The sequence below is a fragment of the Miscanthus floridulus genome, chromosome 14, assembly GCF_019320115.1.
Source record: "Miscanthus floridulus cultivar M001 chromosome 14, ASM1932011v1, whole genome shotgun sequence".
Lineage (NCBI taxonomy): Eukaryota > Viridiplantae > Streptophyta > Magnoliopsida > Poales > Poaceae > Miscanthus > Miscanthus floridulus.
The window spans coordinates 18,711,793-18,783,881 of NC_089593.1; the positions used below are offsets into that span (position 1 = coordinate 18,711,793).

The 72,089-nt window shown below is 45.4% G+C and overlaps 3 protein-coding genes and 1 non-coding gene across 4 annotated transcripts; all 4 read right to left on the minus strand.

Annotated features, from left to right (window-relative positions):
* Window positions 1-16,757: 16,757 nt before the first annotated feature.
* Window positions 16,758-16,839, minus strand: LOC136506284 (small nucleolar RNA Z196/R39/R59 family). Its single transcript, XR_010771499.1, has one exon. It is a non-coding gene; the product is annotated as a small nucleolar RNA Z196/R39/R59 family (small nucleolar RNA).
* A 12,350-nt stretch (window positions 16,840-29,189) lies between these two features.
* Window positions 29,190-30,218, minus strand: LOC136504208 (uncharacterized). The gene is made up of 2 exons (XM_066499057.1): window positions 29,894-30,218; window positions 29,190-29,810 (listed from the first exon to the last, which is right to left on the minus strand). Exons 1-2 carry the CDS (start codon window positions 30,216-30,218, stop codon window positions 29,344-29,346), a joined length of 792 nt encoding a protein of 263 aa, XP_066355154.1. The 3' UTR covers window positions 29,190-29,343.
* Window positions 30,219-30,911: 693 nt separating this feature from the next.
* On the minus strand, window positions 30,912-44,043 carry LOC136503132 (L10-interacting MYB domain-containing protein-like). The gene is made up of 4 exons (XM_066498307.1): window positions 43,711-44,043; window positions 43,514-43,576; window positions 43,271-43,414; window positions 30,912-31,493 (listed from the first exon to the last, which is right to left on the minus strand). Exons 1-4 carry the CDS (start codon window positions 44,041-44,043, stop codon window positions 30,912-30,914), a joined length of 1,122 nt encoding a protein of 373 aa, XP_066354404.1.
* Window positions 44,044-50,873: 6,830 nt separating this feature from the next.
* Window positions 50,874-53,541, minus strand: LOC136505864 (probable serine/threonine-protein kinase WNK9). Its single transcript, XM_066500999.1, has 7 exons — window positions 53,415-53,541; window positions 53,190-53,227; window positions 52,729-52,959; window positions 52,057-52,277; window positions 51,708-51,865; window positions 51,308-51,599; window positions 50,874-51,223 (listed from the first exon to the last, which is right to left on the minus strand). The coding sequence occupies exons 1-7, from the start codon at window positions 53,511-53,513 to the stop codon at window positions 51,042-51,044; spliced, it is 1,221 nt and encodes a 406-aa protein (XP_066357096.1). The 5' UTR covers window positions 53,514-53,541; the 3' UTR covers window positions 50,874-51,041.
* Window positions 53,542-72,089: the final 18,548 nt, after the last annotated feature.

The following is a 72,089-nucleotide window of genomic DNA, read 5'->3' on the forward strand; positions in this document are numbered from 1 at the left end:
AGTAGCTCCCTTGCGTGGCTAATTTGGTTTTAGTAACCTTGTTAGTCACATTGCTTAGTTTGTGTAGCTAAGTCTTTGCGCTCTCTAATTAGGCATTGGTTGCCTTGTTATTGAGCATTGCTAGTGAGCTTAGTTAGCTTTGTGCTTTTGCTTACTAGCATATGTAGGAGCTCCCTTGTAGCTTAAAGTACTAGTGGCATAGGTTTGTGTGACCTTGCTTCTAGAACTGGTTAGGAGAGCTCTAACTAGCCCGGCACCTTTGTTGCATAATTGTTATCTTTGCAAGGTGCTAGTGAACATATATAGTGGGGTATAGTCTTGGCTAGACCGATAGTTTTAATTCTACATTTGTATCGGTTAGCCGACGCGATTAAGTTTTAGAAAAGACTATTCACCCCCCCTCTAGTCGCCATCTCGACCCTTCAACAAGGTTTCTATCTAGGAAGCTGGCGACAATCATCTATTACACTAGTATAGAAGAGCCATGAGCATGAGCATCCTTCACTCTAGAATGATAGCCTACAACATTTAGCTCACATTCTGAATTGAGCTCTTCGTACTGGCCAAAAGGAGATCTGTATATCAAGTTCACCTTGGCGTCATTGTAGCCACCCAGCTCAATCGATGGGCAAGTAATGCTGCCATCCTCATGGATATACTCTTGTTGGAGCAACCCATTCTTGAATTTATCTTCAAGGGTGTTGTACGACATCTTTCGTTAACGTATCTTCTGACACCAGCAACTTAGGCACCACCTAAACGGGTATGATGGGCAGCATCTCAGCAACTTAGGCAAGATGTTTATGCTATTATTGAGGGCTAAATTTTTGCTACAATTTATAATAAATGTTCATTGAAACATCTTGCATCCTAAGCTAGTGAAAGCATTACACTTGGAGGGTTCATTTCTAAATGTTAGTCCTATCCTTGTGTGTGTTGCACTATGACAAATTAACCATGATGCAAATTAATCTCGTGTGCTAGGTTGCCAATTTTTGGACCAAAGCAAAGACTAGTATTGACACTAATATAGATATATAAGACTAGTATTGACACTAATATAGATATATAAAACATGTCTAATAGAAGAACATTGTGCATGTGAATGTGCACTTATCTTTACATCATTATAGGTAAAAAAACTATTATGTTGCATTATCATGGTATTTTTGTTATATTTTAGAATGTCACTGTAAGACTAGTATTGACACTAATATAGATATGTAAAACATGTCTAATAGAAGAACATTGTGCATGTGAATGTGGACTTATCTTTACATCATTATAGCCTTATAGGTAAACAAAACTACTATGTTGCATTATCATGTTATTTTTGTTATATTTCGGAATGTCACAGTAGGACAAAATTTGGTGATGTGATGTGAACCGATCACTATGAATTCATCAATACCATTCCCAACAAAAATACTTGTAGAAGTATTCTAGAATAGAAAAAATATTAATGAACCAATATACAGAAAATCAAGTAAGGAAAGGTTCAAAAGCGGAAAAAGTAGCATAACTGCTATATTTTTACTTGAGTTTAGGTTTCTACCTCTTTCTTCGTCGACAACTATGAAGTTATATTTCTAATATGTCACCAATATCAATTTCTTGAAGGACGGCAATGGTCCCCAATACTTGTAGTGCTAGAGTCACCTGATTCGAGGAAGTGGAGGAGGCGGGGCTGATGAGATCTACTAGCATTTGGTGGTGCTGTTGATGGTGGCGGCTGCAACACAATACTTGTTCCACTAGGGCATATCAAACCAACAAAGGGAGGATGGAGAGCACCAAAGTATGTAGTTGTTGTCATTGGGGAAGAAGAGGCATGGGATTGAACAAAACCAATGGGGGAATGGTTTATGGTGGTGCTACTGATTTGAAAAGGGAGTGGATGGCGGCGAGGGGAGGAAAATTGATATTAGGGTTTGGTGTTAGGGATAATGCACATATAGTCACAACGGATGTTGCCAAAGGAAATTGGCCCTAACCCATGTCCTCGGCACATGGAAAAGCCCAATATGCAAGTGTTGGCTCACTATGTACCACCTAGGCCGCCACCAACCTCACTAGTGACCTCCCTGCCCGGCGCCTACCTCGTCGGACCATCCCGCCCTTCCCTAACCCCAATCAGAGAGTTCATCGGTGACTCCTTGCCCCTACTACCGGCATCACGTGCCCATCCAATTGTCTCCCACTATTATAGATTGACTTATTACTATCGTGACTTTCACTGCCTCAGCAATAGAAGCGACTGTGTTTTACTTCCACCGCCAGTTGGACCGATAGCGAGGCCTCCTGAGGAAGGAAACTGGTAGTTGAAACTTTTACCATCGACGGGTTAACAATAGATGCGACAGTGGTATTTTCTCAGTCGTATGAAAAGTGAGCCGACTGGGATACGTGTCATGGCCACTGGTCCTCCAGTTCTGTTTGGACTTCCGACGGTAAAGTCAACATGAGTTATTTCCCAACTACCCACAACACAGTTGCATCACCATTACTTGCACTTCTCCATCTTCAAGGTTGGCCTATTTAACTAGGGTTTGGATGCACCTCTTGGGCTCAATCCACATACTCTTGAATCTACACACTCATGAGCTACTGCATCTTTTCCTCATCGCAAAGAAGTGCTTTGAGAGGTGCAAGATGGAGATAAAGCACCTCATAGGGATGCTAATGTTTGGAGAAGGCCTTCAAGATTAGGTGCTTTAGATTTCATAATCTTGCTGCCTTTCAGGATCGAGATGCAGAATTGCATCCCTCGATCCTCAAAGGTAGCAAGATTATGGAATATAAAGCACCTCACTATGATGCTGGTGCAAGTTTTGTGAGGTGCTCCTTCTCCATCCTTTGTGTGGCGCTATCGTTGAAGAGGAGCTTGACCTTGATGATTGCAGATCTTATAGATCTTGTTAACAGAAGATCTACAATCATCTGGTTCTCTTCTATTTAGGGGCTCCATACTCGATTGGGGGTGCTTCAAGTTTGTGAGGTGCTCGTTCTTCAAGATTGGGTGCTTTATATTCCATATTGTAGCTCTCACGGTCAAGAAGTAGATGACATCCCTTGACTGTGAGGGTTGCAAGATGGAAGGTAGAGAACCTCACTGAGGGTGAAGTTTTGCGATGTGCTGCATCGTTCTTTAGGTTCCATAATCTTTATACCTCGAAGGATCTGTTGCTTTGTATGTGCAAACCGCCGTATGATACGGATCTATTATCGTGTAGACCTCAATGGAAAATACATTAAGAAGTACTATCGAAGTATTTAATTTGGGTCGATGCTTGATAGCCGAGTCTCATCAGCTCAAAATAGTTGACACCTAGAGTATCACCTTTAGAACAAAAAATAACAAGAAAAGACATAGGATCAAAAGTGATATTCAAATAGTAGATTGTTTACTTATAACTTATAAGACCCTAGATATAATCTATGGTCATAAGAAAACATTGTTTACAACATCTTGTGCAAGGATGGTCATTGCGATAGCCTCGACAACATCAGTGAAGTCTCCAATTAGGTCCTCTTGATCTTCTAGCCGATCAGTGTCTGGAAAACCAGGTTCTAGGTGACGAAGCTCGCGCCTTGAATGCAGTTGCGCTACAACAAGAGCGGCACCAGCACCATAGTAGACATCATGAGTTGCCACTTCTCTAGCATGAACCGGGATATCCTGTAGGCGATCTTCAAGAGAAACACCCCTAGCGTTGACTGCTGCAACTGCGCCAAGTGTTGTATGTTGGAGGGTCTCACGGCGATTCTCTAGGTCGATCTCCCGACGATGAGCCTCCTCGATCTCGCGACGAGAAGTAGCCAATTGTTCCTCAAGATCTAATGAAAATGAAGGGTTAGCGGATAAACTCGTGAATATAAAAGCAAAGACTCTTCAAAGAAATTTTACCTGCTGCCCTAGCATGAGCTTCATCATCCCTCATCTAAACAACATTGGTCTCTTCTTCAGATGTAGAGAGGGTTGTTTTAACAGCATCGAGACATTGCTCGAGCCAACCTACCTCAAGTGTGGCTTAGAATATAGGTTTTCTAGCCTCCCTCCTTTCACTGATAAGATTCTGGATATCCTGACCTGACTTAGAGGATGAAGATACCATGGACCTAGCAAGATGTACAATCCATTATTGTCCAACCTCCGCCAGAGTTGGCCAATGTACCACAGCAAGAGAGGTAGCCCTGCATATTTAAAGGATTAATGCAAGGCAATCATAGTGATAAGAAATCTTTCCCTCTCACCCTTGGCGATGAAGAGGGACACATAGGCGCGGAGGCGGATCCATGGCTTCTAGAGTTTCCTCCCTTGGACGCTTGCCATGAGCTAGTGTTTAGAAGAAGACTGGAAGGAGAAAACGAAGAAGAAAAGATATGAGTCATAGCACAACAAATGAACATAAGTAGTATTCCTTCTACTCCGCCTTGCCTCCAAATTTTTATAGCCCTAGGGGATAGTGGGTTCATCAAAATCTAGGAAGATGCATAGGACGCCCAAAACTCAGGGAAGCGTGAGTGAGTGTTGGATGTTGTCCCAACTTCTAACACCATCCCCACCACTTATTACATCGGGAACCATCGTATACCTCGTCTTCCCTGATGCGTGCTCCCTAGATCATGCATCTTAACTGCACTGAGTCTGGGTGCATCTTCAAGGCTAGCATATTTAAGTGCATGAGTGTTGAATGTCCGAACTTTGATTCCAATACCATCCCCACCACTTATTACATTGGGAACCATCATATACCTCGTCATCCCTGATGCGTGCTCCTTAGGTCATGCATCTTAACTACACTGAGTCTGGGTGCATCTTCAAGGCTGGCCTATTTAAGCTGGGTATGGGTGGACTGTGTCTCTCGCCTCTCCCCTCCCTCCAAATCCCTTAGCATTAGACTAAGAGAGCGGCAACTCCTTTCGTCCATCATGGTTCATGGCATACTTCGGTGGCTCCACCGTTGCTGGGAGAAGGCTTTCAAGATTGGGTTCTGTAGCGGTCTGCTAGTAGTCATTCATCTTGGGTGTTAGAGGAAGTTTCACGAAGAGATGGGGAAGAACAATACCATCTTCAATGACCTGGGTCACCGATGACACGGTGGCTAGGCTCGTTAATGGTCGGCGTGCGGGAGACTTCGAGGTCAAAATATCTGTAGGAAATCCTAGAGGGCGGAGGAAGGTGCCTTACTGTTGCTGGGAAACCTTTTGAGCCCATAGATCTCGACCTAGGATCTCTCAACGCCGTGGCATGCATTCCTCCCCGACGTTGATGAAGATGGCGCGGGCAAGGCTCCTCATGGGGCTCCTCATTCTCTTGGATGTTAGAGGGAGTTCTGTGAGGTGGTTCTTCTCCAGGCTTCTTCTAGGCATCATCCCTGCTCATGGTGAAGATTTGGAGGCGCAGTGAAGGTTAGTTACGCCTTTGTCTAGCTTCTACGCTTCATGAGATGTCCATCGCTCAGTGTGGGGATAAACCTATGATCATTGCTAAAATTTGGCTTATGCCGATGCTTATGTTGATTTGTTGTGAGAGAAAAACACTGTTCGTTCGCTGAAAAGTACTATTGAAGTAGTGCTGAAGAATAGGGCCAAGGTTTTTGTCATCATAACTGGAGTTGCTGATAGATCCTTGTTATTTTGTACACCTAGTGAATGAAAAGTGTAACAGAGTTAATCGAAAAAGAATGTCTTTTGTTGATTTTGAACACTGTTACCTAACTATGATGTTGGTGGGGTGTTGCTTTGTATGTGCAAACCGCCGTATGGTATGGCTTTGTAATCGCGTCCATTGTTATTGTAGAGATTAGTACCTTTATTATGCAACATCAGTTGACAAACTTTGTCATGTTAGCGTCCATTGTTATTGTAAAAAAGTACGCTATGTGTTTAGTAAGCTACTAAGGTCTAGCTGAATTAGTATCAACATTGTACAATTATGTCACAATCAGATATAAGCATCGTTGAAAAAATTGTATCACTGCCGCTATTCGCCGTTAGGTGCTTACACCTCTGTTCCAACGTTCAGTTTTCATATGACACACCTGTCATTAGGTGCTACGTACCATCTTCTTTAAGGACCCAATCACCACCGCCGGTAGCCTTCACCGCTGATATCGTTAAAATTTGCAAGCCAGCGCTAGACTCCCGCACGTTTTTAGAATTTTTGGTGCGTTTGTAGTTAGCTTACAAAGACTGCTACCCACCCATCCGCCACCCTATCTATCTCCTCCTCAAGTGATGCTATTCCTCACCTACTCATCGGCATGCAAGCCACCACTCACCGCTGACAAGCTAGTGCTCTGCGCTGGTACACCTCACCGGCAAGCCCACACAGATCCACCGGTGACCGGCTGGTACTCATCACTACCGTGGCTGCTTGAGCTCACTACCGAAAGATCCAAAGGCTAGGGTAATGCTTTCTTGCACTTCACTTATCCATGTTTCTTGGCTTTTTATTCCCATCTTATCTCATCTAAGTATGAATCAAGCTTCCATTTGATCATTAAGGAGCTCATGAGCACATCCCCACAGGTGCTCCTACTTTGATTCAGGCGACAGCGCTGCCGCTTCCATTGCCAACCCCACTCCACCACATCCTAGTAAAGATAGAGGAGGAGGCCTCCAACAAGAGGAACAAAGTAGACATCCTCATAGATGATGTCTTGTTCCTTATCCTCCACCACCTCACCGCCCGCACCTTGTGCAGCTACAAGTGTGTTTGTTGCTCCTGGTACCGCCACATCTCCGAATCCAAGCACCGTAAGGAGCTACCCCAGTTTGTCACCGGATTCATGTATGGCAACTCGAAAGGCAAACGCCGATTCGCTAGCTTCACCGGTGAATACCCCTCCTTGTCCTTCTTGTCCTTGCCCATTCAGGATTTAGTCATCTTAGATTGTTGCAGAGGCCTCTTCCTCTATTGGTGTGGTGGGCTTCACTATGTTGTCTGCAATCTAGTGACTAGCAAATCAGTGGTACTGCCGCATAGCAACCTTTGTTATGGTTCAGCTCGCTTGGGGTTCGATCCCACAATCTCCTAGCACTTCCATGTGGTAGAACTGTGGGTAAGGTCGCCTGGGGTGTTAGATGTCAGCATCTACTCATCCAAAACTGGAGCATTGATGTGTAAAGAATCTGAATGGGGAGAAGATATTTTAGTATGTAAATTTTCAGGAACTGTGTTTCTTAATGGTTTTATGCATATGCTGGAGGTGTCCCACATAGTTGCTGTTGATATGGAGGGAAAGACATGGAGAAAAGTTCTTAGGCCACCAGGTCCTGCAATGTCCATCCATGGAGATCAGGGTCAGTTGTGTCTATGTATTGCTAATATTTTCAATATGTCTGACCTTTTAATCTGGATCCTTGAAGACTATGGTACTAGTAAATGGACATTGAAGTATATGGTGAACACGCTGCAGCTATTTGGACGGTACAATATTGGACTCGGTTCCAAGACTGCCAATGCGGACTATAGAGTGATTGCAGTTCACCTAGAATGGAATTTGATTTTCCTTGTTAGGGAGGATAGAACATTGATGGCATATGACATGAGCCATAGAAAAGTTCATGTCCTCCCTGCCTGGGTCGTCCGCTATTCTAAAAGTACTTGGAGTATTTATTTGAATGGACCTCACTATCTGCCTTATGTTCTCTTGTTCATGGAGTTATTAGCAGAGCAGTAAAGGTGCATATGCCGTATTTTGTTGTTAGGACATGTCTTTGTTCAGGTAGGGAGTTGTTTTGAGTCTATATATAGTCCAATTTTAGCTTGATAACTAAACCAATGGTATGTTGAATATTATTAATTCTGCTGCTTTGCATTGTGCTGGTTTTAGAGTCTCAGTGCTTTTGAGCGATTTTCCTACAATGGCTATGGGAGGAAGAAGAGGGGTTCCATGCTACATTGGCTGCCAAGCTAATCAAGGAGTGCCAATCTGAAGGAACGGAGCACATCTACCTTACGTAAGTCTGTAGGGAGCAGAACCTTTATTATGCTATCTATGTACCGCTTATATTAATTTATCAGTTGACATAGTTGTTAAGTTAGTGTCGAGCATTGCTATTATAACAAGTACTCTTCGTTGTGGACATGATGAATGATGTGTAATGATTATATTTGTATGGTGTGTGTTCAGTAAGTTATTAAGGCCCAGCTGAATTAGTAAATACACTGTGAAAACCGGATGCAATTCTGTCACCGTCGGATGTAAGGGTTGTTGGTTGATTTGTCATCACCGCCGTACCACTCGCCTTTGGTGAAGCAGATGGCTACCACCACCGCTATTTGTCTGATGTGCCAGGGCTCAATAGTGCATCACCGCCGAATCATTTAGTAACCCGACATCGACTAAAGGATCATCATGGGCGGATCGTACTCCAACGTGACAATGACCATGCCCTGTGACCAGACGGTTCATACGCTGAAGCGACGATAATGTTTGCCTCGACATAGGCGGGTCACACTCTAATGCGATGAAATAAGGATTTGATCACAGACGGATCGTAAGCCATGCGGCGGTGTTAGTGCATACCCACACATGCGGGTCGTGTTTCGATGCGACGGAAGTAAGGACCTTATCATGGACGGATGATAAGCCAATACGGCAGTGTAGTGTACACCCCAGTCGGTCTCAGATACCGACGGTGATGGCTATGAGTATCACTGCCGAGGCCAAAATTGGACTACGATGTGGGTTTCGACGCTGCTGTGAAAGGTGCGAGTGTAGTAGTATCCCACCGCCCACTTGGCGCCGCCTCTGCCATCTCGCTCGCTACCCCTCAACCTGCCACCACAGCCGGCCCGACCACCGCCGCCAGGCCCTTCCCTTTGTAAGCTCGCCAGCCGTGGAGGGCTCTCCTGAAAATCCAAAACCCCTACCACCGCCACAGCCTCCTCCACTGCCCTAACCCACAGCGACCAGCCGTCGGCTGTCCCACCCACTGCACGCCCTCACCCTGTTGTATTTCACCAGCGACCTCGCATGTGCAACACTTGGGGCAGCGACGCACGCGTGCCAAATAAGGATTTGGTCCTCCGGATATCGTAATCAATTCCTCTAGAAAATCCAAACAGACTCCAAGTGATTTTTATCTTTCAAAATGAATTAGGAACAATTACTCGCACTATAAACTTTTACATGTATTCAAAAAATTTTTGTTCATGAATTATGTAGATTGTGTGGCTGTGGCATTGGGCCGTTGTGAAAAGAAAAAATATTACACAAATACGTATGAGAAATTATTATGACAAGGAAATTATAACAAACAAAAAAATTTATTGAATAAAAGATAAAGGTTGTGAAAAGAAAAAAGTTACACAAATACAAAAACCGGTCATTACAAGAAAAATAGTATTTTTCATTCTACGTATGTTTTGTTCTTAGCAACGCACAAGCACTCAATTAGTATGCTTATTAATTAGAATGTCAACAGTGTGAAATAGTGATGTGACTAGAATTCAGTTGAAAATATGGTTTCTATATGTAGTGTCCACATGACTTGATAATTATTCTGTGTGTATTGTCCACACGACTTGATTAGTACAGAAACTATCTTATAGTTTTAGGTTAGGACTGCATTAAGGGCATGTACAACCATAGACGACGAGTTATTGTGTCTACGATGATATCACGCGACATATAGACTATTAGACGACTAAACAAACACCGGGTACAGTGGGTAACTCTTTGGTTGTCCATTACTTGTTTAATGTATACATGTAGTTATGGTCAAGCGTGAATATTATTTAACCATTATGATGTTTGTTGATACAAAACAGATCAAGAAAAGACTATAAGTGGACAAGATTTCTGTCTAGGCAGCAGTATCTTCTATTACACTGGTACAGAAGAGCCATGAGCATGAGCATCGTTCACTCCAGAATGATAGCCTACAACATTTAGCTCACATTCTGAACTGAGCTCTTCGGACTGGCTAAAAGGAGATGTGTATATCAAGTTCACCATGGCGTCACTGTAGCTACCCAGCTCAATCGATGGGCAAGTAATGCTGCCATCCTCATGGATAGACTCTTGTTGGAGCAACCCATTCTTGAATTTATCTTCAAGGGTGTTGTACGACATCTTTCGTTAATGTATCTTCTGACACCAGCAACTTAGGCACCACCTAAACGGGTATGATGGGCAGCATCTCAGCAACTTAGGCAAGATGTTTATGCTATTATTGAGGGCTAAAATTTGCTACAATTTATAATAAATGTTTGTTGAAACATCTTGCATCCTAAGCTGGTGAAAGCACTACACTTGGAGGGTTCATTTCTAAATGTTAGTCCTATCCTTGTGTGTGTTGCAATATGACAAATTAACCATGATGCAAATTAATCTCGTGTGCTAGGTTGCCAATTTTTGGACCAAAGGAAAGACTAGTATTGACACTAATATAGATAAATAAAACATGTCTAATAGAAGAACATTGTGCATGTGAATGTGGACTTATCTTTACATCATTATAGGTAAACAAAACTATTATGTTGCATTATCATGGTATTTTTGTTATATTTCAGAATGTCACTGTAGGACAAAATTTGGTGATGTGATGTGAACCGATCACTATGAATTCATCAATACCATTCCCAACAAAAATAATTGTAGAAGTATTCTAGAATAGAAAAAATATTAATGAACCAATATATAGAAAACCAAGTAAGGAAAGGTTCAAAAGGGGAAAAAGTAGTATAACTGCTATATTTTTACTTGAGTTTAGGTTTCTACCTCTTTCTTCCTCGACAACTATGAAGTTATATTTCCAATATGTCACCAATATTAATTTATTGAAGGATGGCAATGGTCCCCAATACTTGCAGTGCTAGAGTCACCTGATTCGAGGAAGTGGAGGAGGCAGGGCTGATGAGATCTACTAGCATTTGGTGGTGCCATTCATGGTGGCGGTTGCAACACAATACTTGTTCCACTAGGGCATATCAAAGCAACAAATGGAGGATGGAGAGCACCAAAGTATGTAGTTGTTGTTGGGGAAGAAGAGGCATGGGATAGAACAGAACCGATGTGGGAATGGTTTATGGTAGTGGTACTGGTTTCGAAAGGGAGTGGATGGCGGTGAGGGGAAGAAAATTGATATTAGGGTTTGGTGTTAGGGATAATGCGTATATAGTCAAAACGGATGTTGCCAAAGGAAATTGGGCCTAACCTATGGCCTAGGCACAAGGAAAATCCCAATATGGAAGTGTTGGCCCACTATGTACCGCTCAGGCTGTCGCCGACCTCACTGACGACCTCCCTGCTTGCCGCCTACCCCGCCAGACCATCCCGCCCTTCCCTTATCCCAATCGAAGAGTTCGTCGGTGACTCCTCGCCCCTACCACTAGCACCGTGCGCCCATTCGATTGTCTCCCACAACTCGCTCGGCGCCGCTGCTACCATCTCGCTCGCTGCCCCTCAACCCGCCACCGCCGCCGACCCGACCACCGCCCTCAGTTCCCTTCCCTTTCTAAGCCCGCCATGGAGGTCTCTCCTAAAAATCCAAAACCCTAACCGCCGCCGTAGCCGCCTCTACTGCCCTGGCCCGTGGCAACCTCATCTTGCGGTGAATGTGCGTGTTTCTCTCCAGACTACGCCCGGGGACTGGTCGCTTGCTCGGCTGGTCGGAAGTTTTCTCCAGTTTTTGACCCCAGCACCACGTGTCATCGCCACCTACTACCAAGCTCGGGGACTAAGTGGGCACACTTCACCTTACGGTGAATGTGTCTGCGGTTGACATCTTCGTCGTCTCAGCATTGTCAACAAACAAAATCTAAGTGGGCACACTTAGTTCAAGTTGAAGAATTTTAAAATTTTAAACTTGAGCTCCTTACATCCCTCCGATAAACCTTACTTGGATAAGCCCGAGCTCGGCTGGTCGCTTCTTAGCTCGCAGTGCTTGTCCATCTCGACTTCCAACTTCTCGGCTGCCGGATGAGCTACTCGGACTGGTTCAAGACGGTGTTACCCGATGGATATAAGGCGCTCGGGGACTAGCTGTGGGGGTACAACCCCGGATACCCACGACAGAGGACATGGGCTACGTCTTCAGGGACGGCCCAGCCCACAAGATGGCGCCTTGCGGGGAACGACGCTGCTCGGCAAGATTCACGGGACTCAGGAAGCATATCTCGAGATACGACGTGATCTATTAGATATGTTAGGATTCCGTGATCTTTGTAATCTGTTATTGCTTGCCGGTTATTTTTCCAGATCTAACCAACCTATAATCCTACTCCCAACTATATAAGGCGGGTAGGGGACCCCCTCAAAAGACGCATCTTCATATGATAGCCAATATCAAATAACAGGCTACAGGAGTAGGGTATTACGTCGCCCCGGCGGCTTAAACCTGTCTAACTCTTGTATCTCTGTTGCCATCTTATTCTTGGTCACGCGCACCTCTGCCGAATAATCTACCATCGTGGGTACTCCTCAGTGGATTGCCGAGCATTTTTTGTCGACACAAGCACGTCTTAATAAGGGTTTCAATAGAGTTTCATTCTTATTTAATAGGGTGACATCAACAAATTAGCTGAGTTGACAGTGTATTAAAGGTCCGGATAAAACCCGAGCGGCACAAATACGAGATGAAACGCGGATGAAACCGCATGGAGTTTCATTTCATCAGATCCGCAGGATCTCTTGCGCAACGCGCCCTTCCCGCGTTGCCTCCCGCCCTTCCCCTTCCTTTTCTCGTGCCAAATCAAATCTCCCGTCCCGGCGTTGGCAAGTCTGGAGGACGACGGCGTGCATCGGGGAGACGGAGGTAGGCGACGCAGGCGAAGCCGGGCGGGCAAGACCGGCGCGGAGCTGCGCATCCTTCGGCTCCAGATCACGGGTGTTGCGCAACGGCGCGACTGCAGGGAGGAAGCGGTGTGATGGCTGATGGCGCGGGGAGGAGGCAGGGCGACGGCACAGCGGCGTGGGGAGGCAGCGTGGAGCCGCGGCGGCACAGCTAGCGTGGAGGCACGGCCGCTCGTCGGGGAGGAGCACGGAAGGAGAAGAAATGCGTGCAGATATGTGAATTGCGTACGAGGGCCTTTGGATAAGCAAGGATTAAGGAAGGAAAAACTAAAAGAAATTCGAAAAAAAAGGATAACATAGGAAAAAAATAAATGCCAAATGAAAAAAATATATCTTAAATTAATTAATATATTTATTTTACATGATTATTTTTGGGCATAAATATTTATAAATGGTTATATAGTTTACAAGGTATATAGGATCGCAACGTCATGTATATATTAAATGCTGCAACTTATATTGGAAACAGTGAAATAAAACACCCACTGAGGGATAGTTTCATTTCTCAATCAAGTCTGTAAAGCGGACATGTCATGCACGTACTATATTCATTTTCTATTGAATGTGAAGGCTGCTTTACTAAAAACTCGGAGAACACGAGCACGTGATTCTTGGAACATGGAAAAAAAAATCAGAACTCAATGTTTTCGTAGTTTTAGGTTAGGACTGTCTAACGGCCATGTACAACCCACCGAGCTATCTGTATGACACATAGACAATTAATGCGTGTACAATAGACCGACTCTTTAGCTATCTATTATTTGTTAAAATGATTGCATATAGCTATAATCAAGTGTGAATGTTATTCACGTAAAGTATTGTGATGTTTGTTGATACAGAACAGATCAAGCAAAAAAAAGTGGCCATAGTGACAATATCTTTTTGGAACCATCAACACATAATATATTTGGCACCATTGCCGGGGAAGCAATTGGCAAAAGAATTTTGATGCAAACTTGATATCTGCTAATCTATGTTACCACTAGCTATTTTGGGATTATTCGTGTCTTATTGAGTGTGGAATAAACAGGATATCAACCGTCTCGACCTTCTGGTGTTTTTCCACAAGAAAAAGAAAAGAAAAAAGCCATCATCAAAGAGCCCAGGGTACCTGATTATTCATAAACAATCAATAGTTCCAACCCTGACATCTCACAAGTGCGTAAATATATACATTCTAACCCAGTGCAGAAATGAAGAGAAGGTCATCGTCAAAAGGAAAATAAAATCATCATGTGGCGGAGTGAAAGCACTCACAATTCCGTTTCAAATTGTGGGTAAGGATAAATCATTCGAGGTAAGTGAGACCCTACTGGAAGGCAACCCAGCACTATCCTTGCATTCTTTTCCATTATTTCACACCACTGCATGTTTGCTTGAATCATCATGTCTCTAGTGCTTCCTTTGGGCAAGCCTAGAGATTCATGCATATCTAAAACTATAATACCTCGTTTGGATGTCAATATTGGAGCCCATACATTGGAATTGGAACCAGGTTTCCTCAATATGCCTGTGTTGGATGCATATGGAATTGACACTACTGGAAACTCGCATTCTTCTGTGTGTGCGAAAACACACAGAAAAATACGAATACCATCAGAAAAATATTTTTCTGGCGGTGTACCCTCATAAAAATACACACGGAAATATAATGACAGAAAAATTCAATTGTTTTGTGTGTTCGCCTTCAGAAACAATTTTTCTGTGGGTGTTATACGCACAGAAAAAATGTGTTTGGCCAGATTAAAAATAAAATTTCTGTGCATTATTCCTCACAGAAAAAAGAAAAACCCGACAGAAAAATTATTTTTCTATTAGTATTGTCACGTCAGAGTTACAGAGGTGCACTCACAGAAAAAAAATTATATTTTTCTGTCGGGTTGGTGAACACACAGAAAAATTGTATTTTTCTGTCAGGTGTTAACAGACCACCGACAGAATAATATACACTTACCCATGCAACAAATTGGATACAATAATTATTTGAAAATAGTAGCAACAATATATTAAAATATGGACTGTCCATACAGTAATTTCATCACAACATATAAAGATGGAGTCCAAATGTTCAGCACATTCATTCATAGCATCCATGCTACATGTAGATGATGTCCAAATGTTCCGGCATCAATACATTCAAAAGCATTACCATCTCATTCATAGGATCCAAGAAGTATGGTAGGTAATACAAGATTACAGAATGCAAGAGATGATCATCAATAGACATTGCAATCAAATATATGATGACAAATAGGTATTTCTGACAACTGATTATTGATTAGCCACTGAACTTGAGGACCCAAGCCTATCTTTTTCAGAGTCTATATGATGCTAAGGTCAGATTCAGTAGTCCATTGGTTTCCATGTTGCAGCTTTCCTAAATCCCATGTAAGCAGAGAAACAAAACATACTGCAGTGATAAATGGAAAAAAAAGGTTAATAATATTTCTGCACCACAATTAAGTATAATTTATTCTTGATAATTATAAAGAAGATGACACTATGACAGAATCAAGGTTCTGCTACTAAAAAAGGAATTAAACATACCCTAAAATCAAGCTCTTCTGATTTCCGGAAAGTATCTGTGATTCACATCACTCCTTGCAACAATTGCACCGCATGAACTTATAGCAGGCACAGTACATTGAACCAGGACTAGTACTCTGGTGGACCATAATTGAGCTAAGCAGGGTCAGGCATTATGGTTTACAGCTTCAAGTATATCTTTGTACATTGCATCACAACCTGCCCTCCAATGAAAAACTGTAATGCAAAGGACTTCTGCAGTGCATATTTTGCTTTGCTTATCATATCCTGCCCTCATCTGCAATAAAGAAAATGATGGTTTCTCAAATGATAAATTGAAGCTTACAAAATATAAACATGGAAAATAGTACTATGCCGCCAAACTTGACATTTCAGCAGCTATTTACAACTAATCCATTCACATCAGTTTTCAGTCAAGATGCCACTAGCAGCCCAAGGGTGGATGCAGCTGGGAAAAGGGATGAAGCCACATGATGAGGGCTGCTGTTGCTGATGCTACCATTCTTAGCAGTTGCAGTAGTAATAGTATCAATGGAGGCCTTGGTGGGGGATACAAAGGGACTGTCAGGCAGAATGTGCTCCACCACGCCACTACAATTCAAACGAGCAAGAAACGTATCAGTCCCGAATGGAAAAGATCAAGACCAAACCCTAAAGAAAGGGTACTGCTTAACAATAGCCATTAGTTTGTGGTCATAAGTATCTTTTCTCCTTTCCCCTACACCCTTTGACAGTGCATTTCTTTTCCCCTTTTGTTACTTTCAATCATGACCACCTATGATCAGCGCAGCCTACACACCCCCACGGCCCCACCTCCTTGTACAATTGCTTTTAGAGGCATATTAGCTCCATGCCAGAGAATAAACATAGCACATAGACAAAAGGCATGCTTGATTCCTATCACAGATTGGCACCCCCTCTTTGTCAAACCATATAACCATGCATAACAGCAAGGTAAAGCAGCGATTTGTTCTATACTCCTACCATGCAATTCTTTTTAGTCCAGGTGTGCAAAAGTGTAGCAGAAGCATTCATCCAAGCAAGAAACTGTGACGTGCCCTTGCTAAGAAAACTATGGCTTGCCTATAGTTATATATTTATCAGCCACAAACATGCCCAAAGAAAACAAAAGCCAAGGCACTCTGCTTTGTTTCTCCATGCTGCCTTTTTTCCCATCCCTTTCCACAAAAAGAAAGAAATTACAATCAGTTTTTTCAGTCATGATCATTAGAACAATCAGAACATGTAAACGGGCATATAGTAACTGGAAACTCATAAATAAGCCATGTTTTGAGACACACAATCACAAAGAATGACTGCAAGTCAGATACCAAATGGCATTGACTACAACAAATTACACTAGAAAACATACTATGAATGCAATAAAAACTAAATTTGAGGTGCAATCTCAGCCGAAAGATGGTGATTTTTGTTGCAATAATCACAGGGATTCAGGAAATGAGAATTTGCATCACAGAGTGCACATAAAAAATACAACAACCAACAACCACCACCACGCCCCGCCGCCGGCCATCACCACCACCACCACCACCGCAGCCACCGGCCGGATCCGGGAGAGGGAGGGCCGGATCCGGCCGGGTGAAGAAGGGGGAGGGGAGGGGCACCCGCAGGGGAAGAAGAAGGGGGAGGGGAGGGGCGCCCGCCGGGGAAGAAGAAGGGGGAGGGGAGGGGCGCCGGCGGGGGAGAAGAAGGGGGAGGGGAGGGCTGCCGCCACCACCACGCCCCGCCGCCGGCCACCACCACCACCACTGTAGCCACCGGCCGGATCCGGGAGAGGGAGGGCCGGATCCGACCAGGTGAAGAAGGGGGAGGGGAGGGGCACCCGTCGGGGAAGAAGGGGGAGGGGAGGGGCGCCGGCGGGGGAGAAGAAGAGGGAGGGGAGGGCCGCCGCCACCACCACGCCCTGCCGCCGGCCACCAGCCACCGGCCGGATCCGGGAGAGGGAGGGCCGGATCCGGCCGGGTGAAGAAGGGGGAGGGGAGGGGCGGCCGCCCATCGGGGAAGAAGAAGGGGGAGGGGCGGGGCGCCGACGGGGGAGGACGGGCGCTGGGCCGGGTGAAGAAGGGGGAGGGGAGGGGCGGCCGCCCGCCGGGGAAAAGAAGGCGGCGGGGCGTGCGTAGCTGCGGCGGCGGCGCAGCGTGTGCGTGCGTGCGTGAGGTGACGAGTCCGCGAGCAGGCCGAGCAGGCGAGTCCGCGAGTGAGGGTGTTTGGAGGCGGCGGCTAGCGGGTTAGGGTTAGGACTTCTTTGTTTTTTTATTTATCCTATGCGTGCATATATTTTTTCTGTGCGTGCATATATTTTTTCTGTGCGTTTTTAAAGAACCGACAGAATAAATTACATTTTTCTGTGAGTGTTGACTTTTTCGTGTGTTATTGTCATGTACAGAAAAATCATACAATTATTCTGTGGGTTTTCGTATTTTTCTGTCGGGATATTTTGAAACCGACAGAATAATTATAATTTTTCTATGCGTACAGAAAAAACACACAGAAAAATTCATCGGCAACAGAACAATTCGAGTTTCCAACGACGTGAGATTTGGCATTGGTGATCCATTTCCTTGGTATTGAGCAATAACGGGAAGGAGTCTATCCCAATACAGAGCCGGGCCCCTCCATATTGGGTGGAACTGGAGGACCTCGACACTCGTCGTCTCCATGGCTGCTCACCTCCACCTAGCTGCCTACCTCCGTCGCCCACTGCCACCTCCATCGTCGACCACCTGCACCCATTGCCGGCCACACCTGCACTAGAGGACCCTGCTACCGTCGTTCTCGAGAAGAACGAAGAGGCTTGCTCGAGCTCGATGGACGACGGCCACATCCTCACCCGCTTCATCCACAAGTCTGGCCACCAGATCCGCTTCGTCCTCAAGTCCGGCCACAGCTAGATCCTCTTCTTGCTCAAGTCCGGCCACAACTAGATCCTTTTCTTGCTCAAGTCCGGCGGGCGGCCGTGACCCCGGCGGCGTGAGGAGAGCGAGCAGCGACCTGAGCTCATGCGTGAGGCGAGTGGCGACGCGAGGGCGGGCGAGGCAGGCGGCGGTGCGAGCGCGGACGAGGCGAGCGGCCACGAGCCTGGCGGCGTAGGTGAGCCCGGCGGCTCAAGGTGAGCAGCTTTGGCACGCGCGAGGTCGCGTGAAGCGGATGGCGGTGCGAGCTCTTGTTATTTGCATCCGACGCATCCCCTATCTTTCTTCCTCTGGCCGATTCCAAATAGCAATTTCCTCTGCATCCAAATATGATTTGGTATTTGCCAAGTGACTGGATTCCAACTATCAATTTCATCCACATCCAAACATGTGATTTGGTATTCTAGCCTATTTTCAAAGCCACACTGATTTGGCATTGGTACCCAATTCAACTCCAGCCATCCGATATCTACATTCAAACAGACCCTAAGATAGTTCCTGTACTAATCAAGCCATATGGACACTACATATAAAATTATCAAGTCATGTGGGCACTGCATATAGAAACCATATCTTCGTTGGAATTCTAGCCATATCACTATTTCAGAGTGTTGACGTGTGCTCCTGCGTTGCTAGAACGAAACATAGTTAGAATGAAATTACATTATATTTCTTGTCATCACCGGTTTTTATATTTGTGTATTTTTTTCCTTTTCGCAGCCTTTACCTTTTATTCAATAACATTTTTGTATTTGTTTATTATAATTTCCTTGTCATAATCATTTCTCATATACGTATTTGTGTAATATTTTTCCTTTTGACAATGACCCAACGCCACAGCCACAGTGTACATCGGTTAAAAATTGATAGTGCTGCGAGGCGGGAGGGTTCACATTTCACAAACAAACGTTTCTTCCTCGCTCTGATAACCGCGCCACCTGAAGTCCTGAACATTGATACCGCACCGGAGTTGGAGGGTTTCTTGGATTGGAGCCGGTGCTTGACCTCATCGTAGTAGGATGGTACATTTCCAATCCCTTCGCTCGTGGTCTTTATTTATTAGCGGGCGGATTTAGCTGCCGACGTCGTCCCCGGAGGCGGAAGACGGGTTCTTACGGACTGCTTGTACGTGGATATGGGGACATTTGCCAACGTCGTCCTTCCCCGTCTTTTATTACCCGGCGGATTTGGCTTTTTTTTTTTTGAGGGCAGATTGCATTTGGCTGCTGATGTTGTTGTCCCCGGAGACGGAGAGACGAGTGAGTTGTTGCGGACTGAATGTGCGTGGATATGGGGACATTTGAGCATGGTCCCGGCCTTCATCTGGATGGTCCCCGCTGCGCAACCCCGGATGGGGTCTGTCACTGTTGGGGTGGAGATTTGTGTTGTGGCCACTTAAAAGTTCAATCCTTCTTCTCCACTGCCCGTGCAGAACATGCACTTGTTTCTGCTGCCGGGGTTGGTTGAGGAGGACCAGTGGACCACCCCTTAAGCTGGTTTAACCATTGTTTTTGAGGCGCTGCGGCGACGCGCGGCGCCGTACCCCCTTCACAACGCCTAGGCGTTTATGGCGGACACCTAGGCGACGCCATACGATCATCTTAATATATAATGATACTAAAATTCAGAAGTAAATCATACCTTAATATTGCCAAGTCTTAGCATGTAATACCATAATAAATAATGCTACCAGAGTGCTAGTGCACAACGTAAAGTAGCAAAATAGCAAATCTGAAATCTCTCATCACTCAATAGCCACAAATTAGTCTCTAATAACATAACATAACTTAATGACTAGTGCTGCAGGGAAAGAAACAGAGGAAAGAAATAGAGGAAGAGGGAAAGAAACAGAGGAAAGAAACCGAGGAAGAGGGAAAGAAACAGAGGAAGAGAAAGAAACAGAGGAAGAGGAGGGAAGCAGAGGAAGAGAGGAGGGAAGCAGGGCTGCAGAGGAGACCAGAGAGGAGGCAGGGAACATACGAGGCGGACGGGTAGACGGTCGACGGAGGCGGGCGAGCAGGTGCGGACGGGCAGGAGCTGCAGGTGCGGTGCGGACGGACCCCTGGTGGACTCGAGCAACCAGGAGGAGATGTAGGGGCGGACTCGCGGGAGGTGTGCGCGGCCAGTGGACTCGAGCAAGGAGCGGCAAGCCTCCGCCTCCGCCTCTGCCGCCAAGAAGCAGGGCCGCCGCCGCCGCCTCCTCTTTTCCTCTCCTCTCTCCGTGAAGCTGCAGCGGCCCGCACCTGTGGTAAAAGCCCTCGAGCGGGAGGTTTGCCACGCAACAGCATATATGCGGTCGATTCCCGCCCTTTTCCTTCAAGCGCGGACGCGACGCGGTCGATTCCCACCAGTTTTCATTGCGTCCGCTCGATTCCCCGCCCGATTCCGTCTTCCTCTCGACTTGCTGCTCCGGCGTCCGCCATAGGCCTCTAGGCACTCGCCCGACGCCTTTCCACGCCTAATCGACGCCTAATCTCATATGGTGGACGCCATAGGCACGCATGCCGTGGCGACCCCGACACCCAGCACCTTGGGCACACCTTGTCGCCTAGGCGACGTCTAGGCGACGCCTCAAAAACTGAATGCTGCGCGGACATTTCGTGTTAGCGAAGCTAGCTCCACTGTTTCTGTTTATGCATAGCTGCTTAGGTGTTTATTACCTACAGAATTTTCATTCTTTATATTACAGTCCATGTGTGACACATAGACTCACAGAGTATGGGCACGAACTTCCCATCAACGCCCTTTGGTGGACTCTATTAGAACCATGATTAGTGAAGTCAAGCCCATGCCTCCTCCGCACGACACATTAGCCAAAACAGAGCAACTTTCTTTTGTTCTTAACTTTGTAATGAGGCGTGCAGATGAAGTATGATTTAATTTATCCATACTATATATTAGTCTTGCTCAAATAAATCATGACACAGAGCAGCTACAATTTATATTATTTGACAGAATGTGAAAGCTTGCTAAAGTGAGTGGTTCGTTGTGGAAAATAACCAAACAGTACGTAGTTACTAATGATAGCAGCCCCGGCGATTAATGTTGGGTTTGTGTTTGTAGAAGGTTGGTATTGTTATTTTTTTTTATTCATATTATGGACAAGGTAATGTATGTGGCAAGGATTAGGTTTTGTGTAGGTCATAGTGCAGTGACGTGTCAGTTAAATAGGGAGGCAAGCTTTCTGGAGGTGGCAAGGTGGTGGTAAGTAAATGTGCAGAAGATGGTAAACCTCTAGGAGGAGGTGAACATCTGCCAAAGCCATTTATTTATTTGTGTATGTGTTGTTGCATAGTTTGTTTGTTACATAAATACTTCCATGCTATGAAAGTAGTTGCCTGGAGTCTTGTTTGGTTCTTCAGGCTGTGGTTTTGAATCTGACTTGCAATGGAATTCAATGAAATGGCTTTAGGATGGAAAGTTTTAAAGATTATGTTAGTTGGACCAGTTCACACTCTAACGAGATTTATCTTCTTTTAAGCCCTCCAAGTTTTGTATTAGGTTGAATTTTTTTGTTGAAATATCCAGTTTCCCGGCTATTATTATTAATAAGAAGAAGGTACCAGGCACCAGATGGTTACATGCGCGAGAAGATTAAAGTATTTTTGTAATATGGGGTTTGATATCAACTACCAGTATACCAAATTTGAGCTTTTATCGGGAGAAACAAATAAGGAAAATGTTGTTAGGGTAAATTGGTCTGGCAGGACAATTGAATGAGAATTTTGTATACGGTGTTAAATGGGAAAACTGGGTCATTGAGTAGTAAAATGGACCTTTTCTCCATTTTACATATAGTATGGTTTTAAGGAAGTTGTTTGAAAACTAGAGTCGGTGCACTTACTATACTTGAAAGCCTTTTTTACTCCTTGCATGCCACCTTGTAAAGAAATGTTTTGCTAACATATCGCCTCATATATAGACAATGATGCCTTATATCTAGGCAAGGATGCCTTAGGGTCTTTTGAGCTTTATATGATAGTGTTTCCTACTGTATGTGATATCATGGCAACAAAGTAAATAAAATAGCATATGCACAAGTTACTTCCTTTGATTGTTGATATAAATCCATATATGTTTGTCCAAATTTTTTTTTACTTTGACTATAAATATCTAAAATTGTATATACTTTGACTATAAATATCTGAAGGGCGGGCCTGATGCAAGCGGTAGAGTCTTACCGCCTGTGACCGGAAGGTCCTGGGTTCGAGTCGCGGTCTCCTCGCATTGCACAGGCGAGGGTAAGACTTGCCACTAACACCCTTCCCTAGACCCCGCACAGAGCGGGAGCTCTCTGCACTGGGTACGCCCTTTTTTTGACATCGCAAAGTTGATGTCACTAGATTCTATTAGACAGATATGTTGGCCCGCTGTAAGCAATGGAATTGCACGGGAAAACAGTAGATTGATTATAGGCCATGGTATGCATGTATACATACGGAGTATATAGGCAAGGATGCCTTAGGGTGGTTTATGGAAATAGGACCACTATCGGATATCATTGCCTATTATGAGTAGAATCAATCTATAGAAACTGTGATGGGCTTAAAGCCCAGGAACGCCTACAGCGGGCCAACATATCTGTCTAACAGATTCATTGTGAAAATACTCTCATAATATGTGTAACTCTTCTCATTTAAGAAGATAATATATATTTTGTAGATATTGCTAGCTAAAGTTTTTTTTTGACATAGGACATATCCTGACGGACTTATGTTTGTGATTGGAGGGAGTACTTAACTGTGATACCAAATTGGGTTTGGATATATGATATATGATGCTTGCTTTCAATGATATTTTTTGGTTTAGCCAACCTGCAAATGTTGTACTTCACAAGAAAATTGCATCTAACGTAATGTCTACCTGATATGATGAATTAATAATTCTGTCAACTGCAAGTATGTTTTGGTGCCATCTTAAACTATTACTGCCATTGTTTCATCTTATATTTCCAAATCAGTCATTACTATATTTTGGTATAGTTTTTATAAACTAGGTTATATTCAGTATTTCGGACAAATGTTTAATTGTGATGTTTATCTAATTCCCAACATTCTAGTCCAGTTAATTTTGAAGGTTTCCAGCCATAACATATTTATCACTAAACTATTTCATTTAGGTTTGATATACTTACTTGAGATCAGCTAGAGTTTGTTGGCTGGCTACCGGTCTTTACCTCTTGCTCGGTTTCTAAATTTACTGTGTTGACCTTGCTTAAGATTGAGATTATACAATTCTAACTAGAGTTTAGCTCACTCAATATTTCTAGATGATGGCTTAACTGCTATGCTCATGCTGCATCAAACTTTGTTACTATACTAAGGACAGGGCTATGGCTTGCATACAAAAAACCGATCCAAATGTTATTGGTTGCAGCTGATCTTTAATCATCAATGACCTAGTATATCATAACTTGTGAACTTGGAAACCGTATGAGGAAAATATGAGAATGCTATCAGACTATTTTATGGTTTTATCGTTTGTTACTTTATAGATTATAACAAACCCCTTGTCATTTCTGCAGAATGCTGTGTGTGAAGTGTGTGGGGTTATTGGTTATGAAGATCTCATGTTACGTTGCCAAGACTGCAAGGGGGTTCATGCACACCAGTATGTGACTTTTCATCCTAAGGATACCTAATTGTTAACGTTGCAACAATATGAACAAATAATTACCTTATACATCTGTTTTTTGAAGTATGATATTGCCACTTGATCTAGAAAAGGCTTTATCTGTACCCTCAACATATTTTGTTGAATCCATTATTTATGTTTGGCTTGTTAATGACCATAGTCAATAATAGATTTGTTGTCTTTTGATTTTTTTTTATCATAGATCACATCAAATGCGGTACTTCTGCAGTTTAGTTATGTTAGCACTACATGTTTAGTTTTCTTTTCTGGATCAAAAAGATTAAGGGCCATCCTTTTCACGAATTCATCATTGGTGCAGGTACTGTTTGAAAGTAATTCTCTTTGATGCACCTAAAGAAGGCTGGTTTTGCGACGAATGCAATCAGCCAATTACCACTGCTCCTGCATCCCTTCAGTCTCCTGCCACTGGAATCACTCAGGTGCATAAACTCCCTAATCCTAATTATCTCCCGTTATGAAAGGAAGCCCGATGCCTGTCTTGTTTCCTTTTTTAGATTTCGATTCAATGATTTTTGAATTTTCGAGCAGCTGCATAATTCACGACATTGGGAACTTTCCAGAACGAAGCATGACATAAATAAACTAAGCATCACAAACACAGCTTTTGAATTTTACATATTTGCTTTCATCTCAGGTTAAAACTCTGGGTGAGGTTGGAACTGCTCTCAGAGGTGAGAAAGCAGGGCTGGAGGCAGAATTGAAGTCAGCGAGATCAGAGCTGGAGAAATATCAGATTGAGGTGAAATCCTTGAGAGAGAGGATTCAGACTCTTGAGGAGAAGGAGGTTGCTTGGCTTGGCTTGGAGGAACGTCATAAAGCTGCTATTGCTGGTAAGCTCTTCTAGTTGGTCATCAAGGTTATGATTTCGTAAACAATTCTTTTAATCTTTCTTGGTTCATGTTACAGCTTTCAATGTCGAGCGGGATAAGATGCTCCGGGATAAGTCTGTGCAGGATTCTGAAATTAAAACTTTTCATGCCGAGCTGAAGAAAGTCAAAAGCCAGGTGGAGTCCTACAAGAGCCAGCTGAAGGCTGCTAAGCTTGAGAAGAAGGCAGCAGTGCATAATGAAGGTTCTTACAGCAGGTCTCTAGGGAAGGTGTCAAGTGAAAGGCCATCAAATAATGCTCGATTTGACTCATCACAGCAGCCAATTACCGCTGCAATCAACTTTGCTGCTCCTGCACACCCTCAGTCTCCTGCCACTGTAATCACTCAGGTGCATAAACTCCCTAATCCTATTTTGGGTCTTTTCATCTCCCGTTATGAAAAGTAGCCCAATAGCCCGATGCCTATCTTGTTTCCTTCTTTTATTTTGATTCAATGATTTTTGACTTTCCGAGCAGCTGCATAATTCACCACATTGGTAACTTTCCAGAACATGGCATCACATACACTAAGCATCACAAACATAGCTTCTGATTTTTACGTATTTGCTCTGAGGACCTTGGTCCTACTAGGAGAAAAGCCTTGGCTCCAATTAGGTGCCAAGATTTCCATTCAGCATGTTGTCTCGAAGTGGAGACTGTAGCCTTGGCTGTGTCTGTCGTAAATTAGTTAGATGATATAAAAGTGTTATTTGTTTGATAGGCTAAAGGAGGATCCGATATGCTGTTTAACACAAGAGATATAATGAGGGTGGTGCCGCTACTGTCAGACGATGCAGTCTTGAGGATCACAGAACTTGGGTTTGGTAACTTTCTTGAAATATCCTTCTTGGACCTGATATGCCCGGACATGATCCGATGGCTGGCCACCAATTATGTAGTCAGGGAGCACAAGGGCAAAGAATGTATTGTGTTGAATGTGGATCCTATGAGTCCGCGCTTCATCACGCCTGAAGTGGTGAACATAATTTATGGTGCTCCGCTAGGCCCGGATCTCAACTTAAGGCCTTTGCCGTGGAACACGGTTCAGGATGAAGCACTACGTGTCTGTTTAGGAGCAGAAAAGAAAGAAAATGTTACTCCATATCATCTCGCATTGGCGATTAATTATGCTAAGGAGATAGGCGATGATGAGTTCGAAGTCAAATGCTTCTTTTTACTGGCTATTTAACAGGATGCTGCTGCCAAGTACCTCACACTATATTATTCCCAAGGACATGCAATTGGTTCATGACATTGAGAGGATAGGTGGAATTAACTGATGCCAGGAAATATTGGAGAATGCGAAGTCGGGTCTCTTAAAGTTTCACAAATTGAAGGGGGGATCCATTCTTAACCCAGCGCTCATGCTTGTAAGCCTCTATTATCTTTTCACTTTTCTTGAGACAAGAATTTTCTCTCTCTAAAAGTGAATTATGCCTAACAGATTTTTTTCATGGGCAATGTTGATTGTGAGGATATCATGGCGGGTGATGAATTTAAGGTTCCTCAAATCAAATACTATACTCAAGAAATGGTAAAAAAGTTTTCAGAGTTAGATTATCAGAACCTAAAGGTAATGTTTACCCTCTATGTACATATATTTTTCCTGAAGAACCATGTTTTTACCCTACGACGTTCACCCTATGCTATAAATTGTTGATGATCGCTGCTGACTGAGTCTGAAAATACAGAAGGGAATCAGAGCCTTCCAGCCCCCGCGTCGCCCCCACGCAGGCGACACGGGAGGCGACCTGAACCCTAGCCGCCTCTCTCCCTTCCCTCCCTCTCTCCAGCCGCGCCGTCGCCGGAGCAGGCCGCCGGCATGGCCGTGCAGCTTGCCGTGAGGGCGGCGGCGAGGCTCTTCTTCGCGGTGGTGGCTGCGACGGTCGGGGACGGGCTCGCGTCCTGGGGCTCGGCGTGGTCGTTGGGGCAGGGGGTGGCGCCGGCGTCTCCAGCGGCCAGCCTCCTCGCTTCGGCGTTTGGATCCGGCGGTCCGTCGGCTGGATCCGCGCGGATCTCCGGCGGGCCGCGCCTGGGCGCGCGCTGGGCGGCAGTGGCGGCGGCTCCTCCAAGACCCCGCGGTTCCGCGGGTTCGGCGCCCGTGGTGGTGGCTGCGTCGCCCAGGGCCGGGTATCTTCCTCTTCCTCGCGCTTGGTGGCGGCGTGCGCAGTGGCGGGGCGGCGGGGCGTGCCCTCGCGCGAGCCGCGTGGGGCTCGGCGGGGCCGCCTGCTGCGGCTGCGGCGCTGGCCAGTGCCCGTGCTGGCGCCGGGCGGTGGCGGGGGCCCTTTCTTCCTCCTCGGCCTTGGTGTGGAGGTGGCGGCGCCAACCGGGGTCACTGGGTCTGCCGCCCTGATGGCCAGGTCCGGTGCCCCCAGGGCAGGGGGCGTCGCCTGAGGTGGGGCATGCGCCTGTCGGTGGCTGGCGGAGGTCGGCAGCGTCAATGGCGGGTGCTTGTGCCGGCGACGACAGCTGGCGACGGCTTCGGCATGCGGCAGGGTGACGCGCGTGGCAAGGTAAGTCCACCTCTGCATGTTGCCCAGTCGGAGGGAGTGGCGGCCGACGTAGCTGTGCGGCTGCTGTGAGCAGCCGGCGTGTCGATGCCCCTCTGGAGGGGCTTCTGCGGGATGGCGGTGACGACGATGGTGGCGACAGACTACGGTACGGCATCTTGGCTCGACGTTTGTGCTAGGGGCACCTCGGGCGAAAGCCTTGGCGACGGCGATGCCTGTGGGCGCCGTTTTCCTTGTTGGGGGCGTCGTGTTCTTGTGCCCCCAGCCATGTCTTCCACGGGTGGAAACCCGGTCCATTTCTGGACAAGCGACGGCGGCGCTATCTGCGTCGTACCCTTCCTGAAGGCGTCGCTGTGGAAACTCGTCTCGGCCATGATGTCTCCTTCGGCGGTTGTCCTCTGCCTCTTCGGCGCCCGGTTGACGCGAGACGACGAGTTCTGCATCGGGAAGTCGGAGCTGCTGCATCGGGGGATGTAGCTCGGCAACGATGACGCGGGTCGAACCCTCCTTCTCCGACGGCTGGGTTTCAGCTTTAGCGGCTCGGCAATCGCCGCGGGCGAGGCGTGGGATCTGGGTAGGAAGTCGGAGCTGCTCTTCGCGGAGCCGTTGAGCTCGGCAACGATGACCTGTTGTAGCCTCCTGCTTCGGGCCCGTTGGTCTGTCATCTTAGGATGGGTCGTCGGTGTTTTGCCATGGAAAGTCGGAGCTGCTGGCTGCTTTGCAGCCACGCTCGGCAACGATGACTCATGATAGTGTGTACTCTACCGCGTTGCGTGGGTGGGCTAACCTTTCGCGGTGTTTGGCACCACGCTTGGTTACCTTTGCCTGTATATAAACTTCATTTGTCTTAATTGAAAGGCAGAGCTCCTGCCATTGTTTCAAAAAAAAATTGTTGATACATTGAAATACACTTTCTGTGCCCTTTTTAGCTCAAACCATGGAAGAACACTGTGTATAGTCAATACATGCTTGTCGAGGCCAATGTAAGTACAAATGTCAGCATACATGTACTTTGGATCAGATACTCTTATCCTTTCCATGATAAATGTAAGCATATTGTTATACAAACACTTTCCATATGCCCCTTGCAGGAATGTGAAGATCAATTGAAGATCGGGAAGATCAATGTGGGCCGTAAGCGCAGCATGAACAATAAGGGTGACCGGAATGTGAAGGCAAAATAATCAAGAAATTTGTGACAAAGAACAGGTATGCACAAATGTAACCATCAATGCACACTGAAGTTGAGCACTAATGTTCCACTCAAAATACATGATCCGTGCCACTATCAGGAATGCGAAGAAGATGACGCATTTGTGCGCATTCCTTCATTAAGAGAATTGTTGGCACCATATGTTCAAAGGCTTCCAAGTCACCAGAAACTTTCATTCATCCGTGCCATACATCAGTCTCAAGTCTCAACTGGACTTAGTAGACAGCCTTCAGGGCACCATCAATGCTGTAGTGCGCAGACATGCCACGAATATAGAGAAAACTTCAGATCGAAGAATCACCCCTCTTTGAGGATACTCTTAGGGCCTGTTTGGGACTACTCTGCTCCACCTTTTCCAGCTCTGCTCCACCAACTCCACCACAGAGCAGCTCCACTGTGGAGTTTCTGGAGCAAGTGGACCTGTTTGGCACGCAGTTTAGCTCCAGCTCTGGAAACATGAGGTTTGTATAGGAAAGGTCTACTGTGCCCCTGATCGATGTTTGGTGTATGTTCTGTTGTATGGAGAGCATGTGTAATTGAATATTTTTTTTACCAATTCAAATATGGTGTAAATATTATAATCTCATATAATTTATTGGAGAAAAGTAAAAAATAAATATTTTGGCCAAATAATTCCATACTTTTGTCACGTAAATTTCAAAGCGCTTGATGGATAATTGACAAAGTTCATATTTCGGATACAAATAATTGTCCATACATGACTAATGATAAATAAGATAACAAAGTCCATCATTCTAATAGAAATAGTTGTCCATAGATAACTAGAGAATAGTGACTAATACATAATTCTAGTTCCAAGCTAGAGAAAGAGCGGTGGCCAAGTCATCACGGAATTTGTCCATAGTAGGAGCATTCGGTGCATCAGTAGAGCCATTTGATCTAGCCACATATTTGAAGTACCTTTCCGGAATCTCTGGAACATAATTTGGATCACGGTCGCACCGAGCGAAGTCCAAGTCTTCACCGCTATGCTCACGAATGAAGTTGTGAAGGACCATAGTAGCCACAACAATCATTTTTTGCTTGAACATCGGGTAGGACGCCATTTTATATAGAATCTGCCATTTCATTTTTAGCACTCCAAATGATCGCTCAATAACATTGCGGATGGATGAGTGAACACGATTGAACCTTTCTTTAGGAGTCTTTGGTTCCATTCCTCTATGCCACTCCGGCATATGATACCTCTCACCTTTATAAGGACAAAGGTATCCCGGACAATTAGGATATCCCGCATCGACAACATAATATTTGCCTATAATTATTAGAAACAAAATATCATATCACATTTTTAAGCATTTGATCAAACAATGAAGTGCATGGTTATATTTTTAATACCTTTTGGAGGGTGTGGAAAAAAGCTCTCGTCCACTCTAATTGCATTGTACAGGACACTAGTATCATGCATAGAGCCCTGCTGTCCCGTCGACACATAAGTGAACCTCATATCAAAGTCACAACTTGCTAGAACATTTTGAGTAGGTATACCAGACTTTCCAATATATCTTACTTGATCGTCGGGTGGCAACGAAACTCGGATATGAGTACCATCTAGAGCACCAATGCAATCTTTGAAATGTGGATATGCTCTACGGTCATCTCTTATCCTCCTGTGAACAGTTCGGAAGTTGGGGTCCTTTGGTCTAATAAAATCTCTAGACATATCCATGAAAGCATTCAGTACCTCATCAAATTTCCTATGAATAGTTTCACCCGAGTGCTTGAACCGGTTTTATGCTTTTCTATTAGATTCATTTCCAGATAACACAAATAAGAACACTGCCAACATCTCCTGAGTGTTTATATGTAGTGATCAAATACAGGTTCCAGGATCAAATAGAATACAGCATACATGTAAAAAATAGCACCAATAGTAGCATTCTAGGTTTCATACAGGTTCGAGGATCAAATAGAGAAAAAATAGCACCAATAGTAGCATACAGCATACATGTAAAAAATAGCACCAATAGTAGCATTCCAGATTCCAGGTTCATACAGGTTCCAGGATCAAATAGAGAAAAAATAGCACCAATAGTAGCATACAGCATACATGTAAAAAATAGCACCAATAGTAGCATTCCAGATTCCAGGTTCATACAGGTTCATGCTACCTGTTCCAGGATACAGCATACATGTACATGCTACCTGTTCCATTACACAGCATACATGTACATGCTACCTGTTCCAGGGTCAAATAGAAGTAAAAATAGCTACCTGTTCAGTACATGGTTCCAAGTTCAAATAGAGAAAAAATAGCAATACATGGTTCCAGGTTCAAATAGAGAAAAAATCTCATTGTGGCAATGTCATACAGGTTGCCAGAAGTAAAATAATAGCATACAGGTTGCCAAAAAAACTAACTTCCATATTTGTCATTGTGCCTCTTCCTAAGCCAATTGAGCCTAATTTCTCTAGTAGGCAAGGTCATAAACATTTCTCTGTGTTCCTTCTTCACAAACAGCTGGGTGGCAATGTCATGCTCATCTGAACCATATGCCGCACCACAGTCCTTCACATGCTCCATTATTTCCCTGATGGTGATCCCTTCTTGCTTCTTTGCTGTAAATGAACTTGAACAGTCAGATATCTTCGAAATTGCTTCAACCATTAGAAGAGCTGTGCTTGACTTTGCCTTTTTCCTATCCACAGCAGCAACACGAGGTTTTTTATTTGGAACCGCACTTGGAGTGACTTCCTGAACCTCCTCATCCCCCTCCTTGTTGGCATCAAATGGGTCACCTGGGGCATTATTCTCTCCATCAACATATTCACTGTCGTCTACATCAAAATGTTGCTCTTGGCTAGTAGGAATAATATGATTGTCACTAAAAGGGTTCCAATGATCTGCTTCCTCATTTGTAATATTTCTAAACATTTCCCTAAGCAAATCCTCATTTTGGATAGGTTTTTTCCTGAACTTGCCACACCTTGGAATATCCTGCAAAAACAAAAACACTAGTGGTCAGGTCTATTCCAAATTAAGCTAGCTCAATCCCACTTCATTCAAACAAGACAGCTATGGTTCTGGAAAGAATAAGTTTTTCCTAGTTATGCTTCATAAATTACAATACTTTCCTGAACAAGCTTTGTTGTACGCACATGCCTAATTTATGTGTCAAACAAAAGAATAAGGTGTTGTCCATCCTGTATGATAGCAGAAGCAACTACTAATGCTAATGAAGGTGATGATTCAACATAGGGATTACATGTTCATCACCACATGCTTGGAAATGTATTGTAATTTATGAAGCATTGTGTCTTACAGTTTTAATAAATGAGGTGCAGCCATGCGGCTTCCATAGGGGCACCAAATTCTCACTCATTTATGTATCATCGAGGGACAACTAGATGGTCTTCACACCTTAAGACTGTGATGCAATAAGCAATACAGAAAGACATCTGTAACATCAAGGGACAACTAGATGGTCTTCACACCTTAACCAAGCTAACTTGGAAAAAATGTGACAGACTTGACACTTGTTTATAATTTACATCTTTTACTTTGGCAGACAACCAAAAGTGGTATAAGCACTACTACAGAATGGACTTATTGTCCCGGGCGGTAACGACCTTTAGTCTCGGTTACCGCGCCAGGACAACGATCCCGGGACTAAAGGTGGAACCTTCAGTCCCGGGTCATCGAGCCGGGACTAAAGAGGGACCTTTAGTCCCGGTTGGTGTTACCAACCGGGACTAAAGGCCCTCCAGCCGAGCAAACCTGGCTGCACCCTTTAGTCCCGGTTGGCAACCCCAACCGGGACTAAATGTTCCTTTTCTTTTTCTTTTTTTTGTTTAATTTGTTTTCAGTTCAGTTACACATATTTGTTTAATATATAATATGTTTTTATGTACGTATTCTACGCTGCTAATATAAATACACGCACGCATATAATTACATCTAATTCTCATCTTGAGCATTATTATATTCAAATAAAGTATGAAACTATATATATTATAGATATATATGTATATATACAACACTTTCATAATCTTGTTCTCGAAAATAACAATATCAATAAACATTTAATTTACATCATTAGTTCCTTAGATCAAAGTAGCACTCGCCGTTGGGATTTAACACTTTTTCTAGAAGATATCCTGCTATTGACTCTTGAACTGCTTTCATATGGTCTTTTTGCATGACCCTTCGTTTCAACCATTCAGTCTTGCATTTGAAATAAAAGGAAAAGTATTAATACATATATATATATATATATATATATTCATTTAAAAATAAATAAAAAATTGATATATATGTACTCTGAGGACATCTTCAGGAGTTCTTCTTATGTATGCAGTGATAAATTCACAAACATAGTATCCACATAAGTTATTACCTGGTTCCTGCCGCAAACATCACTGTACGAGAAGAAGATTATTCTCATCATCTCACACGTAAATTGAAGTACGATATAGTAATTAAACACGTGGGGAAGTATATATAGTACAACTTACTGGTATTTCAACTACATTAAGTGGTGCCTTGCAATCCTTGCGGTGTTGCCGAATAAACTCTTTCCAAACCCTGTGCGACCAATAATGTACGATCGTTAATAAATTATGGCAAAGTCTATTCAATAATAGTTGTGCGCGAGAGATCGAAATTACCCCTGGATAATGTCTATCATATCTTGGTATAGTGCTCGCTCTTTTCTCAATGAGTCCAAGATTACTAACTGACTTGAGTTTAACTCAATGACAATGAGTATCCAGTGAAACCTGCATTGGTTTATACACACACGTACATGCATATAAGTTGTATTGATATTACATAAAATGTGTAGACTACATTATTATTAACACTTACTCAAAGTTGTACGGGAAAAATATTGTTGTCTTGTCGTGCTGCTTCACGAAGAACTTCATGATATTCGTCTGTGCTTCAGATACCCAGTGCTCCTTGACAATAATATCGATTTTGAATACGATATAAGGATCAATGAAGCCAACACTGGTGTCTTGTATTCTTTGGAGCTCTGACATCTGGAATCTGTATATAAATATAAGTTACATGTGAGGATAATTATATACACATACGCATGGAAGTGAGTTTATTAAATAAAAGTAAGAATCACTTACAAACAAAAGGAGCTAATGATTGATTTGTCCAGAGCATCCAAGTGGTATAGTTGATGCAATTCTTCGAAACTAATATGTAAGATGTCATCGCCACGGAAGTAATGATGGTCTCTAAATCTGACAAAGATCCACTGCTCATCCCTGCCACACGCCTGCATGTACCACTTGTTGAGCAAGTACATTTGCGTACCCAATTCATTCAGAGCCGCAGGGTTGTATAGACTTTTGCCAAATTTATAAGTCTTCTAGGTATCAACTTCCAGGTTCTGGATTGGAGCTTTGCCCGTCACTTGATCCAAGGTTAAACCAGTTTGTTCAAAAAAATCATTAAGGTCTTGAACCGACACTTCTCCAGAGTTGTCTGGTCGATAGACTTCTATGTTGGAACCATATTCATTAGCAACAACAAGATTTTGCATTTGTTGCTTCTGTTGTCCGAGCTGTGGGGCATCCTTCCCTGATGCTCTTTTCCTTTTCTTATGTGCATCATATGACTTCACGAGGGAGCGGTCATAGTCTGATAGTGGCGGAGGCTTACGAACTTCAAGCATCTTTTTCTTGTGAGCTTCGACCTTCTGCCTCAGCTGATCTCGTGGTATGTAAAAGTACGACTTCTCCTTAAGCTTCGCTTGTCTCTGCTTTTGGATATCTATAAAAAAAATCTTTCACTTTTTTGTCTTCTTCAGCTGCTATTTGCTCATTAGTCTTTTTAGGAGGTATTTCTTGAGAAATAACTCTTTTTTTGGGGTCTTCTTTGCCGCCAGGACCTTAGACGTCTTTGTAGTGCGTCGCTGCGGAGGGGGTGGGGGCGGTGTTGGAGACCGGCGTGGAGGCGATGAGGCCGGTGTTGGAGTCCGGCGTGGAGGCGTTGGAGATCGTTGTGGAGGCGGTGGGGCCGGTGTAGGAGTTGGAGATCGTTGTGGAGGTGATGGGGCCGGTGTAGGAGTTGGAGATCACTGTGGGGATGAAGTCGTCTCGCCCCCCGCGACGCTGTGATGAGATGGGGAATGAATGATTGGGCTAGGCTGGGGGGAGACCCTGCTACAAAAACAAGTTGTGGGTCAATTATTTTTGAAGCCAATATAAAATTAATGGAAAAATAATATTTCATTCACTTTCATTCGTACCTAGGGTGAGGTAGGGGAAGCGGTGGCGCCCCAGGAATGATGATGAAGTGTTTGCGCCATTGAATAAATGTCTTCTCTACTTCTCCTAGTGTCTTCTCCCCATCACCGCCTTCAATGTCAAGAGGAACATTGCTGTAACCTTTGAGCACTCTATCGACCGAGACGCTAGCATATCCAGGTTGAATAACTGACCCATGGATTCTTGGTGTCTTCGTTCAGTCTATTGGAGATACAACCCCGACAGCCACCATGATTGATGCATTATTACCATCTAGAATGTGCAGCTCACATGTTGTTAGAGGCTCGGTAATGTCATCAACAGGGAAGCGCAACCCAGCGTCACCTTGAATAACTGGCAGCTCCGTGGAAGCACAACTACTTTTCATCTGACCAACGGGGCTAATGGTGACTCCTGGCGTTGATTGCGATTGCATTTGACTCATTGCTAGCTGCACTTGCCTCTTGATCTCCTCCTACATTCTTGCCTCAAGAGATTTTTCTCGTTCACGTGATTCAAGCAATGCTTGTCGTGACTCATTAACAAATTGCTCCAATACACGGATTCGGTCTGCCTCCTCATCCTTCTTTCTCTAGCGGCTTCTGTAGGTATCCCTGTCTGCTGGGAATGCTTGTAGCCACGGAACCGCCCCATAGCCTCTTGTTCGACCACCATGTTCGGGATTCTCTAGGGCATATGTCAATTCATCCTTTTCTCTGTTGGGCTTGAAAACACCACTATCAGCTTCTTCCCTAGCACGAGCTAGTCTCTGTGTTGCTCTCTCAATTTTTGGCCGAAAATTAGCTTGCCAGTGTCTGGGTCTAGGCTTCCCCCATGAGCATAGAACCAATTCTTCGCGCGTTGAGGCCAGTTCTTCTCTATTGTTTCAGGTATGATTCCCTTGGCAGTAATCTCTGCTTCTAGGTTCTGCCACTTGGGAATAGCACTCCTATAACCACCTGATCCCATGCGATGATGGTATTGCTTCTGTCGGGCATTCTGCTGATTCCTCATCACACGTTCCTCACTCTCTTGAGATGTCTTGTATTGTATGAAGTCATCCCAATGGGACTCCAACTTGACAAACGCCTTAGCATTGAAATTCGACGTTTCATTCTTCAAGATAAACTTTTTATACAATGTCTTCTTCCAACTCTGGAACAATGTTGCCATCTTCTTCATTGTCCAATCCCTCACTAGCTCCTTCAAAGCATCATCTGCTTGTAATGTGAAATGTTGAGTGATATCTCTCCAAGCTAGGTTCTTGTCACGATCAGATACAAAACTAACATTAGGAGCGGATATCTTCTGCTTCCATTCACGAGCACTAACTGGGATCCTATCCCTTACAATGAACCCACATTGATTGACATATGTCTGAGCATGTGGTCCCAATGGTTTGCCGGTGTCGGTGTCGAATTATGATATTATGAAACAACCCTCTAATGGCTTTTTTGGCCCTCGGACTTTCCTACTCTTGCCGGTGGTTGATGTAGATCCAGAGACCGGCTACATGAGTAGAAACACAATGATTAACAACAAATATACGTACGCATGCATCTATAAGAGATGATAGATAATCGAATATACCTCGCCAGTATTTTCTTGCGCGACAATTTGTTGATCTTCAACCACCGGCATATTCAGGGTATCCTCATAATCAGCAAAGTACTGACTCGTGTCATCTACATCCACATTGGTGCCGGCGTTGATAATATTTGCCATTATGTCATCATTCAAGTTATCATCCGGAGCAGCCATTTGTATCTTCAAGATAACACATAGATAGAATTACTATGGCACATAACATAAGTACATGTGATAACACATATAGAATTACTAAATCCAATTAAATATAATAACACATAATATTTCATAAGGATAAACAATAATAAGGTATAGGCTTTGGAATCGAATAAAAAACACTTTCGATCCAAAAACATGGAAATAAGTACATGTATATATACACATAGAATGATACAATTTTCTCTCTCTCTCTCAACACATAGAATAAGTGCATATGTATATATCTCTAGATATGCATGTGATAACACATAGAATGTCTCTCTAGATACAATTTTCTCTCTCTCTCAACACATGGAAATAATTAAGTACATGTATATATACACATAGAAATAATTAAGTACATATATATGTATACATATAGAATCTCTAGATAGAATTAATTACTAAATCTAATTAAACCTAACATATATACATAGATAGAATTACTAAATCAAAATTAAATCTAACACATATAGAGAGAGATAGAATAATAATTACTAAATATATCAAAAACTATAATAAAAAACTATCTAAATAAAGTACTAATTAAATTTTAATACATTTAAATCTAATTAACATATATCAAAAACTATCTAAAAAACTAAGAATAAACTACTAATTAAATTTTAATACATTTTAATCTAACATATATATCAAACACTACCTAAAAAAACTATCTAAAAAAACTATCTAAAAAAGTATCTAAAAAATATGGCCGAGCGCTATATAGCTAGCAACAGGCTATGGATGGGCTGGGCGTGCTGGCCGGCCACGGGGCCGAGTAGAGCCGCGCGAGGACGACGTACGGCGGAGACTCGACGGCCGCCGGGCGGGGCTCGACGACGACGGCGGCGCGGGCGCGGTAGAGACGACGAGATCGAGGCCGGGCGGGGGTAGACAACGACGGCGGCGCGGGCGCGGCAGAGACGACGAGATCGACGTTGTAGATCGAAAAGTAGAAGATGAACAGAGGAACCGTTCGATATATATAGGCCGAGACCCTTTAGTCCCGGCTTGTAACACCAACTGGGATCTTTTAGTCCCGGCTGGTAAGCCGAACCGGGACTAAAGGTCCAACCCTTTAGTCCCGGCTCGGCTTACCAGCTGGGACTAAAGGATCTTTAGTCCCGGTTGGTGTTACCAGCCGGGACTAAAGGTATTTTTTGGCGGGCAATTCCACCCACCCTTTAGTTCCGGTTCCTGGCCTGGGCCGGGACTGAAGGCCTGAAATTTTTGCAGCCCGCCAAAGTGTTGTTTTTTCATTAAGGATTGTAGATCTTGATGAGCTGCTCAAATGAGACACTAAATGACCTCAGATGAAAAATCTCTGAATACCAAGTTTGATCATCTCAGCAAGATCTACAATTGTTACATAGCTCATTTTTCCATTTGAGAAAGTTTTATCAAACACTAGTCACAAATTCTTGAATCTCATATAGACTTTCTAAAACTATGTCACACACTTGTGAAATTTGAACTACATTTTGTTCAAACTTTCTCAAATGAAAAATGGCCTATATAAGTATTGTAGATCTTGATGAGCTAAACAAACTTGGTATTCAAAACTTTTCAATTTGAGACAATCTAGGGTTCTGAAAACTAGTTTGTAGGCGTCGAAATTGAAAAATCACAAATTTGAACCATCCAAACTATCTCAAATGGAAAGTTGACCAAAACAACAATTGTAGATCTTGATGATTTTAACAAACTTGGTATTCAAAACTTTTCAATTTGAAGTCATTTAGAGTTCATAATACTAGAGTCAAAGTGTTGTTTTTTCATTTGACCAAATTTGACTTGGTCAAACTTGCTCAAATGAGACACTAAATGACCTCAGATGAAAAATCTCTGAATACCAATTTTGATCATCTCAGCAAGATCTACAATTGTTACATAGTTCATTTTCCCATTTGAGAAAGTTTTATCAAACACTAGTCACAAATTCTTGAATCTCATATAGACTTTCTAAAACTATGTCACACACTTGTGAAATTTGAACTATATTTTGTTCAAACTTTCTCAAATGAAAAATGGCCTATATAAGTATTGTAGATCTTGATGAGCTAAACAAACTTGGTATTCAAAACTTTTCAATTTGAGACAATCTAGGGTTCTGAAAACTAGTTTGTAGGCGTCGAAATTTAAAAATCACAAATTTGAACCATCCAAACTATCTCAAATGGAAAGTTGACCAAAACAACAATTGTAGATCTTGATGATTTTAACAAACTTGGTATTCAAAACTTTTCAATTTGAAGTCATTTAGAGTTCATAATACTAGAGTCAAAGTGTTGTTTTTTCATTTGACCAAATTTGACTTGGTCAAACTTGCTCAAATGAGACACTAAATGACCTCAGATGAAAAATCTCTGAATACCAATTTTGATCATCTCAGCAAGATCTACAATTGTTACATAGCTCATTTTCCCATTTGAGAAAGTTTTATCAAACACTAGTCACAAATTCTTGAATCTCATATAGACTTTCTAAAACTATGTCACACACTTGTGAAATTTGAACTACATTTTGTTCAAACTTTCTCAAATGAAAAAATAGCCTATATAAGGATTGTATATCTTGAAGAGCTGAACAAACTTGGTATTCAAAACTTTTCAATTGGAGACAATCTAGGGTTCCGAAAACTAGTTTATAGGCGTCGAAATTTAAAAATCACAAATTTGAACCATCCAAACTATCTCAAATGGAAAGTTGACCAAAACAACAATTGTAGATCTTGATGATTTTAACAAACTTGGTATTCAAAATTTTTCAATTTGAAGTCATTTAGAGTTCATAATACTAGAGTCAAAGTGTTGTTTTTTCATTTGACCAAATTTGACTTGGTCAAACTTGCTCAAATGAGACACTAAATGACCTCAGATGAAAAATCTCTGAATACCAAGTTTGATCATCTCAGCAAGATCTACAATTGTTACATAGGTTATTTTGCCATTTGAGAAATTTTTATCAAACACTAGTCATAAATTCTTGAATCTCATAGACTTTCTAAAACTATGTCACAACAGTGCATCGTTGTATCATGCGGGCACAACAGTGAATTTTTCTTGACGTATGACCCTTGGTTATGATCTTGTCGTAACCATGGAGTGTCTTCATCATTTAACATGATGCTTGTATCTTTCTTCACTATGAAGGGTGGAATTCGGACATTTCTTTCATAATCTTCTAACATGTCTGACTTGTCTTCAATTCCCGCTATATTTATTTTCCCAGAAAGAACTATGTGGCGCTTTGGCTCATTGATCATTGAGTTGATGTCTTCGTTTTTTCCTCCCTTTGATTTTGTAGACATGTCTTTCACATAGAACATCTGACTCACATTGGCAGCAAGGACGAATGGTTCGTCTTTGTACCCAATATTGTTGAGGTCCACTGTTGTCATTCCATACGCTTTGTCGACTGTTACCCCTCCTCCGGTCAGCTTCACCCATTGGCACCGGAACAAAGGGACTTTAAAATTAGGTGCGTAGTCTAGTTCCCATATATCTTCTATGCTGCCATAATATGTTTGTATATTCCCATTTGTATCTGTGCCATCTATGCGAACACCACTATTTTGATTGGTGCTCCTTTTATCTTGGGCAACTGTGTAAAATGTATTCCCATTTATCTCGTACCCTTGGTACGTGAGGATATGCCATGATGGTTGCCTAGCCAACAAATACAGTTGCTCATCAATATTGTCATCGCCTTGACATTCTTTTCGCAACCAACCACTGAAACTTTCCATGTGCTGACGCTTAATCCAAGCTTCAGTCTTCCCTGGAAACTTGGATCGTAAGAACTTCTTATGTATCTCGATGTACGGATGCACCAATGACGAGTTCTGAAGAACTGTGTAGTGTGCTACCTCTTCTTCATCTCTCTCCCATTGTAGTATCATCAAAGGCACCATACTGAGCAATAATGTCATCAATGTCTAAATCTTCTCCTTCACCTTCTTTCATCATGACCCCGCTTTCTCCATGCTTAGTCCAACATATATAGTTTGACATGAAACCTGACTTAAGCAAATGTGAATGAAGACTCATTGAGCTTGAATATTCCTTTAAATTCATACATATGGCACATGGACAGCACATGAAACTATCCCGCTTATTTGCCTCGGCCACACCTAAGAAATAGTGCACGCCCTCAATAAAGTCTTGGGAGCGGCGATCGGCATTGTATATCCAATGACGTGACATAATCTGCATTACACGACAAATTATGAAAACCTTGAACATAATTAAGTATTTTATTACACAACATAGATGACACACACACGGTTGATTAATTAACTAAGCCTGGCTACAACGTAAGCAATCCCAACTATCACTAAACAAACTAAAACTACAAAGCACTTCAGTAACATAATTATTTCGTGATCGTACGCAACTAAAACAGACAAATCATTCTTCTGTTGAATATCAATAAGCTTCTCCTGCTGGCTCACTGCCTCATCATCAGCAGCCGCTACCTCAAGCGCACCCGAATTCTGCACGTATGTAGCATAATCTTCCTCCTAGTACCAACCATCGCATCCATTGCCCTCCCACTGAAATTAAAGCCAAAAATATTTAGTCAAAAATATTCAAGAAAAGCAGGTCAATTAGCCATAATAATCAAATGTGTAAGAAACTCACATCGCGATCCGGGCACTTGTAGAAAACATGACCCTTGTTGGGTCCTTGTCTCTTGACTCGGTACTCCATCATAATCTTCTGCTTACACTTGCCGCAGATAATGAGAGGGAGTTCTGGCCTCAGTCGTTTCGCAACCGAACGAGAGGCCGAGGATCCGGTACCAGTTGTCATCTACTTTCTATACTTATTTTTGCAAACTAGTGTAAATTTCATATTTTCTAAAATAATATATTTAAACAAAACTAAAATTATTTATTTATCTAACTAAACCATGAAATATGTACTATGTATAATAGTAAAATACCAAACTATCAAGTGATTTTACTATTGTAAATCATCATGTGATTTTGAGCTAAAAATGACATAGAAATCACATAGCTCAAAAACATGTTTCAATAAATAACCATCCGTACTAGTTGACCTTGCTTACGTGATCATCTCGGCGAGCATTTCTCCACCGGACGGCACCGTACTTGGCCAAGGAAGAGCTCCGATTCTACGAGGAAGGGAACACGGTCTTCCACGACCGTTGCCGCTCTCCCTCGTAGAATCAAAGCTCCTCCTTGACGTCCGTTACCGCTCGGCAGAGAATATGCTCGCCGAGATGAACACGGTCTGCAAGTTCAACTAGTATGGATTTTCTATAATTTTCTAACTATTTTCTAAGTTTTTCATTTCATGAAAAATTTAATTCTAAAAAATAAAAGGCATGATTTCTAAGTATTTCATTTCATGGAAAAAATAATTCTAAGTGACCTGCTCGATATCGGCGAGCTCGCGGGCGTTTAGGTTGCCGAGGATAGTAACATTTGTAGATGACATTTGTAGGTCTGAAGTTATCAAATATCCATCAAATTATAGCTCAAAAACATGTTTCAATAAATAACCATCCGTACTAGTTGACCTTGCTTACGTGATCATCTCGGCGAGCATTTCTCCACCGGACGATACCGTACTTAGCCAAGGAAGAGCTCCGATTCTACGAGAAAGGGAACACGGTCTTCCACGACCGTTGCCGCTCTCCCTCGTAGAATCAAAGCTCCTCCTTGATGTCCGTTACCGCTCGGCAGAGAACATGCTCACCGAGCTGAACATGGTACGCAAGTTCAACTAGTACGGATTTTCTATAATTTTCTAACTATTTTCTAAGTTTTTCATTTCATGGAAAAATTAATTCTAAGATCACGTAAGCCACCGGGGACGAGGATGGCGCGTGCTCCAGCGAGGACGAGCGAGGCGTGATTTTGATGAACTAATTTAACTTTTGTTTATCCAAACCATCATGTGATTTTGAGCTAAAAATGACATATAAAATCATAATAAAGTCCAACATATAAAGTTACACATGCATCTACATCGCAAAATGAGATAAGCTACTGATAAAACATAAGAGGATTAAGTTTGTTACCTCCAAAATCGAAGAGCAACACCAATGGAGGGGGAGAGAGAGCAAGAACAACAGCAAGCTGAAGAACAGAGACAGTGAGTTTGAATGGAACGGCTTGGGCTCGGGGAGGAAGAAATGAGCCGGTGTATAGGCCGGCATAATTAGTCCCGGTTAGGTGGCCAAACCAGGACTAAAGATTAATATTTATTCCCGGGGTATCACCCAAACCGAGACTAAAAGTTTTAGTCCCGGCTGGTATTACCAACCGGGACTAAAGGTAAACCTTTAGTCCCGGTTGGTAATACCAACCGGGACTAAAGATCCCTGCCCCGCGGACGACCGTTGGGCAGGGACCTTTAGTCCCGGTTGGTATTACGAACCAGGACTAAAGGGTCTGTCCCGGGGGCAAAAAATGCCGAGACTAATGCCAAATTGGGATATCGTTCTAAAGTCTGTTCTCTAGTAGTGAAGCCCAGACAAGATTTATCAATGAAGAATGATAGATAGGTTGATGCCCAATGGTGAGTCTGATAATTGCATACACTGAACTCTACATTAATAGTGATAAAGTTGCTCAATCAAATATGTTCTAATGCCCAGGGACTACAGATACAGATAAACATGGAAAATTAAATATCAAGTTAAATTCTTCAAGAAAAGATCAGAATAAAATTATCAGCTGATAGCACTCACATTTTTTACTTTCTTCCACCACTCAGCCTCCATGTCAATTGTTTGGGTCGCATTGTTCCAACCAGTACCTGTTTGCCTCCTCTTCAACTTTAGCCAAATGGTCCAATCAGCCTTTAATTTATCCCACTTGTTCTTAATTTGAGTCTTTGATAATGAGATACCAGTCATTTGCAAAAACCTAGCTGAGACCTCAGTATAACCTATAGAGTTCAAATGAGTATTTGGGCGATTGCCTCTACTAACTTGTTCAGCCATCAACTCGCAGGCTAATTGCAAATGTGCATCGTTCCGGTCCATTTGATCACCCTGACCATGATATTGCAATAGTATGTTCAAGCACTCAGGACAATCTATTGAATTTTGCTAGCACTGTCGCACAAATACTATCTATTCAAGGCATCATGAAGCTCATTTTGAAGTTTTACAGCAAGGAGCAATACCTGTTCATCTTTCTTCTTCGCTGGTAGTTGTTGTTTGCGTGAAGCACATGCCAGAGGGCGTTGGTCGGCCGTGCCTTGTGGGGCGGCCTGCCCTAATCGACCAGCAGCTGCTCCTGGACGGCCACCACCCGTCCCGGCCTGGACGGAGGCCACCGGCGGCGTCGCCGGAGGAGGCCGCGCCAGCCCCACCCTAGGCGCCGGCGAGCTTCCTCGACCCACGGACACGCCGGCAGCAGCTTCATGCGAAGTTGGGGGAGGGAAGACGGAGGGGATTTGGGGGTAAGAAAAGAGAGGATCCAGTTCAGGATCAACGGATCTATCTTCTCCCTCCATCACCTTGCCAGAATGCTCGTCGAGGCGGTCGGAATAGCGGGCGGCGGCGCTAGGGTTCGTGGGGAAGAAAGGATGATGCTACGGAAGAAAAACCGAGGGAGGAGGCAGGTGGACGGGGACTCGGCGGAGGGAGAAACAGAACGAATCGGTATTCTTGTGTAATGAGTGGCAGGGGCGGGTAATTTCCCACGAACTCCACGAGGACGTATAAAAGGCTGTTTTCTGGAGTATCCCTTGAGGAGCTCTGAGAAAAACGTGGAGTTGGCCTCTAGCTCCACCTTTTTGTTGGAGCAGAGTTCTTAGAGTTTGACCTGTTTGGCTAGCCAAGTTTGGAGCAGAGCTAGAAAAGCTGGAGTGGAGTAGTCCCAAACAGGCCCTTAAGGTCACATAAGAGTCAGAATCATCCTTCTTTAAGGATGCTAGCGATAGGTCTCTCGAACCAAAGTCACCCCCCTCTAGGGACGATGCTACTAAGAATTCTAAGAACAAGATGATATCCCGTGCGGGAGAATTTGTAGAGATGCATATGTTGAGAATTCATGAAGTGAAAAACATTTTTTTCTCGATAAGGACGACATTCACATGTCTGTTTTTGCCTTTTTGTTGTATTCAACTTTGAAGAATGGATGATCAATTGCATCTACGTGTTGCGATGGCTGCATGAGATGCTATTGTCTTGGCTCTCATCTTGAAAAGCTAGATGGAGCTCGCTTGCCTTTAATGTGCGGCTGAAAGGAGGTGGGAGAGTACATACCTGGTGGGCTTTATTTGTTCGCATGCTGGAGGAACAGTGGAATAAAAGAGAAATACTCCCTCCATCCGAAAATAAGTGATGTTTTAGTTTATCCTAAGTCAAACAATTTTAAGTTTGACCAACCTTATAGGACATAATATTAATATTAATATGTATGACACCGAATATATAGAATAATACATAATTATATTTCATAGTGCATCTAGCAATACTTATTTGGTATCATAAATATTAGTATTTTTGTATAAATAAATTTAGTCAAATTTGAAATATTTTGACTTAAGACAAACATAAAACATCACTTATTTTGGGACGGAGGGAATAAATGACTGAGTGAGTAGTGGAGTACCCTGTTTTGCTCTTGGATTGTGGCTAGAAACATGTGTCTTTGATCGGAAGCAATAATATGTGATTATAGTAGAAGGATGATGTGATCTATCTTTAATTTTTAATGGGCACTACGTCTTTAAAATGGACGTCACACATATTTCTATCAAGGTATGCGAGCAATGAATTTGCAATGATCGACTCTTTTAATTGATAGTGTAGCGCAATGAGTACAGGTAGAAAATGGTCGTCATGCAAAACTAAAGAGTATTTGAAGTGGTCGGCATGGAATGGAAGCAAACATAATCAGTCCAAATGAATCGTTTTGGATTGCGGTAACAGGGTGTCGCGGGTCCTTAACTGCGGAAAGCATCGTTATTCGTCAGATGTCAGGAGTGTGGGTCTTCGGTGGCTCGGGTACTCAAGAACATGAGAGAAGACACAGCGATGTATCCTGGTTCTGGTTATCGAGGCCCTATGTCTAGCAGTGGGCTGTTCTTCGTATTCCAGACCAACCAAACGGGGGGTTACAACAAAGTAGAAATAGAGTTTGGCAGGGGATCGCTCGGCACTATCCTATGGCTTGTCGGTGGTGAGGTCGATTCCCCAACAAGTAAGGGAAACGATCCTCGCTCTTGCTGGATTGCCGAGGGAGGAACACTCTACTGTTCCTCTCGGTTGCTCTGTTCTTGGCCGAGCTCTCACCCGCTCAGCCTGCTAGCAAAGGAGGGTGCAAGAAAGGGTCCTCTCATCTATGGGATCCGACCTCCCCCTTATATTCCGAGGAAGGTCGGGTACAAGACAATTTGGAAGCTATAGTCTATAGCCTTCGTACACCGGGGTCTAGGAAGGTGCTGTTGTGGCGTGGATGGACCTCGGCTTGTCGTGGAGTCCGGGGAGCTGCGGGCGCCACCTTACGGCTTTGATGTCCTGGCGCCTGACCGCCAGGGGCTGTCTCCTTGGACCGACCTCCATCGGGCCAGCCTTCACGAGGCTTCCTTAGTTATGAAGGAGCCCGGCTCTGGGGGGCTGACGAATGGGACCGGGAGCCCCGCGCCCGTGAAGCTGGTGGAGGGACTTGTACTCTTGCATCACGCCACCTGTGTGACCTTGTTAGAGGTGTGGGCGACAGTGTCGCGCATTCGTTGGTCGGGGTGGCACCAGGGAGCCTCCGAGCCTTGGATGATCGCGGGCTGGCCAATGCTCGGCGTGTTGGTTGTTGGCACGGCCGCTAGCTTGAGCAGGTATCAGGCCGTGGCCAAGCTTGGGCCTCCGTTGGTCGGGAGCTCTGGGATTTGCTAAGCCCTCAAGCTCTAGGCCGAGGTAGCGAGCGTGCTCAGGGTTCGCTCAGTCCTTGACTGGAGGGTACACGTGAGCGCACCTGATGGTTATAGGCCCTGAGCCCCCGAGCGATCCTTGAGGGATCAGCCGGAGGGGTCTGTCAGTCGGGAGCCTATCTCCCGGGTAAATAATATACCCCTATGTTTGACTCTCGTCGAAGGGTCTGCCATTAGACCAGTGTGGTCACCATATTGATAGGAACAATAAATTAAGGATTTGGCAAGGTACATAAGCAAATATAAAATGTCCAAACGATAGATTTTTTATTCATGTATATACATGCACTGAATCATCATGAAAAGCTAATAACGAGAATTCTCAATTACAACTAAATGTGATGAATCTCGTGTTTACTGATTTTGGGTTTAATCAACAGTATAAGAGGTAGTACGCAGCATAGTTTTGATCAACTTGATGGCATGGTTGACGACGTCCTACATGTGGTGGAAAAAACATATTAAAGAGGTTCCTTCTTACCCTTTGTCATACGGCGTGGCTAGGGTCCGGACGTTCGGATGAACGCCCGGGTCCGGAGGCTCTCCTCTTCTCTGCCCTCTTCTTCCCCGTGCCCTTCTTCCTCCCCGTGCGACGATGTTTGTCTTCCTCCTCACCTGCCGCCCACCGCCCCACCGCGGCACAGTGGAGTCTCGCCGGAGCTCTGCCACCACGGCCGCTGAGCTCCCGCGAATCCGTATCACGCATGCGGTGGCCTCCTTCTTCCCCTCCCCTCCCCCTCCTACCGTTGCCATGGTCAGGGGCGCCCCTGCCCCAACCTCCACCAGGACACTAACGCCGCCCTCCCGCCGTTCCCACCGCCTGGTCGGCCTGCCTCCCTCATCCCCAAAAAAAAACCCTTCTAAGCCCGCCGGAGTTAGAGCTGAAGAGAGAGGCCGGAGAGAGAGGCCGCCGCCGCCGTCGTCAGAACCCTAATCACCACCGCTGTCGTCTTTGTCTCCGGTGAGGCGCAGGCGTGGGTGCGGGGTTGCGTGGGAGCATGCGCAGGGTCGCATGGGAGCGGCAGTGCACGGAGGTTGCTTCTACCGTTTGTCATAACATGAAAAAGATCACCTCTTAACATGTATGATCTGTCAGTCCAAAGAGGTTAAGGAATGAATGCGCATGTTAGTGTTGCTTACCTGGAAAAATGAAGCAATCATGGATGTAAACTCGATGCTAATCTAAGCCAGACATGGATAGATGGTCCAATACGAATAAATCACCACTTTGACATTAATTCGGCACAGGCAAAAAGGGAGGTGAAGACCAAACACACATGCGAAGACGATTGTGCTTTGGTTCTTGATGGTATAGTCTGACCAAAGGTATGACGCTGCATGTAGACAAACAACCCCGTCCCCACGACCTGAGTAACCTATGTAGGCTAATCCATATATATACTCCCTCCGTCTCCAAATAAATCAATTACTGGAATTCGTGCCCGTCAAGTTTTTTAAAGTTTTATTAATTTTACAGAAAAAAGTAACAATATCTATATAACATAAAATGAGCACCTTATGAAAATATATTCTATGATAAATCTAATAATACTAATTTGATACCATAAATCTTAATGTTTTTTTTATAAAAAATTGGTCAAAATTTAAAAAGTTTGACTTAAGACAACTATAGAAATTTATTTATTTAGAGACAGAGGGAGTAAATAGATAAATAATCTATGTTTTGACCAAGGTTTTTAATTTTTTCGGGATTACACAAATTTCGGCCACAACCGAAATTATCGAATTTCGCTAAAAATTTTTGAGACTAGCATGAGAAGTATAATTTTTCTAAAAGAATTTAGATCTAAATAACTATTAGTATGGTTTATGACTACACATCTATTGAATAAAATAATATGCAATATAAACAGTCGCTGGAGTTGTATAGCACAAGTATTAGTGTATTAAAAATTTCATATTTTTTTCGGCCACCACCGAAATTACCGAAATTCACGAAATTTCGTCGAAATTTTAAACCCTGGCGTAGACTGCAGTGTACATGCGGCGGCCGGCCAGCATACTGTTGGCGGTCACTATTGCACATTTATAACCACCAATTATAATCCAAAACAAGAGAAATGAATAATCTTTCGACACATATGCATTTACTTTGACCTAGTTCCACTTGTTTTCGAAGAAACATGTTTTGTAGGACACATACCCGGAATCAAGTGGAAAATACACAAAACAAGATCAAAAGCGCAAAGAGGAACACATTTTTCAGAAATGCGCAAAGGAGGATGAGAAGGGAAGCCCACCTACGCAACTATCTAATCCAAGACACCACCGCAGGAGAGGTCTAGGCCTAGCCCAGAGCCCACCAGAGCAAGGCGGTGACGAGCGGAGCCAGCCAGGGTGCGGCCGCACCCTGGGTGCGCCCGCACCCCTATTGCCGTCTCTCGGGCCCACCTTGCTCTGGCGGTTGCATGGCGGTGTTGTGGAGTCGGTTTTCCGATGGTTACCATTTTTACCTACGCTGAACCATCCTACCTCCACTATAAAAGCAAGGGTGGAGCTCTCTCCTCAACACATAACATTTGAAGTCTACCTCTCTACCTCTACTTCCTTAGCTTAGTTCTTAGTCTTTTAGTAGCATTTGGAGCTAAGGCAAAGCTACAAGGAGAGCTTGTCTCCTTGGAGGAAGGGATTCTCGGTATGAATATTGCTATGAAGAGTTCCTCCAAGTTCTTGCTCTCATATCTATTATATAGCATTGCATATGAACTAGAGTATAGTTTTGTTCATGTTATCATCATGATTTATAAACTAGCATATAATTTATATGTTATGATCTTTGACATGATCATTATCGTTCTTCAACGTTTATATGACTTGTATGAGTAGAAGTAGAGTCAGGGTTAAGATGACGGTTCGTTGTACCTTCGGGTGTGCCTATGTCTTATGCTTGTCGATCCGTAGGATCGGAGTCCTAGGGGATGTGGGTAGTTTCCTTGTACACGGGCATGGTGCTCAGGGTACACGGAAACCTTCGGATGTGACGGTGCCCTCCGGTTGAGGGGTAGGTGGCAGGTGGTGACAGCCATGTCCGTCTATTGTAATCCCCCACGTTCCGGTATTCGTGTAGGAGTTCGTAAAATCTCCATGGCTTGGCAGACCAGGCCCGGGGACCTCCCCGTTCATCCTAGACTTCTTAGGTCTAAACTCTAGTCATATTGGTTGTATGATTATTTACTGTTCGATGCACGGCTATATTAGAATGCCTGCTCTGCTTAGGGATACTCTTTTATTCATTATTTTCCTTTTATCCTTGAGGTAGATCCAGATGTGTGTCACACTATCTTAAAACCTATCATGGCTTACCCCTACATTGAGTATTGGTCTAGTATACAGACATGTTATCCTATTCATATCCATGCTAGACTCTTAGCACCATGCCTTCCTTTGGAAAAATATAAATAACGATACCCTGAATACTTCTGGGTGAAATGCTACAACGATAATTCCGTGCGCTTGCGGGCTCGTTCTGTGATGGTTCAGAACTATCGTAGTTGGTGTTTCTTGGCGGCATTGCTAAGATTAACTCAGTCTTATTAATGGTGTCAAGGATTACCAACTGACATTTCTAGCGTCGTTACCTAGAAAGGACTTAAAACCTCCTTATTTCCGTCCAAATTGTTTCTAGGCTCCAACATTTCCGTCCAAATTGTTTTTCTTCTAATAATTTTCTTAGCCTCTCATGCTGCCACATCATCACTTATTTGGTATGTGTTGGCGTTTCTTAACAACGCTAGAAACATCAGAAAAGAGAGGAGTGGGTGCAGTGGAAGGCATGCCAAAATCCTCAAGAATTCATCATATAGTAGCCATGTCACCCCCGCAATCATAGTCGCCATAGCACGTAGCTCAGTGTCATCACTCGAGTGGGAAACTACAGTCCGCTTCTTGGTTTTCCAGGCAATCAAGGAGCCAAGGAAAACATAATAAGCTGAGAGAGAGGCGGTCAGAGCGATCACTCACCTAGGTCACATCAGAGTATGCCTAAAGCTGGAGAGACCTAAAGCGAGGGATGAAAAGGCGGCTGGAGATGGTTCCACGAAGGTATAGTGGAGCATAGGAGGTGAGCATAGTGGAGCTAGGTAGAAGCCAAGACAAACTGACTCAAGATACGAACATAGTGAGAAATGTCAGGACGGGTGACCCTAAGATAGACAAAGCTCCCAACAAGCTGGCGATAGCAAGTGGGATTAACAAGTGGTGCACTGTCAGTGGGTTGTAGGTGAACACCAAGCTCCATAGGAGTATCAACAGTGCGGTGAGCAGTGAGAGCAGCACGAGAAGGAGATCTTGAGTGTACTTCTCCTTAGAGAGGAAAATACCGTCAGATGTGGAGGTGACCTCAAGACCAAGGAAATAATGAAGAGGACCCAAATGAGACACGAGGAAGTTAAGCAGCGCCATCTCGTAGGAACTGTAAACTGTTGTACACAAAAGAGGCTGAAACAGTCGCCTATGCCCTATTCAATTAAACAAAAACGATAATAATAAAGATACATATGCGCAAACCACCATCATTTGCGGTAACAGGCTAACAGCGCCTGGGGGAAGCAAAGGTTATATCATGGCGTGGTAACACAAGATTTCCAATAACGAATCAGGACGAGCAGGAAAGCACCAATCAACTCTGCAATGATCTCTATGCTCCCTTGTGGTAGCTGAACCTGCTCAGCCATTTCCGTGGCAACAGAGAGGCCTGTATCCTTAGCCACATCCAATGGGAACTCTCCAACACTGAAACCACCTGAAAGAGTTGGATGGATCAGTATATAATATACACAATGACAGTTAAACTGTAGTTTTTGTCTTTGATAAGGACTGTAATTACCGTGTGGATCAGGAAATCTTAGCAACAGATTGACAGGGTTGGTAACTTCCATATTTCCTCTCAGCAGGAATTCACCCTTCTGAAACACAAAACTGTCACACTGATCACCATCTCTAGTCACATTCTCGATCTCAACCAGGGAGACTGAAACTGGAGAATTATCTTTCTGGAGGAAAGAACTCTTAAGGAGTTCACTCGCAGAGAGTCTTTCATCCACTGGAGCTAAACAGTTCTCTATGAAGGATCTTACTTCGACATCTTTAACCTTGTACAGAGCAGCTGGTTTTTTACCCTGTATGCAATAACAGTTGGGATTAATAAAATAGAAAAAAAACTGATTCTGTTTTGTACAATAGTATGGAAGGAACAAGGTATTCTGTATGGACCACAAATTGCATACTTGTGAAACGTTCTTGAATATATGGCCAATGCCTTGACATTCACTATAAGGATATTCACAAGTCACCAGCTCAAGCATGCACATCCCAAAAGCATATATGTCCACCAGCTCATTATAATTCCCAGTGTAGAGTTCTGGTGCCATAAATTCCAATGTCCCTGCATTTGATGATAGAATTGCTGTTAGTACATCATCTAACTGAACAAGGACATTTTTACTACATCCCTTCAGCTCTTTCAATGTAGAAGTGCAGGCTATATATGCAGGCTATATAGATTATAGAACAGGTCTAAAAATGCATGTACATGTTAAAGAAACACAAGATTTATGTAAGGAGACAAATACCAACCTTTTATACTTTGTGTTTTCCGTTGTTGCATGAATGTCGCCAAACCAAAGTCACCAATCTTCACTTTTCCATGATTTCCATTTATGAATATGTTATCACACTTTAAGTCCCTATGAACGATGGCTGGATTCTGACTGTGTAAATATTCTAGCCCGGTCAGTATCTGTATCGCCCATCGTCTCACAGCCTTCATATCGACTTTCTTGTGCTTTGTGCGATACCTAATAATAATATGTTAACATCAAAAGGTTATTTCACTGTTCATAAGGAAAAAGAAAACAGTGTTCATTTATAGGAGTACAAAACTCAAAAGCAGTTAACATTAAAGGTAAATTCTTTTTTCTCCTTTTTCTGAAGGGAAAGGGCGAATGAGTAAGCTGTATATGAAAATTCTAGTTCCTAGATACTTAAGGTTTTGTGAAGGACACAAATGAAGTTTATCTGCTGTTTGGCAGATTTTAACATTGGTCAGACAGCATTGATTGGTTCAACAAAAACATCAAGTCGTTAACTGAAAGAGTGACATGTATCCATCCATAAATAATAGTCACAAAGAGGTCTATGATTTTGCTTAAGAGATAACAAAGCAGAGCAATTTCTTTTAATAGATAAATACAGCAGGTTGGTGCGAGCACTCAAAGTAGTAGGATGAATGAAAGAAAAGGTGCATACTGTCTCAAGCTGCCTGATGTGAAGTACTCTGTGATGATATTTACAATCCCCTTGTCCTCGTCGATCCAAGAGGCAAACAACTTGACAATGTTCTTGTGCCTGAAGGTCCTCAGCAGTTGGATCTCCGTGTTCAGCTGGTCCGTCTTTAGTGAGCAAACCATGACAGAGTCATTGATCCTTGACTGGCTCCATGCAACCTCAACACCCTCCAGCTTGTCGAAGGCTCTGTAGCTATATCGCCCCATCAAATCAGAATTAAGGAACGCAGGAGCAGCTGGATCTCTGTCAAATGCTTTTTTCACAGAAGTAACAATTTGGTTACACAATTTCAGCTCCATCAGTTGATGATATGTCTACATGGGACAGTTGTGGTCTAGATTTCGTATTTCTAAAAAAAAACTGCATTTAATCCAGTCAAAAAGAAACAAAAAGATCAACAGATGAGATTGATCCAAGGATACACAATCTTGACGGCACCTGATCCTATGATCTCATCGTACTGCAGACATGCCGCGGTGCCACACCATTATTAATAAGAAAGAAAAAAACAGAAGAGCACGTAAATCTTGCATTCATAATCATACTCAGCTCACGATGTGATCACATCAAACTCTATAACCATATAAACACATAAAACGGATCTGATTCAGGAAGAAGTGAAGCTTTGACAAGTGAAGCCTACGTACACGGATGAATCGTCCGGTAGGGTCCTTCTCGACGAAGCCTTCTTCTTCCTCCTCGTCCGGACGCTCTGTTTGCGGCTCGTCCGCCTCCACGGCATCCATCCCTCGCGGTACTGTGTATACCAGCGAATCCAAGTACGTTTACTTCCACGAAGGAAAGAAGTTACCCGCAGAGATTTATAGGAAGTTAGTTGGCGGCGGCGGCGGCATAATAATTCATGGATAACCAATCCACGTCGAAGTGGAGTCCAATTCCACCCAAGTTTGTCTCTTTTTTTCCCCCCTCGGAAGGGTTTAAAATTTCGCCAAAAATTCACGAATTTTGGTAATTTCAGCGGTGGCAAAAAAAAAATCCGAAATTTCGTGTTGTAGACCCATATTTTTCTGTGGTTTATGTTGCATATTCTTCTACTTAATAGATATAAATCATGCTAATATTTTGTTTAGATATAAAAATTTAGAAAAAAATAATGCTTTATGTTCAAGTCTCTAAATAGATTTTGGTAAACCTTTAGCCGATTTTGTGAATTTCTATAATTTTAGGTGGCTGAAAAGTTTTTAACATCAAAACTGAAAACCCCGGTTTCTGTAGTAATTGTTTGGAACCGAAATTTCCCAAAGACCGAATTGGCCAAACTGGAAAAGACCTGACCTCAGCCCTAGCCAGGCCCAACCCTTAGTTTGGTCGAGCCAGCAGCAGTCAAAACGGCTTAACTGGGGTGTTTGGACAAGGGACTAAAGTTTATTCCTCGTCACGTCAGATGTTTGATGCTAATTAGAAGGACTAAATATGAGTTAATTATAAAACTAATTGCATAGATTGAGACTAATTTACAAGATAAACCTATTAAGCCTAATTAATCTGTCATTAGCACATATTTACGGTAGCAATATATTGTCAAATCATGGACTAGTTAGACAATAGATTTGTCTCGTAAATTAGTCTCAATCTGTGTAATTAGTTTTATAATTAATCTATATTTAATACTCTAAATTAGTGTTCAAACATTCGGTGTGACAGGGACTAAAGTTTAGTTCCTAGAACCACTCGTGACCAGCTGATTCGATCACCTTGCTTGCCACCGCTCTCCCCCTTATCCTCAGTCCACCTCCAACAACTTATCATCGGTTCGTCCGAACACCGCTTTACGAGCCTGCACGCTACCGGCCCAACAGGCCTGCTTCCTCTTTGGGTCTGCCCATCTCTCAAAAAAAAACTCCCACACCCATGCTCGTCCATCGCGTGCTGTTGCGCCGTGCACTCGCTGCTGCCGTCTTCCCCGTCGTGCACCCCATCCCGCGCCACGTGGCTCCCCCATCTAGCCCGGGCTCCATCCCACGTCATGCCCTCATCCCGCGCCGCGCTGCCACCGTCGACGCGTCGCACTCCATCCCCCGTCGTTCCCGCTCTAGCTCGGTGTGTGTCGTGCGCCCCGCTACTGCGCGTCGTGCCCCGTCCCCTGCGTGCGCCGAGGTGCTGCTGGGGTGCTACCGATGCCGTTGTTCCCCCCAGAAGATCGTGGCCACTATCGACACCATGGCCGCCGCGACACGTGACCTTAGCAAGGTGATGTTGCGATGAAGGCATATGTTACAAGCGTATGTTTCAAGTGATTCTGATGTTTTCAGAGGTATGCTGCAATTATTTTATATGGATGTTGCAAAAGTAGATTGGCGATGTTGCATATGTTGCAAGTGTTTCAGAGACATGTTGCAAGTGTTTCATAGGTTTGTTCAAAATGTTTTATCTGTTCGAGACATATGTTGCAAGCGTTCTGATCTGGATGTTGCATATGTTTCATATATATGTTGCAACAATATGTTCCACATGTATCAGTTGTTTCAGTCTAATGTTGCAGTAAGTGTTTTCATGTTGCAAGTTACAAGTGTTTTATCTGGATGTTGCATATGTTTCACACATATATTGCAAACGTGTGTTCTAGATGTTTCATTTGTTTTATACGTATATTGCATTCAAGTGTTTTATGTTGCACGTGTTTCATGTTGTTCGGAGAGTCAGGGGGCGCAGGGAGTGATGGTGGCATGACACGGGCGTCTAAAATAGGGCATGGCTCCCTGGGGCCGATGGATGGGGCTCCCTGGTGGCTGGCTGTCGAGGCACGACGGGGGCGGGGTGCACGTGAGGGGCGGGGCAAACAGCCTTGAATCGAGCACTATGACGGGGCGGGGTGGGCGTGCATGGCAGCAAAAATCAGCATACAAGGGGCAGGGTGCGCGGGTGTCTGGACGCCCGGACGCTAGCACTTTTCGTTCTTTATTGTATCACACAAGTTGATAAGCACTATGGACATATTTGGTTGCGTATCTAGCCTGGACACCGGCAGTTAGCCTTGGTGTCCAAAATCGGATGCCTGGGAACACTGCCTGGGCCAGGCGACGCCTGGCACGCGCAAACCAAACAAACCCTAGGTGCGTGCCACCATGGCCCGTTCTTTGTTTTGTTCTTTGTTTTCTTCCTTTATTTATGCCTATTACATGTATTTCTCTCACCAGCCCCTCTGCATTTACATCTATATTTATACCTAATTTTAGTTTAGTGGGCGTTTGCTCGAAGGAAACGATTTTTCAACTGGGCGTGTATGGACGTGTCTTCCTGTATATATCTACCGTTCCTTTTGCGGTTCGGTATTTTCATTTTTTTTCTTCATTTCTTTTACCCTGCGTTTGAAATGATCTGTGTCCATGGTCGCGATCACGGACCGACATCCATTCAATTTTTTCACCTTTTTCCCTTTCATTTTTTCCCTGCTTTTCTCCATCACATTTTATTTTCTCACTTCCAACTTTCTCCCTTCATTTTGTTATTTACTTCTTTTTTCTTTTCTATCCATTTTTCTACGCAAGTTTTTTTGTGTTGAGAAATTTGCACCAACAAATTACATAGAAAAATTATGCTGGATAAGTTGTGTGTAAAATTACAACAGATGTGGGACAACAGTAACTTATTCGTATAAGCTATGTCATTTTTATAATTATTATGTCAAGTCGTGCTATATGTTGAAAATTTGTTATGAATAAGTTTGTCTCTCGATAGTTATGCGTAAAAGTTGGGTTTCAAAGGTTACTTAGAAAAGTTATTATGATAAGGTGTCTATACAATATTATTCAAAAATATTGACAAAATTATGATTACAAGTCATGGTAATGATTTTTTTTCAAATAGAAAAATTGTGGGATTACCTGATCGTTCATTGGATTCTAATGCAGAGAACAATCGTTGGTTAGTGGCCCAATGCTCACACCGCTCGTGTTTCCTCACCTCAATCCACCATAGTTTAATCTTTTTGGTAAAAGAATTTACCATTATCAATTTCAAAGAAGCTAACTGAAAACAAGAGTAGCCATCACCAATCAGCCTCTTTTTTCGTCTGGCCCATTCCGATCGGCCCAACCGTCCCAGCCCACTCCCTTCCATCTGGTCCACTCGCTCGTGTCCAGAGCTCCTCACGGGATTTACCTCAAGTCGCTCGGTTAAAAAAAATGTTCGCGCCGCTCCTCCTCCCGTCTTCCGTGCAGCACCGGCGCGGAGCAGTCTGCGCCACCTCCTCCCGTGTCCATGCTATCGTTCTTCCGTGCGCAGCGCCGCCGCTCCTCCCGTCCGCAAGTGTCCCACGCCGCCGCTTCTCACATCGCGCAGCGCCACCGCTCCTCCCTTCTGCGTGCAGGGACGAGGCTGCCGCTACTCTCGTCCAGGCCTCCAGGGCAGGAACGGAGGCGCAAGGACGAGGAGCTACAGGCGAGGAAGAACGGAGGCGGCCGGCGCACTGGGCTGGCCAAGGCTCTGCGCGGGCAGGGCGGTCGTCTCGGCCAGGCGGCAGCCGGCCGAGAAGCCAGCGGAGGAGCCAGCCAGCCAGGCGTAGCGAGTCAGAATCAGAATCCAATCCAACGAGCTCAGATCAGGACACCAATTCAGATCATGAAAAAAATCCATGGTAAGTTGACCTGAACTCCAAGTTCGACACAGACTCCTTCATTTTTTTTTTCCTATTTATATATTAGAGAGCTCGGTTGAAAAAGGTGTCATTGGGATATCCTGTTTTCGCAGGCTTCCAATCCTTATCTTGCCGAGCTGAACAAGTTCAGAAATTCCAGATGTCCTGGAGTTGGTTAGCAAAAGGGTTGATAAGGAGAGGGAGAAGAACAGTAAACAGGTTGGGTTAGAAGAAAAGCTGAAGTCATGGCAATGGAGGGTACCTGAAGTACGCATAGTATACACGAGGAGAAACCGCAAGCAACACAAGAAGGAACTGGGAGATGAAGTAACTGGTGCTAATCCGGCAATAGAGCACCAAATATGGCTGTTTGAACCAACAGCCGTCTCCTGAATCCTGATGAAGGCTCTGACAAAATGCCTGTCCCTGATGTAGATCTCTACAGTGTCCCTGATGCAGATTTCTCCAGTTTCGGTGATCATTCTGAAAGTTCGTTTCAAAATGATCAAGTATGGGCCATGTATGATGAAGATGGTATGCCTCGCTACATGCTTTGATCATAAAGTCATTTCCACTTGCCCTTTTCAAGTTAGACTGGTCCATGTTAGATAATCTATTGCTACCTGTGTGAACACAGCAAGGGAAGGCGGCGCCGAAAAGGCCCCATGCCGTGATACTGTAGCCGCTGCAGGTGCAGGCGCCGCACGGCTCACCTGCAGCACTGTAGGCACATGCATTGGCCGGCGCAGAGTCAGCCCTGTATGTTATCTACTTACTGTTACAGCATTTGCGCTGTACTAGGACTAGATGGATAGAGTTGTATAAATAGACTATCACGACAACTCAGTAAAGAGAGTTCAGATTTGCCATCTCACAGACAGGGCTTCGGCCAACGCTGGTGTCTTGTATTGTGTGTGCTTGCTCTGTTCTCCCTTCTTCTTCTAGCTCCAGCCACAGTGTGTGGGGACGGACAACGCTTGTTCGTGGTCGGCACGACTAGTGGGTGCTCGGCAACACTAGCGGGCATTCGGCAAGACTGGTGAGTGGTTTACTCACCTGAGCCGATGATCCTGTGGGCCAACAGTCCACCTCAAAGCAAACGACTCCAACGAAGGCGATCAACAGTCCCTCAGGTCTAGCGGGCAGGCTGCTCAACGACACAGAGCTACTACTCGCCAGTGTAGAGGAACCACCCACGTTTGTGCTAGCCGAGCGCGATGGAAACTGGCGACGGGCGATGCTGGAGGAGATGAAGGCGATCGAAGAAAACGAGACTTGGCAGCTCATCGATCCACCTCCAGGATGCCGTCCGATCAGCCTGAAGTGGGTGTACAAGGTCAAGCGAGACGAGCTCGGTGCCATTGTCAAGCACAAGGCACGCCTCGTCGACCGAGGCTTTGTTCAGCGTGAGGGCATAGACTTCGAAGAGGTCTTTTCGCTAGTAGCGCGCATGGAGTCGGTTCGTTTGCTACTTGCTTTGGCAGCAGCAAAGGACTGGCGCGTCCATCACTTGGACTTTAAATCAGCCTTCCTCAATGGTGAACTGACGGAGACGGTCTTCGTCAGGCAACCTCCAGGTTTCACCGTCAAGGGAGAGGAGCACAGGGTGCTCCGACTGCGCAAGGCACTCTACGGGCTACGACACCCCCCCCCCCGAGCATAGAACGACAAGCTTGACGCCACGTTGGGCGAGCATGGGTTTCAGAGGTCGGCAACCAAGCACGCGCTCTACACGCGGCGACGAGGGAAGAAGGAGCTCGTCGTCGGCGTGTATGTGGATGACCTGATCGTCACCGGCGCGCGCACGGCGGACATCAATAGCTTCAAGCGTGAGATGGCGGCTCGTTTCCGAATGAGCGATCTCGGCGCACTCTCCTACTACCTCGGCATCGAGCTGAGACAGGGGATGGAGGAACTCACGCTCGGTCAGAGCTCGTATGCCTCCAAGCTGTTGGACAGGAGCGGCATGGCTGAGTGCAAGCCATGCGTGACTCCGATGGAGGAGCGGCTGAAGCTGATGAAGGCCAGCACCGCGGCGAAGGTGGATGCAACACTCTACCAGAGCATCGTCGGCGGTCTACGCTACCTAGTCCACACGAGGCCGGACATTGCGTTCGCCATGGGCTACGTCAGTCGCTTCATGGAGGATGCCAGAGAGGATCACCGGGCTGCGGTGAAGCGGCTACTGCGCTACATCAAGGGAACGGTGGATCAAGGGATCATTTTCCCTAAGACTGGCGGGAATAGCGGGGGACATCGACGGGCAACGGACCACCTCTGGCGGGTCGGCCCCAATTTCATGGCTGTCGCTGAAACAGAAGGTGGTGGCGCTATCTACGTGCGAGGCAGAGTACGTAGTGGCGACCACAGCGGCGTGCCAAGTTGTGTGGCTACGCCGGCTGCTGGGCGAGCTGACCGGCGTGGAAGCTCACCCACCAGCACTGATGGTGGACAACCAGCCTGCCATAGCCCTCGCGAAGAATCCGGTTCTGCACGATCGAAGTAAACACATCGACGTGAAGTTCCACTTCCTCAGGGACTGTGTCGATGTAGGGCAGATCGTCATCGAGTTTGTCGAAACTGGTCGGCAACTCGCGGACGTCCTCACCAAGCCGCTCAGACGTCTTCGACTCACAGAGCTGAAGGAGATGATCGGCATGGAGGGGGTACAAGGGTTAGCAGTAGGATGAGGGAAAGATTGTTAGATAATCTACCGCTAGCTTGTGTGAACACAGTAAGGGAAGGTGGCGCCGAAAAGGCCCCTTGTCGTGATACTGTAGCCGCTGCAGGTGCAGGCGCCGCACGGCTCACCTGCAGCACTGTAGGCACATGCAGTGCCGGCACAGAGTCAGCCATGTATGTTATCTACTTACTGTTACAGCATTTGCGTTGTACTAGGACTAGATGGATAGAGTTGTATAAATAGACTACCACGGCAACTCAGTAAAGAGAGTTCAGATTTGCCATCTCACAGACAGGGCTTCGGCCAACGCTGGTGTCTTGTATTGTGTGTGCTTGCTCTGTTCTCCCTTCTTCTTCTAGCTCCAGCCATAGTGTGTGGGGACGGACAACGCTTGTTCGTGGTCGGCACGGCTAGTGGGTGCTCGGCAACACTAGCGGATGCTAGGCAAGACTGGTGAGTGGTTTAGTCACCTGAGCCGGTGATCCTGTGGGCCAACAGTCCACCTCAAAGCAAACGACTCCAATGAATTTGGAGCCTCCAATTGGATCTCATGTGGATACTCCAAGACCTGTGGTGAGTTCAAGTTTGATGTCTATACTGACCGAGTGAATATCTTCTCACATAAGGTCAAGTGTGACAAAAGGTCCTGGAGGCATCATCAGAATTTTCCTAAGAAAGGTGATATCTGGGCTCTGTACCAGAATTGGTCCCCTCACTGGGATCAATTTACGCATGATGATATGATTTGCATGTATGAACTGGTCGAGTTTCCTAATAGCTACAATCCTGCCGGGGGCATTTCTGTGATGCTTATTGTGAAAGTTCCTGGGTTTGTGTCAGTGTTTAAGCCCCTTAACAACACAACGAGAAGCTGGAGGATAACAAGGGAAGAGATGATGCGGTTTTCACACCAAGTGCCATTCCATGTCCTCACTGGAGAAGAAGCTCCTAATTCTCCCAAGGGGTGCTATGAATGAGATCCAAGCTCAACTCCACAGGAGCTTCTTCATGTAGTTCCACCATCTGGCGATGCTAAATAAGTTTGCACTTGAAGCTGGAGGTTGCTCCGTACTTAAGTTTTGTGTTTGAAACTTTTTAATCCTTTGACCTAGCAGCAGTTGGGGTAAGCTGTTTCCTTTTGAAGTGTAAATTATATACCTTATGATGTGCTGATGTACTAGCTTACTATCAGGATTTTGGAGACTTAAATTGTCATGTACAATGTGCTCAGTTCTCGTTCTCGATGCAAACAATGAGAGCTGTAGAAATCCATGGCTATGCCTTCCCAATTTCCCAACACAATTGCGCCTCAGTATGTGATTTTTTTTCCTCCATACCTTTTAAACTGTTAATTTTTCTATTAGTATGCTTCCACACATTGATGCCTGTCAAAGTTGATTTGGCATTGGTTTTTTCTCCCTAATAATATGCATTGCCTTTTTGCGTTCAAAAAAAATATGCATTGCCTTTCCTATAGTTGATATTGTGTTCGTTTTTCCAAATATATGTGATTCGGTATGGACAGCTCGAATGAATTGTTTCAGGGACAGGACAGATTGTCTTGGAAATTAGTAGTAGCTAATTGCAGAGGCATCTTATATAGTTTCAAAAAGCTCTGGTTGGAAAATTGTTGGTGCTGTCCTACAAGAGCTGACAAGAACAAAAGTGGATCAAAGGTTTGCTTCTTGATGTTGCTATTTCTTCCTCTTCACTGATTCTTCGGACGTTCCACTTAGTAGTATTATGTTTTTTTCTGCTCTTCTACACCGACAAGAGTTGTTCTTAAAGAATTTTTGAAGATTTTAGCATATAGGAGTCTACGGAGGAGTTGCTAAATTTGGGTATCCATTATATGGGTCAAAATTCACAAGGTTCACATTGCATCCTTTGGAAATGATAGGTTTCATGCAAGTAAGCTATTCTTCCTCGATCAGACGCTCCTTTGCTTGTGCAAGTATGGAGGCAGCAAGCATGTCAGCATGGGTCCTGAGAAGTGGCTTGACATTGAGTCATTGAGATATGGAACTCACCTGCCGAATGTTTCAGTTTGAATCTAAAAAACAAGGCTGCGTAATTTTAATTCAACATTAGAATACATATTTTTATTGGTCTTCGCAGGAAATCACGGAACTTGGGATGTCTAACATGTAACATATTTTTCATTAATATTTAATAGCTTTTTTCACCTCCGTTGCAACGTATGAGCATGTTTGCTAGTTAGAATAACTTAGCTTACGTATTCTTGTATAGAAAAATACACAAAAAAAGAAAAGATGTAGAAAAAATTGTGGATTTATGGTTAAAGAAGAAAAACAAGAAAACGTGACTTCCATTGAAATTTCAAGCATTCAGTTTCACTTGTATTTTCGGAATCAGATCACTTAAATATCCGTTTCCAAAAATCATATTTTTAGGGTTGGTTGGTAGTTGCTTTAATTGGAATCATCTATGGAAATAGGAGTATTGGTGAACCGCTCCTGTAAATCAATTTGTGTGTGTGATGTCCTAGCTATTTTCATCCCGTCACTGCCTATTATATGTTTATGCTTCCTTTTTTACATCAACGTCATATCACATAGGGTAGATTTGCTAGATTCTAATCACAGGGTCCGCCACTGTTCTCACCGTGCGTTGACCGGAAACCGTGGATGGACCTGGAAAATATATTGACCCCAACCCACTAACGAGACGATGCCGATGGATGAACACTGCTACTATAGTGGCACGTACTGCTGCACGTGGCTTGTCAGTTGTGACACTAAGAACACGGCGCGCGGTGTCCTATAAATACCACACGACGCCGGCGGGTAGCAGTGGAGCTCAACACAAGCTCACGGTCAATGGCTATGTCAGCGCTCGCTGCTGTACCGGCGGAGTACAGGAAGCCGTTGAGAACGAAGAGCTCTACTAAGGAGGCATGAGAGGCTATTGCGGCGATGCGCGTCGGTTCCGACGGCACAAAGAAGGCGACGGCCTAGCTTCTGAAGCAGGAGTACGCCAACCTCAAGTTCAAGGATGGTGAAACGGTGGAGGACTTGTCCCTCTGCCTGCAGACGCTCATCAGCAAGCTGAAGAGCCACGGCGTCACCATCGACGAAGAGGAGGCGGTCTCCAAGTACCTCCACCCCGTGCCGACAAAGTACATCCAGATCACTCTCTCCATAGAGACGATGCTGGACTTGTCCACCCTCACCATTGAGGATGTGACAGGCCGTCTACGAGCAGTGGACGAGCGCCTGGAGCGGACGACAGCAACAAAGGACAGCGGGAAACTCCTGCTGACGGAAGAGGAGTGGGCTGCTCGGAGTAACTCCGGGAAGGCGTCCAGCCACGGTGGCGATGGCAAGCGCCGCGGCAAGGCTTCTTCGGAGAAGAAGCAGGTCGACCCCAACGTCTGCCGGCGTTGCGGGAAGATGGGCCATTGGGCATGGGAGTGCCCAAACCGCAAGCAGGAAAAGAAGGCTCAGACTCATCTAGCGTAAGCCGATGATGAGGATGAGACCACTATCCTGATGGCGACGTTCTGTGCACTGCACGACATCGAGGCCGAGGAGAGGGAAGAGGCGACGACGGTGGAAGGACCTGGGAAGGCCCTGAAGACTGTCAACCTTGACGAACCACGCGCCCAAGTTCACCTCGGACGTGTGGGCACCGACCAGGAGCAGCGGTGATATCTCTTGTGCCAGCAACCACGTGACGGTCTCCAAGGCATCCTTCTCCGAGCTCGACGGCGATGTTACCGGTACGGTGAAGTTTGGTGACGGCTCAAGGGTGGCTATCCAAGGGCGCGACACCATTATCTTTAGGTGCTAGAACGGGGAGCACCGCGAGCTAACGGATGTATATTACATCCCACAGCTGCGTTCCAGCATCATCAGCATTGGTCAGCTGGATGAGCGCGGTAGCGAGGTACTGATCAAGGACGACATCTTTAGGATCAGGGACCGGGAGCAGCGACTTCTTGCCAAGGTGAAGAGGTCCCTGAACCGGTTGTACCTGCTCGACCTGAAGGTAGAGCAGCCGGTGTGCCTGGCGGTAAGGCACTCTGAGGAACCATGGATGTGGTATGCCCGGTTTGGACATCTTAGCTACGACGCGCTTCGTCGGCTGGAGAAGATGGTCCGAGGGCTACCCCACATCAAGCACGGAGGCAAGCCGTGTGACAGCTGCCTGGTTGGGAAGCAGAGGAGGCTACCTTTCCTAAAGGTGGCCAAGTATCACGTGAAGGAAGCTCTTGAGCTCTTCCACGGCGACCTCTGCGGGCCGATCACGCCTGCTACAAACGGTGGTCGGCGGTACTTCCTCCTGCTCATGGATGATTGCAGTCGCTACATGTGGCTGCAACTCCTGACGAGCAAGGATGAAGCGATGGCGGCGATCAAGAAGTTCAAGACGCGCGCGGAGGATGATAGCGGCAAGAAGCTTCATGTGCTGAGGACTGATCGCAGCGGCGAATTCACTTCGGTGGAGTTCGTTGCGTACTGCGCAGATCAGGGTGTGGGGCAACACCACACCGCGCCGTACTCGCCACAACAGAATGGCGTGGTGGAGCGACGGAACCAGACGGTGGTCGGCATGGCCCGATCCATGATGAAGGCCAAAGGCATGCCGGCAAGGTTCTAGGGTGAGGCAGTGACCACGGCTGTGTTCATCCTCAACCACGCTCCGATGAAGGCCCTGACGGGCAAGACGCCGTTCGAAGCTTGGTATGGGCGCAAGCCGAGCGTATCCTTCCTCCAGACATTTGGCTGCATCGGCCACGTCAGGAAGACAAAGCCGAACCTCACCAAGCTGGAGGACAGGAGCACACCCATGGTGTTCCTAGGCTACGCAGAGGGTACCAAGGCATACTGGCTCTATGACCCACATGGAGATAAGGTGCTTGTCTCGCGCGACGTCGTGTTCGACGAGGAGGCGGCTTGGGACTGGAGCAGTCCGATCACGGGGGAAGCTGGCGGCTTCACCAACACCTTCGTCATCGAGCACTTGGTCATCCACTGTGGTGGAGACACTGGGGAAGTGGTGTCGAGCACTCCGGGAGGAGTGCCGAGAACTCCGGCGGTAGAGCCGAGCACTCCTAGGGCAGTGCCGAGCACTTCGAGAGGGATGCTGAGCACTCAGGGAAGAGTGCCGAGCACTCCTGAAAGGATGCTGAGCACGCCAGGAGTGGTGCTAGGAGGTTCTACAGTGGTGGCGACCACTCCAGGATAGGTGCCGAGCACTCCTGTGGTGGAGCCAAGACGTCTTGCAGTGGTGCCGACCACTCCAAGACTGAGGCTGGGCCCTCCTACAGTGTGGTCGAACACTGTAGGAGTTATGACGAGCTGTCCAGAAGTAGTGCCAAGCACTGCAACCAGGGTGTCGAGCACTCCAGGTGCTGTGCCGAGCACTCCGATGGAACAAGGAACTCCATCGATGCCGATCGAGTTCGCCACACCTCCAAGTGACATCATTGAGTTCGTGGACGCCAACCACGAAGGTGAGGAGGTGCCGTTCCACAGGCTAGACAACATCGTCGGCGACACCGGTCCCTCAGGTCTAGTGGGCAGGCTGCTCAACGACGCAGAGCTACTACTCGTCAGTGCAGAGGAACCACCCACGTTCGCGCTAGCCGAGCACAATGGAAACTGGCAATGGGTGATGCTAGAGGAGATGAAGGCGATCGAAGAAAATGAGACTTGGTAGCTCATCGATCCACCTCTAGGATGCCGTTCGATCAGCCTGAAGTGGGTGTACAAGGTCAAGCGAGACGAGCTCGGTGCCATTGTCAAGCACAAGGCACGCCTTGTCGCCCGAGGCTTTGTTCAGCGCAAGGGCATAGACTTCGAGGAGGTCTTTTCGCTAGTAGCACGCATGGAGTCGGTCCGTTTGCTACTTGCTTTGGCAGCAGCAAAGGACTGGCGCGTCCATCAGTTGGACATTAAATCGGCCTTCCTCAACGGTGAACTGATAGAGACGGTCTTCGTCAGGCAACCTCCAGGTTTCGCTGTCAAGGGAGAGGAGCACAGGGTGCTCCGACTGCGCAAGGCGCTCTACGGGCTACGGCAGCCCCCCCGAGCATAGAACGACAAGCTTGACGCCACGCTGGGCGAGCTTGGGTTTCAAAGGTCGTCAACCAAGCACGCGCTCTACACGCGGCGATGGGGGAAGGAGGAGCTCGTCGTCGGCGTGTATGTGGACGACCTGATCGTCACTGGTGCGCGCACGGAGGACATCAATAGCTTCAAGCGTGAGATGGTGGCTCATTTCCGAATAAACGATCTCAGCGCACTCTCCTACTACCTCGGCATCGAGGTGAGACAGGGGAAGGAGGAACTCACGCTCGGTCAGAGCGCGTATGCCTCCAAGCTGTTGGAGAGGAGCGGCATGGCTAAGTGCAAGCCATGTGTGACTCCGATGGAGGAGCGGCTGAAGCTGATGAAGGCCAGCACCGCAGTGAAGGGGGATGCAACACTCTACCAGAGCATCGTCGGCGGTCTACGCTACCAAGTCCACACGAGGCCAGACATTGTGTTCGCCGTGGGCTACGTTAGTCTCTTCATGGAGGATGCCAGAGAGGATCACTGGGCTGCGATAAAGCGGCTACTGCGCTACATCTAGGGAACGGTGGATCAAGGGATCATTTTCCCTAAGACCGGTGGGAATAGGCTACAGCTCACTGTGTTCAGCAATGCAGACATGGCGGGGGACATCGACGGGCGACGGAGCACCTCTGGCGGGTCGGCCCCAATTTCATGGCTGTCGCTGAAACAGAAGGTGGTTGAAGCGACCTGATTTTCGCGAAGGGAAATCCACAGAGTCGAAGTGTATTATGACCGTTGTAGATCATATTACCCAAATTTCAGTCGAATACCACATCCATACAACGGTAATATCAGAGTACAAATAGTGCGGAAATACATAATTTATTACATCGCCGCATTGGCGGAATCAAAAGTAACATTCATTCAGAACAGCTTGAAGATAAGATCGCCAAACTCGAGTGTAGGAACGAACCCCTCAACCATCAAACTCCTTAGAGCTATACTCCTCAACAGAACCTGTGTGCCAAAATTTATCAGTACGATTTGTACTGGCCACTCCCACCCTATGAGCATTGCTTTGTGGAAATTGGATGCAAATTAGATATAATCAAAAGGAACCTATAAGGCTGGGGTTTCCCATGTATTAGCATATCAAGAGTTTAATAATAGTTAGTCAAGTTTTAACACCATTCCCACACCCATTCCACGCCATTTCCGTCTAGAGCCAGGTTTCGATCCTGGGATCGATATACCACCATCTCCATATCATCACCATACCATCGCTCAGTCGACAGACCAACTCCCTCTCGGCACTGTCTCATGGCCCGTAGCCCCTGGCTACGACCAACACTCTCTCACTAGGGAAGAAGGGAAGGACTCATCTCGCTATCTAGTTTAAGCGAAACCCAGGAAAGGTCCATAGCCGACTAGTCGGCATATGTATCGATCGATCAACCATACACTCTGCAGAGGTTTTACATAACCACAAGATCTGCCTTCATCGTTGACCGTCGTCAACTGGGCTAATTCCGACCGCTTGCTAGCCTAGGATAGTGCCACCCTACCATCCAGCCCTGGTACACCCCAAGTCTAGTCTGGGGTGGCTAAAACTATGAGTCATGAGCCGGGTCCATAAGGTCTCCATGAAGTCTCAGAAGGGTGTGGGGGAAAATCCTCCGCGCCCCGTACCTCCTTACACTGTCCGCTATCAACCTAGCAATAGTGGCAATATCCTACCAAGTAGTCCGGCCGTCCCGCACCATATAGGGCGAGTGGTACGTAAGGCTTCCCGGTGAATCTGAGTACTAGTAAGTCCTTAGGGAAGACCAAGCCAGAATGTCTTCATCAGGGTTTCCATTTACCGTGCCACCACAGCACCTCCACCCCGGGCTCCTCCCATCACAGGTTCGCACCCAGGGCCACCTCATATACCATTTTACCCACCACAGGTATCCATTCCAGGGGTGCCCAGGTAGCACCCCATGGCAAGACTTGCCCCAGGCTTGTCGTATACTCCAACTTGGTCGACACAACCCTTACCCTCCACACACCCAAGTCACACACGCAGCACTCTCCCCAAAGTCTAGATAACCCCAGTTTCCACCACGCATCATTATAGTATTTATAAGCATAGTAGAAATAATAAGCAGTGAAATATAGCAGCGAGCGTGTGACTATCCTAACAGTAGGGTGAGCAGGGGTAAGGTTGCATCAAGGCAGAGGCCATCAGGTAAGCATACTACCATGCAAGTCCTATCATTGTGTGAGTATAACAATAAAGTAAAGCAATAGCAGTTCTATATGAGCCATGCATAATAGGTGCTATGAGGTTGGGTGGGATGTGGCACCTTCAGTGAAGTCGTCTCCGTACTCCTCACAGTACTCTCGGTCCTTGTCCGTCTGGTTCTCCTCCGAGTCTGCAAACGATCGCATTATAGTCGCATTAGCGACGTCTATAGAATAGCACAAAAATCAATGAAAATTCAAAAAAGCCAAATACACTCAAATATGGGTTCATTGCGTAGAGCTTGATTTTAGATGAATTTTGGTCCAGGTCTTATATTTTTCTGAGTTCGTATGAATTAGTTATGAATTTCCGAAGTCTAAATCATTTCTGAAAATGGGAAAAGGCTGAATTAATATCGTGCTAACACGTGTCACGCTCCTGTTGGTCCACGTGCATGCTGACGTCAGCATGACATCATCGTCTCGGTTCTGGTATTGATAGGTGGGGTCCCGCATGGCGGTGTCACTGACATGTGGCCCCAGTCAACGGTCAACGTTGACCGGTCAATGGGCAATACAGGCTGGGCCTTGACTAGGCTGGTTGGGCCTGGATTTGGGCTGGGCTTGGGCCACCACGTGGCGCACGCTGGTGCGGCCACATCGTCTTACTGGGCTACTAACGGGCCGTGGTCCACGGGCGCAGGTGAGGCGCGGTTCATGATGAACCAGCCTGCGTTGGTCCATAGACCGCAGAGCCGGTCTATGAAGGACTAGGTCCACTTACTCCTTCCCAGGGTTCGGTTCACGTGCACGACGTGGTCGTGGTCGGAGCTGCTCAGAACGTGGTCGACGTGGTCGTGGTCGGAGCTCGGCGGAGCTGCTCGGAACATGGTCGACGTGGTCGTGGTCAGAGCTCGGCAGAGCTGCTCAGGATGTGATCGACGTGGTCGTGGTCGGAGCTCGGCGGAGCTGCTTGAGACGTGGTCGACGAGGGGAAAATCATTGCTCTTCCCCGACGGGGCTCCCGCCGGCGGTGAGGTCATCGGCGAGCCTCTCGGGAGGTACTGGTGCGTGATTAAGGTGGGCAAAAGCATCGCCAAGCCTCGGCGAGTGCAGCGGTGGGGTCAACGTGGCGGCTGGGGCTTCCTAGGGTCCCGGCCTCGGTGAATGGTGTCGTAGGTTCGTCGGCGTGCATGGATAGGTCTGCAGTGGTAGTGAGTGCCCAGTTGGAGGGGCGTGTGAACTCCACGGTGCTTCTACGACCATGGTGGGCGTGTTGAAGGAGCTCCTGGTGCTCCCAGTGGCTCCGGCCACGGTGGTGGGGGCAAAGCGGAGGCGGTGGCGCTCCGACGAGGTGCGGTGCGGCAACGCAGGGCTCCGGTGGACTTCTTCCTCGGCTAAGGTGAGCGCGGTGCGACTCTTGTCATGGCGGAGCCAGTCGGGGTGTCAACGTCACCTTTACCGCAACGTAGAAGACGCGGTGGTCTCACCATGGTTGTGCTCTCAGCCATGGTGAGCGTGCCCGTGCTTGTGCGCTCCTGCTCCGATGTACAACGTCATGGCTGGGGTCCTCCTTTTGGCTGATGGTAGCGCGCACGACGCGTCCTGGGTCTCGGCATGCATGGCCATGGCAGTCTCCCTAGCTAACCAGTTGGGCTAGGCCGGAGCTCAAAGCTTCAACAAGGTTTCGATCATGGCGGTGCACGTTCCATTTGGCTAGGGAGGTGGTCTCAGCAAGATGGCTCACCGCGGGAGCTCGAAGGCGATGGTGGTGGTGTGGTGTCGATGGTGTAGCAGAGCCAAGCCGAGACAGAGGTAGTCGCCGTCTTCCACATCGGCGGCTCCTCCCTTCTTGCTCCGACAGCGGTGTCCTTCTCCGTGCCTCTCCTTCTCCTCCTTGCTTCTCCCTCCTCCCTCTCTCTCGGCTTGACGCTGTGTGGTGCTGTGCCACCAGTGGCAGCGGCAAACGGGCTGAGGGTTAGGGCTCACGGACGATGGCTTTTATAGCCGAGCTCCAAGGGCTCCAATGGCGGACGGCGATCGGGCGGTGGTGATGCGTGTAACGCATCCGACGGCCCGCGTGCGGTAGCATAAGTGCAGCGCAAGGGGGAACAGGGTCATGCGATGTGCGTGACCCTAGGCCCGCGCCTGCTCTATGGTTGGGGCTCGGTCAGGAGGAGAGGCTGGCGTGGGGAGGAAGAAGACCCTGTTGCTGTGCGGCTGACAGAGGGGGCCCGTTTGTCAGCTTGTCCTGATGCGGCGGCGTGCGGTGCGTGACGGCTGACGAGCGGGTCCGACTCGTTAGCGGCTTGTGCGCGTGTGGGCGGTAGGGTGCTGCTGGGCCAGCTTCGTGGGCCACGTGCGCGAGTGGGAGGGCAGGTGGGCTCGGCCGGGCTAGCTTGCAAGGCCGAGCAGGCCTGGGCTGCTACTGCTCCCTTTTCTTTCCTTTCTCTTTTTCTTATTCTTTTTCCATTTTATTTTGTTACACTTCTTTCATGTATATAAATCAGAGTGGCATATTTCTCCTTTGGTATAATGTCCCATGGTGATAAACATTGGTCATAGTATATGTTGGGATATTAATCCCATGTTAGTACATTTATTTATAAACAAATATTTGTTAGCTTTTATTAATCAACACATAAACCCAAATAAAATCCAAATCACCATGTTGAATATAATGCAACTTGATGTATGCTATGTGGTAAAATAAATTCAAGGTGATGAGGTGAGATACTTGTGCAAGTCATGTAGGTTTAGTTAGATTACGACTAATGCAACACTTAGGGTTAGCTCCTACAAATGTCACTCATCATCACATGGGGTTTTGAAGAAAAAATTTTGTAGTTGGGATTTTTGGTGTGTGGATTTTTGGGTTGTTACAGTCCTACCCCCTTAACATAATCTCGTCCCCGAGATTAAAGCGGATCATACCCTTCGAAGAGATAAGGATATTATAGCCGGAGGTCAGACTCTTTCTCCCATGTTGCTTCTCTCTCAGTGTGATTGCTCCATTGGATCTTGCACATAGGAATAGTTTTGCTTCGGGTTTCTTTGGTGTCTCTACCTAGAATTCTGATAGGATGCTCTTTATACTCTAGAGTGTTCTAAATGTCATGTGTATCAGTTGGAACTACTTCATTGGGTACTCTCAAACACTTGCGTAACTGTGAGACATGGAATACGGGATGTACACCCGCCAATTCCTCAGGTAGCTCAAGTTTGTAGGCGAGCTTTCCAATCCTCTTGCAAACCTTGTATGGGCCAACAAATCTAGGGGCAAGCTTTCCTTTCATATGGAATCTGACAGTTCCACGTAGCGGGGATACCTTGAGATAGACAAAATCTCCCACATTGAACTCAAGTTCTCTTCTTCTTTTGTCAGCATAGCTCTTGTATCGACTTTGAGCAATTCTCAAATTCTCCTTCACTTGAGCAACTCCTTCTTCGGCATCTTGAATCTTAGCGGAGTCAAAGAACGATCTTTCTCCTGGTTGGGACCACATCAAAGGTGTCTTACAAGGTCTGCCATACAGAGCTTCGAACGACGACATCTTGATACTGGTTTGGTAGCTGTTATTGTAAGAGAACTCTGCATAGGGTAGGCATTTCTCCCAATCAGAGCCATAATTCAGTACACTAGCACGAAGCATGTCTTCTAAGATCTGATTCACTCGTTCAGTCTGTCCATCTATCTGTGGGTGATAAGCAGTACTAAAATCAAGTTTGGTTCCGATGGACTTGTGCAGAGCTTCCCAGAATCAGACATAAACTGAGGACCACGATCAGATAC

Bases quoted from the DNA above. Each gene is read 5' to 3' on its own strand.
- LOC136503132 (XM_066498307.1), bottom strand. From the start codon at position 44,043: ATGGAGGGAGAAGATAGATCCGTTGATCCTGAACTGGATCCTCTCTTT. The intron at 43,577-43,710 runs GTATTGCTCCTT...TATCATGGTCAG, and splicing joins CGAAGAAGAAAGATGAACAG to GGTGATCAAATGGACCGGAA. The intron at 43,415-43,513 runs GTTAGTAGAGGC...TCATTATCAAAG, and splicing joins GCGAGTTGATGGCTGAACAA to ACTCAAATTAAGAACAAGTG.
- LOC136504208 (XM_066499057.1), bottom strand. From the start codon at position 30,218: ATGTCTAGAGATTTTATTAGACCAAAGGACCCCAACTTCCGAACTGTT. The intron at 29,811-29,893 runs GTATTAAAAATA...TAATAATTATAG, and splicing joins TTTTCCACACCCTCCAAAAG to GCAAATATTATGTTGTCGAT.
- LOC136505864 (XM_066500999.1), bottom strand. From the start codon at position 53,513: ATGGATGCCGTGGAGGCGGACGAGCCGCAAACAGAGCGTCCGGACGAG. The intron at 53,228-53,414 runs GTACGTAGGCTT...GCATGTCTGCAG, and splicing joins CTACCGGACGATTCATCCGT to TACGATGAGATCATAGGATC. The intron at 52,960-53,189 runs GTATCCTTGGAT...GGGGCGATATAG, and splicing joins TCAGGTGCCGTCAAGATTGT to CTACAGAGCCTTCGACAAGC.